The 71,593-nt window shown below is 44.9% G+C and overlaps 2 protein-coding genes across 3 annotated transcripts in view; one reads left to right on the plus strand and one right to left on the minus strand.

The window, feature by feature from the left end:
• The first annotated feature begins 11,825 nt into the window (after positions 1-11,825).
• BEND4 (BEN domain containing 4) lies at positions 11,826-37,611 on the plus strand. Of its 2 annotated transcripts, none has more exons than XM_083755003.1 (5): positions 11,826-12,378; positions 25,774-26,337; positions 28,047-28,138; positions 31,523-31,692; positions 36,336-37,611. In XM_083755003.1, exons 1-5 carry the CDS (start codon positions 11,907-11,909, stop codon positions 36,343-36,345), a joined length of 1,308 nt encoding a protein of 435 aa, XP_083611129.1. In that variant the 5' UTR covers positions 11,826-11,906; the 3' UTR covers positions 36,346-37,611. The 2 variants fall into 2 exon arrangements, with proteins under 2 accessions (XP_083611129.1, XP_083611128.1); XM_083755002.1 differs by having other exon boundaries at positions 11,832-12,378; positions 31,523-31,763.
• An 8,905-nt stretch (positions 37,612-46,516) lies between these two features.
• SLC30A9 (solute carrier family 30 member 9) overlaps positions 46,517-71,593 on the minus strand; it is a 33,091-nt gene continuing 8,014 nt past the window's right edge. The window contains exons 3-18 of the mRNA XM_083754989.1: positions 68,407-68,454; positions 67,574-67,673; positions 66,277-66,369; positions 65,312-65,394; positions 64,320-64,378; positions 63,220-63,287; positions 62,354-62,456; positions 58,124-58,179; positions 56,140-56,275; positions 55,452-55,491; positions 54,511-54,582; positions 54,057-54,164; positions 52,240-52,405; positions 51,889-52,018; positions 50,395-50,508; positions 46,517-48,697 (exon numbers count right to left, since the gene is read on the minus strand). Coding sequence (XP_083611115.1) covers positions 48,653-48,697; positions 50,395-50,508; positions 51,889-52,018; positions 52,240-52,405; positions 54,057-54,164; positions 54,511-54,582; positions 55,452-55,491; positions 56,140-56,275; positions 58,124-58,179; positions 62,354-62,456; positions 63,220-63,287; positions 64,320-64,378; positions 65,312-65,394; positions 66,277-66,369; positions 67,574-67,673; positions 68,407-68,454 — 1,421 coding nt within the window. The 3' untranslated portion in view covers positions 46,517-48,652. The remainder of the gene's footprint in view (positions 48,698-50,394; positions 50,509-51,888; positions 52,019-52,239; positions 52,406-54,056; positions 54,165-54,510; positions 54,583-55,451; positions 55,492-56,139; positions 56,276-58,123; positions 58,180-62,353; positions 62,457-63,219; positions 63,288-64,319; positions 64,379-65,311; positions 65,395-66,276; positions 66,370-67,573; positions 67,674-68,406; positions 68,455-71,593) is intronic.

Genomic DNA, 71,593 nt, shown 5'->3' on the forward strand with positions numbered 1-71,593 from the left:
CTGACTAGAATTTGGCTGAGTTTGCATGCCCTAAATTTTTCTGCTTTATAGCACCTGCTAGAAGCTGTATAAGCTCGTTGTGGGTATCTTTTCCTAAGTAGTGAACCATTGCTTCTTGATCTTTAACTCTGTACAAATGTTCATTTATGATAGGATTAAAAAAAATGGTTAGGTATTGCACAAACTTTTTTTTAAAAAACCTCGTTTTTTAGCGCTGTCCAACTCATCGGTTGTACCATGTAATGCCAACAATTGCATGCCAAGAACTCTGACCAAAGCGATAAAGCATTTCAAGATTTGTCACCAATGTTGTTCTTCTTGCCTAATTTTCTGCTGGTTAAGATCATCAGTTGCCCCCCCTTTAGATAAGCACAATTCAAGTTCTCCCCAGGTCTGATAGTTTTCTCAATGATCAGTATTCCTTTCATGTGAAGACAGAATTGCTCCAATGTTCTTCCAGTCTTTTGAACCTATTTCGTTTTGGGTTGATGCACCTTTTCTGTTTTGCTGAACAACTTTCAGCAAAAAACAAACAAACCAAAAACACCTCCACAACTTTTGAGGATATAGCAACCATTGGTGGCACACTTATTCACCATTTGCTAGTCTCCTCTTATAGCGCATAGGAGAAAATCTTGTTTTTTGAGTCTCTGGGGAAATATGCGACACAACCTTTGTGGTCCATGTTGTATTGCAAATTATCGCTGCAATGGTTAGGCCAATTAGCAGGGTCACTGTAATTCAAGTCAGGCACAGTTCTTTTGCAGACTTTGCAGCACTCTCACTTTTCTTGATACCTTCTTTTTCCTCTGGGTTGTTTTCCAAAATTATCTCCAATATGTGAAACTTCCATCTTAGAGTTTATCTCAGTTGTCGTAGCAGCAGCAGCACCACATTTAACTCCCTCGGTACTAGTTCATAGCTGTCAACTTACAGATTTGAAAATAAGGGATCAGCAGCCAAAATAAGGGATCAACAATTACTTTGATAAAATACATATTTTGTTGTGTGCAAATGGCTTTAGATACCTATTAGGTCCTATAAATTACCATATAGCATATATTCAACACACAAAAAAGCAACAATTTGTTGTTGACAAAGCACAGCTAGACATAGAAAGGGCCCCATTACCTTCAGTAGCTTATTTAAGGGACATCATCAATAAGGGATAGCAGCGGGACATGGCCCTGGGATAAGGGACTGTCCCGCCAAATAAGGGACGCTTGACAGCTATGTACTAGTTGCAACAAGAGTATAGCCATAGTCTTGTTCCTCAGTTGCTTTCTGTGTACAAAGGCATTTCAGGAAGAACCCCTCTTGCATAGCTTGCTCTTCAGCTTTTTCTGCCTTACGTTTGCAGTACTGAGCTCCAGATGGTTGTTTTTCATCAGCCGTTGCTCACTGGAAAAATGAAGACATTTTCTAAATAAGATTAAGATGCAACTGTAAGATTTAAAATTAAGTGCGTTTTTCCATATGTACATAAAGAAACCATTCTAATGCATGAATTACTTCAAAAACGATAAAATTATTCGAAATATAAAGTAAAAGCTAATCTGTATAAAACTGTGCCCTTCTGAGGTCTGTGCCATAGGTGGCTGCCTAGTAACTTAATGATGGTTCCACTCCACCAACCCCTTTGTGGACTTTGGAGGTCCTAGGACCCAAATTTTGGACTAGCTCAGGGCCCCATAATACCAATGTCTGCCCCTGGTCTCAGGCAGCTGCTACCAGATCCTCTTTAGCTGGAGATGCCAGACATTGAAACTGGGCTCTTATGCAGGCAAAGCTACTGAGCCACGGTCATCTGCTTTAATAATAATAATAATAGTAATTATTATCATCATCATCATTATTATTAATACCCTGCCCTCTCCAGCCAAGGCTGGGCTCAGGGTGGCTAACAAGCAATAATAAAAACAAGTTGAATGAATACAACTTTAAAAAAAAATTAAAATACAACATTAAAATATTGAAACATTAAAATATTAAAATGTAGCCTCATCGCAGGAGGAGAAAGAAAAAGAAAAAAGAAAGAGGGGGAGGGAATCAAATTGGCTCCAAGCCAAAGGCCAGGCGGAACAACTCTGTTTTACACGCCCTGTGGAAAGAAATCAGATCCTGCAGGGCCCTGGTCTCATGAGGCAGAGCGTTCCACCAGGCCGGAGCCAGTGTTGAAAAGGCCCTGGCTCTGGTTGAGGCTAATCTAACTTCCTTAGGGCCCGGGACCTCTAGGGTGTTGCTATTTATGGACCTTGAGGCTCTCTGTGGGGCATACCGGGATTTATATGTGTTTGGGTGCAGTGCTTACAGAGGCAAGAACTTTATCTGCCTTTTTCGTGATGTTTCGACTGGCCGGCAGCTTTATTAAGGAACATTGGAAGCTGCCTTATTCTGAGTCAGACCATGGGACTAATATTGCCTACAAAGTCACTCCCGACATAAGGAGGGGGTGGAGTTGCAGGCTCAAGCCCCCAACATATGTATGGTGCTGGCTTCAGCCCCGCGCGACATGGGGAATCCTCGGGCCACGTCAGCCCCAGGGCCAGCCAATCAGCTGGCCGCAGGGGCGTGGCCTGGGTCACTTAAGGCCGGCGCAGCCCCGGGATCTCCCCTTTCCATCCTCGCCCCAGCGAGTTGTGGCCATTTTTCGCCCATTAACCTAAAATTACGGTGTCCTGTGTCTTCATTTATTCCAACTGGTGGGAGGCGGGAATCGCCACGCAACGAGTGGCAGGGGCGCTCTAGGGTTTGGGGAGGAAAATATTTTCCAGCCCTACCTGGAGTTGCCGGGGATTAAACCCAGATGCTCTGCCACTGAACTACGGCCCTTTCCCGAAAGGACCCAATGGAAGCCTCCTCACCCCAAGTTTTCAGAAAGGGCAGGAGCTCCAGAGTCTTTGCCACCCATGAATCTCTTGCCTTCCCTTTGTTCTACCCAAAACACCACACAGTGGTACATTAGAACAGTGTCAAATTTATTTAATTTTTGCCCTTACCCAAGTCTGCAGTGTCTGCCCTGAAGCCTGGCATGAACCCCCTTCAGCCACCACTTTGTTTCATTTAGCCGAGTCAGGCTCCCCAGATTCCAAGCTGCATTTTATTTGCTGTCTTTCGATACAATGAGCTTTCCCATATGTTCACAATTGGATCCCTTAAAATATTCATCTCCCGCCCCCCCCCCCGCCCCCACATCTGGTGTCAGAGCCATTACTTCTTCCCTGCATACCCTTTCGACTATTTTTAAATAATTCATTCATCCATTCGTCGGTTCTCAGGGGAGCATGCTCCTCTTTTCCTCAGACAACATGATCTTTACAAACACACAGTCTCGCCTTCTCCTTCCATTATTCTCCTCTGCTTTTGTTTACTCCGTCCAAGTATTCAATTTGCTACAGTTTCAGGAAGAAGAAGAAGAAGAAGAAGAAGAAGAAGAAGAAGAAGAAGAAGAAGAAGAAGAAGAAACAACGAAAAAACACACTCATGCATTTAAGGCCAGATTGAGTTACATTAATTTACCAGTATGTGATGGCTTCTGGTCAACTGAGAACCCCACAGGAAATAAAAATACCCCCCCAATAAAGGTTACATTAATCAAAGCCACAGAGGTATATATGGCAAAGAACTAATAGAACTACCCCAAAGTGCTGGCCTTAGCACCCTGAGCAGGAGCCAGGATTCTGGCTCCGACCAAGATGACAAGGGAGCACCAGAGATATGCAAGACTGGACAGAGCACCAGAGGCAGAGGTGCTGGATTAAAATGCCAGACCCCATCATGACAGTCTGAACATGAGCCTATCCATGCTTTCTGCCATGAATGCCAGAATTGGGGTCTGCAGAGTCAGAAACAAAAGAGAATGTGTCTCAACGTTCTGCTTATTCAGAGGTTAAACTGAAAAACAACCTACAGAGATCTCTGTTAGGTAGTTCTCCCATATACATTAACTGATTTCCAAAGTCAACAATCTCTTAGGGCCAGCTCTACAATTAGGCAGTGTGAAGCGGCTGCCTCAGGCAACAGATTTGGAGTACAGTTGTACCTTGGTTTTCGAACAGCTCAGTTCTTGAATGTTTTGGCTCCCAAACGCTGCAAAACCAGAAGTGACTGTTCGGTTTTGCAAGCTGTTTTTGGAAGCCGAACGCCGACAGGGCTTCTGCAGCTTCTGATTGGCTGCAGGAGCTTCCTGAAGCCAATCAGAAGCTGCGCTTTGGTTTCCGAACGTTTTGGAAGTCAAACGGACTTCTGGAATGGATTCTGTTCAGCTTCCAAAGTATGACCGTATAACAAAAGGATATCAAATGGTTAATTGCTTAATTTGTCAATTAATTAATCAATGTCAATCCACTGGATGACATTGCGGAAGAACGTTGCCTCAGGAGAGTGAGGAAAATTCTGAGGGATGGTTCACATCCTGGCCGGCACTTTCTTGATCTCCTGCCCTCGGGCAGAAGATATAGAAGCATGATTAGTTGCACCAACAGGGTAAAGAACAGCTTCTATTCGTGGGCTGTTAGGCTGCTGAATGAAAAGATAACAACAGGGCAACTGACTTTCAGGTTTGGTGGGTGTGCGTCAGTAAACGAGGGGAATTAAGACTAAGAGAGCTGAGTGGGGGGTGCTTGTGTCATCTCACTGTATACAAGTTGTACAAGTGACAATAAAGTATTTCAATTTCAATCAATTAATTTGACGCTGCTGCTGCTGCTGCTATTGTTGCTGTTGTATTTTTACTCCAAAAGAGAGGCACTTGTGGAATTTTCTCTCTCAGGTACCAGAATAACTTGACTAACCTTGGTTTTTCGTTTGTTTGCACCTTGACTTAGATATGGGGAGGAAAAACTCCTGAGAAACTCCCTGCTCCACACCGTCAATGTAGCCTAGAGGTAATCAACAAACGAGGGAAGTATTACTGGGCTGCTGGTCAGAGGAGTGCTTTTTTAAGTCATTCCACTCTTCAGAAAAGGTCAGGAGGCTGTGAGAGGGTGATTTGGCCCTGGAAGAATATAAAGTTTATCTTCCTTTCCAGACCTTGTCTGGCGAAGCCGCTCATTTGGAGCTCTCCAAGGTTCTGCAGCTGCCCTTCCTGGTTGCCTTGTCATGTCCTATGGGCTTCTGGTCCAGGAGAGGACAAATAGGCCCTTTTTTCTTCTTGCTTGGAGGGATGCACTGAGAGTGCAGGAGGTTAACCCTTGTTGGAAGATGGCAAGAACGGAACTGATCCACTCCTGTTCCTCCCACCATTCCTCTGCATCCAACCGGTCTATGACAATTCTCTACATCAGTGCTGGAGATTGAACCTGAATGCAGAGCAGGTGCTCTACTACTAAACTATGGCCATTTCTCCTTGAAGCTACAGTTTCCGGACTGTCTTCCAGGGCCGCCCCACCAGGAGCAGATTGCAGCAATCAAGCCAGAAACAACTTGGGCATATATAACAATGGCAAGACCCCAATTCTTGCATAGGATGCGATTACTACGACTAACGCTTAACTCCATTCCCCATCTCTTTTCTCCCAGAATGTGCTGGCAAACAACGCAACTGGGCAGAAGGTAGCAATCCCAAATGGAAACCTGTATAAAATATTGAAAGGGGGATAATGCTTACTTCAGGTGCATAACCCTCTGGGCTTCAGAGTCACCCAATTGATCCAATCTCCAGTGTTGCCTCATAGCTTAGAATCGCCAATGAGGTTAAAAACAGAAACAAACACTGAATAATCTGTAACCACAGGGGATTTGGGGGGGGGGAGGAATAGAATTGCTGCATCAATCTCATTTCCTCGTTAGGCTCATTATCATAATTGAAGGCCTATGGTTTGGAATGCCGCTCTTTGATACCATTTTATGTCTATCAAGAGCTGCTGAAATAGTGGATTCTGCGGTTCATTTTCTTTTTGATCCTCCTGACTATTTTTGTTTTGTGATTAATAAACGGGAGCAACTGGGCTAGGCTTCAATTAGCTAGCGAAAGTTAAATGCTTCGGGAAGGGAAAGCCGGCTAGTTTGCTCAAAATCCATCTAGATTACAAACTAGGATGGGGGGTTGGAAGCAGTTGTCGATTGCAGCGTCCATCACACTTGCTAAATGCAGCCTGTAACAGTGATGTGTTGGGGGTGGGGGGCAAATCATATTTGCCCTCTGTACTCCATCAGCAGTTGAGGATGGCATAAAAGGAGAGAGGTTTACCCACTGCTATGAAGGTAGAGATAAATGGCTTTTGTTCTTTGAGTACTTGCTTTGTTCTTTGAATACTGTACCTCCAGACACTGACACATTTCATGATTGATAGCCCATGTCTAGACTGGGTCTTTTTCGATCTACTACAAACATGTACTACTTCATAATATTTCCTAGAAAGATGAAAGCATATAAAGCAACGTGGCTGAATTTCTGGGTCCCTTTTTAAAAATAAAAATCTATTATTCTGTTGTTTCATTTCATTTAATAACAGAAAACAGTTAAAATTCCACTCGTTTATAAAAACCTCGAATCCATAGGATGTACGGGTAGGTGTGAGGTCATTTGTTTCTCCTATTTATTTATTTAAGATTTTATTGGTTTTTTACAGTTTTATATTCAATCAAATAACACAATATAACATTTGTCATATAAAAGAAAAAGACACCCCCATGACTTCCCTCAACTTCCCCTTCTGGTTCTTTAAATATTTACTACTTCTGCTTAATTATTATCTTATTTTTATAATCTTACACTTTAATACTCTTATTTTCTTATCAGTATTATACCAAATTTTCCTTCATGATTACATCTTACAGTCCATTTCATTCCATGTTGTCCTTACTTAACCTTTGATCTTATTTTCTTACTTGTGTTTAATCAAACCCTGCTAGTGAGTCCATATCTTTACAGTATTTCTGTAAATACAACATAAAAGGTTCCCAGTCTTTTTTAAATTCTTCATTATCATTGTCTCTGATTCTTTCCGTACGTTTCGCCATTTCTGCATATTCCATAAGCTTTACTTGCTATTCTTCTTCCGTTCCTTTCTTGTCTTCCTTCCATTTTGGGACTAATAGAATCCAAGCCGCCGTTGTAGAATACATAAACAACTTCTTCCGCTCTTTTGGTAATTCCTGTCGTATTATACCCAATAGAAAAGCTTCTGGTTTTTTAACAAAGGTTATTTTAAACACCTTCATCAGTTCATTATATATCATTTCCCAATAATTTTTAATTACTTTACAATTCCACTGCATGTGATAAAATGTACTTTCTTTCTCTTTACACTTCCAGCACTTATTCTATAATTTTTTGCCAATTTGACAGAAGTTAAATACCATTGGTACATCATTTCCATATAACTCTCTTTCAAAGTTGTACATGTGGTGAATTTCTATAATTTTCCCCAGTCTATTTATGGCTGTTTCTTACATCATAAGATGTAAATCGTTTAGCTCTCCCACCTTCCCAATCAAAGGAAGTTCCAGGAGAAGTTTATTACACAGTTAGTTTCCCTGTGAGTAGAGTATTAGAGTAGGGTGCTTTTGTAAGCTGAGCATTGGGGGTGGGGTGGGGACAGAAAAAGACTCAGTCAGTCATTGCTAAGTCACTTCCAGGTTACCTTTTTATTAATGAGTCATACATATTTGTTTGCACAAAGTTTGCAGGCATGTTAGAACACTCAACTGATTTGTTGGCAGGGATGTTGATTCGAGGAAGTTGTTATCCCAACTCTTTCCAGAGCACCACTTTCCACATCACTTTCCCTATTGCAAAAAGTTATTATTTAAAGGGATAGCAGGGTTGTGATGCAACTTTTTAATTGTGCAACTTGAATTTGCTAGTATGTAATTGACTTCCACCTTTAAAACCTAGATGTTCACTTGCTTTGCAAAAAGCCACATCAGTTCCCCTCAAAGCAAACAACATGTCTTTGGTACACCAAGGCTTATTCTTGCAATCCATTGCTGGGCTTCTAAGTCCCTTCCCTCCCTTCCCTTCCCATCCCCTTCTTTCTATAGTCCTACTGCCAAACTATTTCACTCCAGCGTCCATCCAAACAAGTGTGGTGTGCCTAGAAAATGGTAGCTACTGGCCAGCAAAACCCCTGAATGGTCATATAAGCAAGTATCATCTAGCAGTCAAGGTTCACTGAAGCATCTGTAGCTATAGGTTAAAAGAAAAACAAACAAAAAAAGCCTAGAAGGAAACGTTGTCATCTCACTTGTCAGCTGTAACAATATAGTACTTAAGGCATGCACATTCTTCAGCCTTTTCCACACCAACAGGTTTGCTGGTCATTTGAACACTGGTTCCCTGTGAGTGCCCTTCTGCCCGTTGTGGCACCACCCCTGCAAGCAGCTCCTTCACTGGCAAGGCCCTGGTTTACAGTGTTGTAGAGAATGAACTTGCTGGGAAACTGTGGTTGAAATGCAAGTGCCTTTACTTTACTGTTGAGCATTGTCACTGAACCCTTATTGCCTGGCCATGCAGTGTTGAATGGCCAGGAATTCATTACTCCCCCCACCCCCACGATGCCCACCCCCAAAAACACATATTTTGTTTCTCTCTGTGTGTGTAACAAGGATAGCTGAATAAATGAGGTTAGGGTTGCAGCCTTAAGCACCTCCTTCGCTTTCCCTAGACGTCAGTGGAACTAAAATTAGCTGGGTCCTACCTAAATGAGCCAACCTAGCAGTTCGAAAGCACGTCAAAGTGCAAGTAGATAAATAGGTACCACTCCGGCGGGAAGGTAAACGGCGTTTCCGTGCGCTGCTCTGGTTCGCCAGAAGCGGCTTAGTCATGCTGGCCACATGGCACAGAAGCTGTACGTCGGCTCCCTCGGCCAATAAAGCGAGATGAGTGCACGACTGGACCTAATGGTCAGGGGTCCCTTTACCTTTACCTAAATGAGCAGAATCAATTCTTCCATAAGATACAGAGGAATCAGAATTAGATGAACCCAAGAGAAGGGCCACAGCTCAGGATAGAACCAATTGTTCCATTAGATCCAGAGGAATAATAGAACTGGAAGGGACCAACCTCCTGTAATGCAAGAATCTCAACATGTGATTCCCCATCCAATTTGAAACCACAGCAGTCCCTGCTTAGTTTTGCAAATGTGCTAGCATTGCTGCACCACTAGAACTAGCTGAACTAAGAGAAGGACCACAGCTCAGTGTTAGAGCATCCCCGTTGCATGCAGAATGCCCCAGGCATCTCCAGGTGGGGCTGGAAGAGATCCCTCCCCTCTGAAAGCTTAGAGAGCCTCCACCATACAATAGTGAGCCAGACAGACCAGCAGTCTGACTCCGTGTGAGGCCACTTTCTACGTTCCTATGAGATGCCACCACAGAAGCAGGTTAGCAAACTCCATGGGGCAACACCTGGAATAACACAAGGAGTCGGGCAGCCTGTGGTTTGACTTTCAAAAGCCAAGGGACTAATTGTGAACCTGATAAATGAAAGCAGTGAAATAAAGGTGGTGGGGGATGTTGGAGTGTGTAAGTGTAGAAGAAGAAGAAGAAGAAGAAGAGTTTGGATTTGATATCCCGCCTTTCACTCCCTTTAAGGAGTCTCAAAGCGGCTAACATTCTCCTTTCCCTTCCTCCCCCACAACAAACACTCTGTGAGGTGAGTGGGGCTGAGAGACTTCAAGGAAGTGTGACTGGCCCAAGGTCACCCAGCAGCTGCATGTGGAGGAGCGGAGACGCGAACCCGGTTACCCAGGATTACGAGACTACCGCTCTTAACCACTACACCACACTGGCTCACTCCTAGAGCATAGGAGCCAACTCCTAGGGGGCGATGGGTCTCTTCGGGCCCCCTAATAAAATATTTGAAGGGGCCACCCCCCCCCCCAGCTGATGGCCATTGCCATTCAAATGGTGTGTGTGCACTGTGACGTGATCGATTATGCAAGGCGGGGCTTCCCTGGGCCCACCAATATTTTATTCAAGTTGGCAGAGACAGGAAATGGCAGACCATGAACATGAGACTGGGTGGCTGAAAATCGGATCTGGCTCCTTTTCTTCCCTGGGCCATCTGTCCCCAGACTGGAGCTGCTATGTTGTCGTTGTTTAGTCATTTAGTCGTGTCTGACTCTTCGTGACCCCATGGACCAGAGCACGCCAGGCACTCCTGTCTTCCACTGCCTCCCGCAGTGTGGTCCATCTTTCCCAACATCAGGGTCTTTTCCAGGGAGTCTTCTCTTCTCATGAGGTGGCCAAAGTACTGGAGCCTCAGCTTCAGGATCTGTCCTTCCAGTGAGCACTCAGGGCTGATTTCCTTCAAAATGGATCGGTTTGATCTTCTTGCAGTCCATGGGACTCTCAAGAGTCTCCTCCAGCACCATAATTCAAAAGCATAAATTCTTCCGCAATCAGCCTTCTTGATGGTCCATCTCTCACTTCCATACATCACTAATGGGAAAACCACAGCTTTAACTATACGGACCTTTGTTGGCAAGGTGATGTCTCTGCTTTTTAAGATGCTTTTTAAGATGCTGTCTAGGTTTGTCATGATGCCTTGCCGTGATGAAGGGGCTGGAATAACTCAGAAAAGCTATGAGCTATGCCATGCAGGGCCACCCAAGATGGACAGGTCATAGTGAAGACTTTTGTCCAAACGCGATCCACCTGGAGCAGGCAAGCCACTCCAGTATCCCTGCCAAGAAAACTCCCTGGACAAAGACAACAGGCATATAAAGAGATCTCCATTATTCTTCAGTAAACAAATCCGGAGAGCCGATGCTTCTTCTTCTCGGGTCTTGGGAGTTCGGGGGTCCAGGCAGCCACGTGTCCCGCCCAGTCGAAAGAGTTTCGGAAGAAAGAAAAGACCAAATCTAACCCCACCTCGCCTGGCCAGGCCAAGGAAGACGAGCGCGCTTTCTTCTCTCCCTCCTCCTGCTCCTTTTGTGCAAATCACGTCGAGCGACGTGATTAATCTCTCGGATTCCTGGAAATCTGACATGCTTGAGTTACAGCCCCGCCGCCTCTCCGATTTCGCCAGGAAACGGCTCGGGCATAATGGGAAACAAAATGTCCTCTGCGCCGCGTTCTCGGCGGCCCTGGCGGTTCCCTTGGAGCCCCCGAATACTTTTATCTCTCGGCGGCCTCCATCCCATCGCTAACATGGGGGCCGAGGGGCGCGAAATCGAGGCGGGGGGAGGGAGGCGAGATGAGAGAGACGCGAGAGGCTCCGGGGTGAATGGCAAGTAGGTCGTCGGGAAGATGCCTGCGTGATCCCGGTCCCGTGAGGGGGAAACGAGACCCGTGTACACCCTCCACACCACCGAAACACGCGTTCATAAGGGGCGGCAGCTGGAGGAGTCAAACTTCCTTTCCCGCTTGAACGCGGTGAAGTTGCGCGCGAGTGGACCCTCTTCAGGATTCCTCTGCGCGCTTAAACTCAGCCCGCCGCTCCCCCCCCCGCGCGACATCTCTGAGGAAACGTGCCTGCCTGGAGCGCGGGAAAGTTCCCGCGCTGCGCCAGCCCAGGCGCGCTTTGACGCGCGGAGTCCCGCGGAGTTGCCCCAGGAGGCGCCGGCGGCGGCGCCCTGACTCCAGAGGGAACGGAGCGGGTTCGTCGTGGCCCGCCCTACAAGCGCCCCGGCGGGCTTCTTGGGCAAAGCGGCGGCCGCCGCCGCCTGAGGCGCAGCCAGCAGCGCCGCGCGCCGCGCTCCCTGAGGCGCTCCCGCCTCCCCACCCCGGGCCGTTCCCATTAGCGGGCGGGGCGGGGTGGGGGCTCCCTCGCTTGCTCCTCGCCGCCCTTCTCCCTCCAGGCATTGGCGAGGCCGCCTGTCAATCAGCCGCCAACTCTCCCCCGCCCGCCCGCCCGCGTCTCCCCCAGCGCCGCACGACGGGGCTCCGGAGCGCGAAGGCGGCGGCGGCGGCAGCAGACGGGGCTCTGGAGAGGGCGAGCGAGCGAGCGGGCGCTGCCGATGGAGGAGGCGATGCAGGCGGTGGCGGAGGAGGGCCCCAGCGTGGCCAAGATCTACAAGCAGCAGCGCAGCCCTTACAGCGCCCTCAAGACCTTCCCCAGCAGCCGGAGACCGGCGCTGAGCAAGCGCTACGAGAGACCCACCATGGTGGAGATCCCTCAGGTCAGGGCGGGCGTCGGGCAGCAGCAGCAGCAGCACTTCCAGCCGCTGCCCGCCGTCGGCTCGTCGTCGTTGTCCCTCAGCGAGCACCCGCTGCCTTACCAGGCGCACGGCTCCTACCCCGGCGCCCGAGCCTCGCAGGGCCACCCGCCCCGGACGCCGGCTCCGCAGCTGGGACACCAGGCAGCGGCTCCTGCCTCCGCCGCTTCGTCCTCGTCGGCCAGGTACGGCCACGGCCACCAGGGGGCAGCAAGCAGCAGCAGCAGCGGCAGCAGCAGCAACGAGGGAAGCGGCAGCCTGGAGCTCAGCGCAGGTACCAACTTTGGCCGAGGGGGCTGGCCGGGGTCGTTGGCGTGTGGTGCCTCTTCTGGCATACTTCGCGGGGAGGGAAGTTCAGCTTCCTCCCTCTAACACACACGCCCAAGCTTATTCTGAAGGTCGCTTTTCAAAGTAGCAAGGGTGCCTCTGGGCATGTGCAGAGCACACGACAACCCGGGAGGAGCGCGTTTGCAGTGCTCAGAGTGATCGATAGCCATCATTTTAACGACCAGGGGTGCCAACTTGAAGGAAATAATCAATCACATGATGCGCATAATCAATCACATGATGCGGTGCAGGCACACCATTTGAATGTCAATGCCCATCAACTCGGAAGGGAGTCTGGCCCCCTCAAATATTTTATTGGGGGGTGTTGAAGGGACCTTGGCCCCTAGGCATTGACTCCTGCCTTGCAACAGTATAGGCTGGTCCAAGGGTCCCTGTACAGTACTGCAGATCAAAGAGGGAATTGAGAATGAGAGGAATAATTCATTGTTCAGGTGAGATGGGAACTGGAAGTCCCCTAGCTTGGCAACTGCCCTACATCAGTCCTTATGAGGATCTGGTGCCATTGGCTCACACACCAAGGAGGTCACCTCTGCGTTTAGGCGTCATGTCGCTGCTGGGTTGCATGTTGGTGGACATCCCTTGCAAATGGCCTTGCAAAGCATTAGGCAAGCTGACTATGATCCATCTTGGCTGTTGGGCTTTGAGTTGCTTGTCCTGCTATTAAAAACTGGAGGGTTCTTTGGATATAGCTGCATCCCCTCAGTTGGAGAGGGGGAAAGTGATTATAATTTGACAGAAGGTGCGTGAAAGAGATATCAGTGAAGCTGAAGGTTCAAAACTGTGGTTGGTGATAAGTCTGAGTATCCCACATGGGTGGGTCCTTAAAATATTAGAGGGAAGGTCTTCCTCTCCCTTCCCAGCTTCATTTCAAACCCACAACGCTTCAGAAGCTTTTCACATTTGCTCAGCCTCAGAACTGGTTTAAAATTTCCAGTGCCAGAAGACAAACATCAATAATATATAGCAGAATGAAAAAAGAGTCTCTGCCCATGCACAAAGCACCTTAAGCCTGCTGATGAATAGCCACAGCAAGCATCCTACCCACCCTCTCCAAGGATTTGCATAAAGGGTTTCACGAGCCAGAGAGTCTAGACTCTCTTCCTTTAGAAATGAAAAGCTATGGAGTAGCCTCTGGGGACTGCAAGTTACCTTCTTTTGGGAGGGAGTGCGCAAAACACCCTACAGATTGTGGGGTGCTTTAGATCCTAATTGTGGGGAACATTTCCTGGTGTTGGGATCCGCATCTGGATCGAATCTGCTGTGTTCAGTATCACCATTTTTCCTCTTGTCGCACAGCTGCTAGGCCAGAGGGAAGAAGGGCATGGAGGGGGACTGTAGCAGCAGGACTTAATCTAGAGGTGAGAAAACTCAGGCCAAAGGGTCAAAATGCAGTCCTCCGTGCCTCTCTGTCTATCCCACAGGACTCTCTCCATGCTACACCTTCTCTTCCAAAGCCATGCCCCTCACAGATCCTGCTTTGCCCTCTTCTCTGGCCGAAATGCCTCCTGAACTCTGACAGTGCCTTTTGCTCACCTGTATGATGAAGGATAGAAAGGGGTGTGTGAACGTGTGTTGAAAATAGCCCACTTGTTGCTCCACCGGCTTTCCCCCCTGGGCATGTGGCCTTAGGAAGGTTGCTGCCCAGGATGGGCATCAGCAGACATTTTTCAGGAGTGAGAGAGTAAAAACACTCAAGGTGAGCAGCAGATTTGTTGTTGTTTAGTCATTTAGTCGTGTCCGACTCTTTGTGACCCCATGGACCAGAGCACGCCAGGCCCTCCTGTCTTCCACTGCCTCCCGCAGTTTGGTCAAACTCATCTTAGTAGCTTCGAGAACACTGTCCAACCATCTCGTCCTCTGTTGTTCTCTTCTCCTTGTGCCCTCCATCTTTCCCAACATCCAGGGAGTCTTCTCTTCTCATGAGGTGGCCAAAGTATTGGAGCCTCAGCTTCAGGATCTCTCCTTCCTCAGGGCTGATTTCCTTAAGAATGGATAAGTTTGATCTGCAGCAGATTAGTTTCTCACAAAAAAAAAAATGAGAATGCTGTGTGCACATTTTGTCTCCTACTTAAAATATTACAAATGCTAGAAACTTTGTCTCTTTTTTTAATGGAAGCTGGGACCTGGGGGATTATGGTTTACCAGTAGAAGGTAGGGACAGTGGGTGCCTATATTCCCCAAATGGGAGTGTGCCCCCTCAGTTCCTTACCCCTGGTCTTCTCTGACCAGTCCTTGCTGCCGTCCACAATACTCCCTTCCACGATACTAATTGCTGAGCAGGATTCTGGACCGTTTTCACTGAGTTTGGAAAAGGCTTTCTTGACTGTGTGCCCAGATAAGTGTACCAAATCTTTACAAAACAAGTGGTTGTAAGAATTTGTGGCTTGGGGGCACTCTGTGTTAGAAGTGGGCTAGGTGGCCGCTACATGCCCCCATCTGCACTATACACATAAAGCAGCACCAGAACACTTTAAACAGTCATGTCTCCTGGGAACTGTAGTTTGTTGCCGGTGCTGAGAGTTCTTAGGAGACCCCCTATTGCCCTCACAGAGCCACCATTCTCAGAGTTCCCTGGGGAAAGGGATTGATAGTTAAACCTCTGTGACAGTTGTAGGGGGTCTCCTAACAACTCCTAACATCACCTGTAACAAACTACAGTTCCCACAATTCTTTGGAGGAAGCCATGGCTGTTTAAAGTGGTGTAATACTGCCTTAAACATATAGTATGCAGGCTGGGCCTCCAATTCCCTCTAAAAACCAGCCTGGAAAGGAGGCAGGAGAGGAAGAAGGAAGCCAGAAGACCTCAGCTGATTCCTGCTCATCTCTGCTACTTCCCATGGTTAGCAAAGCAGTCTGGGAGGTAGCAAGAAAAGGCTCTCTGTTGGCTGTGTGACTTCCTCCTTCCATGTCCCCCTGTGCGCCCCCCCCAAAAAAACCCCCATTTGCACCTGCCTTCCAGGAGTCTTGGACCATCTCCATGTCCCCAAGAGGACCCACTCACATTTTCAGAAGCACTGCCATAGAGAGCCAACCAGGGGAAAGCTGAAGGACTGGGCTTTTTTTCCTATTCAAGTTTATCTCGCTTCCTCTACCAGGATCTACTCTGATGCCTGGGAGTCGCCTCCCCACTCATTCTGATACGTATCAGGCCTGGTCTTGTGGAATCTTGCAATTACAGCATCCAGGTGTCCAGGGTCTCCTTCGTTTTTTCCCAAGAAGGACAACCTACTCTTGAAGTCGCCTCTTCCACTGTTAAATAGCTCTTCCCGTTAGGAAGTTTCTGCTAATGTTCAGCCAGATTCTGCTTCCCTGCAGTCTGAACCCGCCTCAGGAGTGACAGATTATGTCTGCTCCTTCTACATGGCAGCCCTTTAAGATATTTAAAAGCATCTATCCTGTGTCCGCCTTAATCTTCTCTTTTCCAGGCTAAACATACTCATCCGTTACCAAAAGTACAAACACAAGCTTGCTTGCATATCTTGTTTTGGACCTTATTTAAGAAATTAACTCCCCTGGTGCGCATTCAACCTTCAGGTGAGTAATAGGATAGAACTGAAAATACGGATGTAAAAAAAAAGGTCAAAGGTTTCAAGGAGCTGGCAAAAGCAGAAACTAAGCTGTGCTCTTGTAAAAGATTATAATAATAGATCTTAAACGGTTCTTGGGAAATAAGGGTGAGCTTAGCCTGAATCCTTGGAGAGATGCTACCAACAGGAATAGTCATAGAATCAGAAAATTGTAGAGTTGGAAGCCATTCCCAAGTGTCATCTAAACCATCCCCTTGCATTTCAAAAATCTCAACATAGCCTAACTGTACAGTACAGGCTCATACGATAGGCTTCTTGTATTACTTTTTGTCTCCATCATGCATATATGACTTCTGCCCCCAAAGGGGACTTTTTCTTCATTTTGTAATAACTGTTGTAGATACTCTTGCTAGATAAACATTTAAAAAAAAAACAAACCTAAGACACCCTCTGAACAAAGTTTTTCATGCCCTGCCTAAACCTTTCTGTAGAAAATGGGTTAGCATTTGGTAGAAATTTCTTATTGCTGCTGCTTTGTGATCAAGATTATTGCTTTTTTGTGACCTGATCTTTTGGATGAGAGCAGCACACTGCTTCTCCAATGAGGTGAGAAAAAACACAGGACACAAATGACCATTGGAGTGACAGCTCAGTCTTCTGTGACTTGCTTTCTGTAAAATGTACAGACTCTAGATACAGCCCATTAGCACAAAACAGACTGTTTAAAAAAAATCCCCCCAATAGATGTGTGCATGTAGATTTTGATTTTTTAAAAAATATATATACATATCTCTAGAAATAAATTTATTGAGCCTTGGTGTGGAGGTGTTAACTGAGATGTAGATCAAAATATTTTCTCTCTCTCAAGGTATAACCTACTAAGATGTTAAATGCATCTCTCCCTCTCTCTATCCCTCTCTCTGTTCTCCTTTTCCTACTGATGGCTTGGTGTTAGAGCTCACGTAGTTCTTGATATGCAGCCTAAATTTGGCACCAGGAAATGGGAAATTGCATCTTTAAGCAGACTACAATCAAAAATGAATTACAATAAATCCTATATAATTGCATAGGTCATTCTCTTTAATGAGATTTTATTAACCTGACTGTCAAGCTTTTGAGTCAGGCAGATATTTTATCTTCTTCAACTGATAAAAGTGTCAGCTATAAACCACCGTATAAATATTCATAAATCTACACATCTGTGGCAGCCTATCAGCATCATTCTTTTGGACATTAAAAGCATTCTAATTACTTTCTGTCTAGCAGAGCTGAAAGGCTGACTGTTATAGTATGTGCTTGGCAGGCATGATTGCTTTTGTTTGCCATCACAAATAACAGCATCCCCATTTTATATACTGAGGGTCCAAGAAAATAGTCAGGGTTTGACTGAGCAGGCTGAATACTGGGAGGCAACCATCTGGTTTTGATAGCAATGGGCATCTCAACTCATCTGTTCATTTTGACACAGCCTTTGCTTATTTATTTATATAGGAGAATGCAGTGGGGGGGTGGGGGGTGGATGAAAGCCTGGTTTGGTCGCTTTGATGGCTGCTTGCCTTTTTTCCAGCAAATGCAATGGTTTTTCATTTGTTTTTTTTAAAGGGCTGCTTCCTTCAAATTCATTCCATCCATCAGATGCCCCTCCCTTAGTGTGCAAGCTGTATGTGCTGTGAGCGGCCTCCTTTGCTTGTCCCTGGGGAGTTTGTGTGAAGGGACTAGCCATTATGGTGGGGCTAATAATATGGAGGAGTTTTTCACTGCCTGACTGGAAGGGAGGTTGACAATGAGCACTCCTGTGATTTGCCTGCCCATGTGCATGCACAAATTGCCCTGTGGTGTGAGACTGCTCTGCGAGGGGGACCATCTCTCACTCTGCTACACAGGTGTACCCCAAACCCTTTCCCATCCAACCCCCGCTTGAAAACTTCCAAGGAAGGAGAGGCCACCAGCACTCATGAGAGTCTGTTCCGCTGCCAAACAGCTCTTACCGTCAGAAGTGATGTTCTTCATGTGAGTGCAGCATGTGTGTGTCATGAAGAACGCCCTAGATCGCTCAGGGTGTTCTACACATGGTAGGACCAAGACATGAAATTCAAAGAGCTGTGTCACATCACATCATCACATTCCAGAGATCTGTGTGTAACCCATTCTGTTGCTTACAGTCCTATCAATTTCTTCTCTTGTTCTCGCAGGGAGTATCTACACCACAGATACAAACTGGTGTAATAGTCGTTCTTTCCCAACAGAATCACAGTTCAAGGGTGATTGACAAGTGTTCTTAGCACTTTCATCATGCTACAGTTCCCAATAATTTTTGCAAAAAGCTGCAAACATTTTCAACTGTTCTGAAGTTCATATAGCTCATTGCTTTCTTCAGTTCTTGCAGATCCCATGAAGATCTCTTTGATTTGCAGAATGGAATAAGTAAATGATTAAAAATGTGATTATTCTTTCTTCCCTGCCAATAAAGCTTTCTGAATATCCGCATTCACTGTCACATCTTCTGTGTAGATCCCCCCATGTACATTAAATAAACAGGTCTTCTAAACTTGTAAATTATTTCTATTCTGCTTTTCATGTCCTCGAGGGAGTTCAGATTGACTGGGTCGAAAGGAGGGATCAGAATATTGTTTCATTATCAAAACACCAGTGCTGTCTTTGCAGAATTGGAATGCCCTTCAGAAGGCATTTAACTGTCTGGTAAATATGATTGGATACAGAATGTCATTGCATTATTAGTCTAAGAGAATGGAAGGTACGCTTAGGTAAGAGATATGCAGAGCTGCTGTGGAAAGTAGCAGCAAAACAGCAGCACACCAGCTGAATGTTGAAGCTGCTGTTATGATTTTTCACTTTTGTACAACTGCTGCTAAAAATTTTCTGTGTGTGTGTTTCTGAAGGGACACGGATGTTTCAGCATTGCAGGGTTGTTTTTCAAGGAAGAATGACTTGTATACAAAACGAGGCTCGTTAACAATACAAACATTTTAGTCACTTCAGGCAGAGAATTACCTAATTATATAAAACCATTGCTGGCACCAGAAAATCAACCCACAGGGAGAGTAGTTACGCAGACCCAAAGAATAGGGAGAGCTTGGTTTTGGAGCTGAAGCATGGATACCTTGTGATTTTTTTTCAGGTGAAGGATTAGCGTGTGTTTCAGAAGTTGCTCTCCCCTACCTTCCTTGTACGCATGGTGAGAGGCAGAGATTGCCCCTTCTGTTATTCCCACTTTTGCACCTCCAGAACACCCCATGTCACTGTAATGTTTGGACACGGTCTGCCTGCACAAAATCCAATGCACGCAAGGCCAAATCACAAGGCAGTTTCAAAAATATTTTTGAAGGGAGGAGGGAAGAGAACTGACGGCACAATTTGAACTTGTGCATGTTAGTTTTTAGGGTGTGTGCACCCTGTTCAAACATTCCGCAGAGTTGTTGCACAAAATATGGTTTGACATTACAGGCCTGTCTTACCGAATGACACTAAGCCACCCCACCACCCAATGATTTTTATTCCCAGCTTCTTCATCTTGCATTATAGCTGGGTTGTATGTTTTACTTTATATGCTGTTTGCTGTACTATTTGTTTCCTGTCTTTCCAGTGGCCGATGTCCAAAAGCTCGTATGAGATGCTGAGTCAGTTTCAAAAGTGGCCCCTATAGGCATAGATCCACCCTCCTGATAAGGGCCTTGCTGCTGCTTACCTAGAAGTGGGCAGGGCAGGGAGGGCAGTGGCAAAGGTACTTGTTTCATATGCCAAAGGTCCCAGCTTCAATCCCTGGAATCTCCCAACGAGAGACTGCCACATGAAATTCTAGAGGGGTATTGCTAGAAGTGTACAACTCATGAGCTAGATGAACCCAACGCAGCTTCTTGAAAGACAATCCCTGTGACTGTAGTCATCTTATGTTTCCTTTTGCGGGGTGCCAGGTTGGACTGGGACCAGGAGATTGGGGTTCTAGTTCGAATCCCCCTGCATGTTTGCAATATGGTGCCAATGGAACCTTTCCTTTCATTGCAAACTGCAAGCATGCAGGGTAATTCCAGTTGAGACTGTGACTTAAAGCCTTTCTCTCTCCGTGGTCCTGATCCGGCTTGATCTCTCCTACCCGGCCTCTTTCTGGCTATTTGTTAAACCACAAAAATGGCAAACCGCATGACAAATATTGCCTCATCCTCAACCCTAAGTTAGCACTGTTACCATACCAGAATGTTCATTGGGCACGTTGTTGTAATCACACCATCTGTCTTTTATGACAGCTTCTGCAGTTGCCTAGTTAACAGGGCTGTAGTGGCATCTGAGGCCAGATCCACACCTTTGCCACCAACTAACACCATGTAAAATAAGAGTGTATGTTGAAAAAGCTAAGAGTAGCTGCACTTCTCCCTATTGCTAGTTAGCCAGGTGTCAAGTCTGAGATGTTGGGACGCGGGTGGCGCTGTGGGGTAAACCACAGAGCCTAGGTCTTGCCGATCAGAAGGTCGGCGGTTCGAATCCCCGCGACAGGGTGAGCTCCCGTTGCTTGGTCCCTGCTCCTGCCAACCTAGCAGTTCAAAAGCACATCAAAGTGCAAATAGATAAATAGGTACCGCTCCGGCAGGAAGGTAAACAGCGTTTCCGTGTGCTGCTCTGGTTCTCCAGAAACAGCTTAGTCATGCTGGCCACATGATCCGGAAACTGCGGACAAACGCTGGCTCCCTCAGCCAATAAAACAAGATGAGCGCCGCAACCCCAGAGTCGGTCACGACTAGACCTAATGGTCAGGGGTCCCTTTACCTTTAAAGTCTGAGATCAGCTCTGCATGTTAAGGGCATAAAAAGATCAGACCAAAGCCCCATCTAGTCCAGCATCTTGTTCTCACAGTGGTAACCAGATGCCTATAGAAAGCCCGCAAGCAGGACCTGAGTGCAGCCACACTCTTCCCCCTTGTTATTCCTAGCAACTGGTACACAGAGGCATACTGCTTCCAGTACTTCAGAGCTCTTAGGTCAAATAAGAGGGAGGGAGAATGATTTCCCCCTTTCCTCCTTACCCCTCTGCTGAACTCACACATACCTTCATGCTTTGTCATTGGGCCTGAGATACTTCATCAGCTGGGGTCCCCTCTTGCTCAGCACAAGACTGCCTTTTGTTCTTCTGAAGCAACATATGGAGGGGAATACGTACACATTCTCTGCTGTAAGCTCTGTGAGTTGTCTCCATATCTTGAGCACTGTACTGCATGAGAAACTCACAAGTTCACCATTTGCACATGACCCCCGAGGCTCAAAAGGAGGAAGTGTGAATCTCCAGCTTGCTTTACCTTCACATGCAAAGCCACCTTGAGCTTATTTGTTTTATGACATCAGTAAGAGACGTGGGTGGCGCTGTGGGTTAAACCACAGAGCCTAGGACTTGCTGATCAGAAGGTCAGCGGTTCGGATCCCCACAACAGGGTGAGCTCCCATTGCCCGGTCCCTGCTCCTGCCAACCTAGCAGTTCGAAAGCATGTCAAGGTGCAAGTAGATAGATAGGTACCGCTCTGGCGGGAAGGTAAACGGCGTTTCGGTGCGCTGCTCTGGTTCACCAGAAATGGCTTAGTCATGCTGGCCACATGACCCAGAAGCTGTACACTGGCTCCCTTCGCCAGCAAAGCGAAATGAGCGCCGCAACCCCAGAGTCAGTCACAACTGGACCTAATGGTCAGGGGTCCCTTTACCTTTAAGAGGCTTTTTTCATGAGGTGTTGAGTTGAGCTGTAGGACTTCAGACCACGATCAAGGCAAGGATTGTCTCTTTGAAAGTCCCCCAGGGTTTAAAACCAAAATGCCACTTCCCTGCACGTGGAAGGCTAGTGAGTTGGGTGAAAGGGTTTTAGCCTTGCTTGATGTATTAACTTTCCATGTGCAAGTAGTTTTTCCTTGATTTGTTAAAGTTTTCAGTTCAAGAAGGAATGTGCCTTTTTTTCTGCACGTTTTGAGCAGGGTTGCAAAATGCCTCTTCAGTAAGTGAAAGGCTAACTCTCAAACCTTCTGCTCTGTAGGTTTCTCCTACGTGAACATTCAGTCTTCAGTTTACAGTTTTAGTTTTGGCAAGATAATCCTTTTGAATCAGAACAGTGCACCCAAGCACGTAAATAAACACCATGCCTCTTTATGTTCTTTTTGTGAACTTTTACACCCACACTGTTGTTAATAGCCCTGGATTTGGAACTGTTATCCAGCATCCAGTTGAAGCTAAGATCTGAGGGATTTTGGTATGTAAAATGTTGCTGAAACCACCCAAGACTGTTTTAAGTTCCTCCTTGTTTCCTTCATTGTACCAGCTGGTGCCATTCCTACAGTAGGACAAAAAGGTTCTACAGCACAAGCTCTAAATTTGTTTGGGCACCTGCAGTTTTCAGAGAAGATGCACCGGCACATGATTTAAGAGTCAACCATAATGGCGCAGCTTGAATTTGCCAAAATGTGACTGAATACCAGCTGAAAATAGGAATAGGCTGGAAACACCCTTGGAGCCCAACAGTGTCTAGAGAGTGCCATGTTGGTCATCCCTGGTTGAAGCTATTGGTTGGAACATACGCAACATAGTCTGATACTATAAGTGGTATTGTTTTTTTCAATATGTAAAAAATAAAAGAGACTCAGGACAGCTACAGCTTCCTTATTCATTTGGTGTTATATCTACCCGGAAAGCTGTCTGTGGACAAAAGCCAGCTCCCTCGGCTTGAAGCGAGATGAGCTCCGCACTTCATAGTTGCCTTTGACTGGACTTAACCTTCCAGGGGTCATTTACCTTTACCTTTTACCATATCTACAAATTTATTTTTTCCTGATTTTAAAATGTGATAAGTCATTTACATTTAAATTTGCGGCTTCAAAAGTAGATCATGCCTACAATCTAGGGGAAATCATAATATTTAACGCAGCATATATAATGTAATTTGAAGTCTCCATTCATATGTTTCTTCTTCTGTGGATGGAGGAGGTGCAGGGGAGATACAAAAGGCAGAGAACTTCTGAGAACTTGGGATCATCCTGATTAAAATGCGCACAGTAAATACAGCTTCAGGTCTAGAATCTGATTATAGGATTAAAACGGATAAAAAACTGCTGTGTATTTGAATTACAAAGTTCCAATCAATATCTTCCTTTGATATTTTTCAAAAGAGAAATGGAGTGAGTGAATAATGAGGGAAGGCAACCTTATATTGAGGCTGATACTGATATTTACATTTTCATTATTCTTTTATCATCTGATCATGATGTTAGCAGGAGTCTCTCGTTAGTTTTTTGTTTCCTGTTTTCTCATTCTCTAGAGCTGTGTGACTCCTGTGGAAGCTTCCTTCCACCAAATGTGTCCAGGGTGGGTTTAGAGTTGTCTGTTGTCAGGTGGGCTTTGGTTTAGGGTTGGCATTGAGGGAAAGCAGGGTTCTTCTGCCTTTCACAACGGTGCGGCAGGCAGAAATTCAACAGGCTGAGCTTGGAAAGTTTCATTTGCTCACATTCTGTCTGTCAGACATTTTATTATGTGTAAAACTACTTATTTTATTTTTGGGTCCTCCACACCACCTGCAAAAAAAGGACACACATTTGCACATGACACAGAGCAAATGTGAATGTTATGCAAATCTGTGTCCTCTTTGGTGAGTGGGTTGGAGGGTCTAAGCTACATACAGTGTACTGGACTCTTCAAATCTGTTGGCACCCCTGGACATATTCCAGAGTCTAAAATGACAGCATGCTGGGTGGTGGCCTTAGAGCTTTAGAATCCATCAGGGCTAGAATAAAGAATAGAGTTTCTGCAGTTCCTGGGAGCTCTCCATGGTCCTGCAGTGTCTTAGGTCTGGATGGGTACCTGGGCCAAAGTAGACATTGCGTTCACATGGGGTGGGGTTGGTTATGAAGGAAAGGCAGCCTGGAGGAATGACTGGTTGTAAGGGGGACAAACTAGCCATTAGCCATATCGTTCACCCCGCAGGTGTATGTCTTCCTGTGGAAGGAAGTTTTCATCAGATGTCTGTAGACTAGACTGCTGCAGGTGTGTGAGATCTACAGAGTTCTGCATCCAAATGCGAGACTGAAAACACCTACCTCCATTTGTTCAGTAAAATGGAATTGAAAATGGCATTTTTGCAGTTGGGTATCCTCCACCTTTAGTCCCTGGTCCCTCTGAACAAGGGCTAGTGCAACCTAAAATTGACCATCACCACACTGATTGTCAGCAAGGGGATCAGGGCATGCATGAAATATGTTGAATGTTCATGCAGGGCTGCCACTTGGGTAGCAAAGGGGACAGTTCCCTCTCTCATATGCTTCTGTCTATCGTATCTGTGTCCCGTCCTTTTTCTTCATATAGGGTGTGCATAACCTTATTTTGCTTGTGATCGTTGCGGCAAACAAGTTAATAAGGTTGAGTCATAGGGGCTTGCCCAAGGCCACCTATTGAACTTCATGGCCAAAGCAGGGATTTGAACCCAAGTCTTCCCAGCCCAAAGCCATCATGTTGTGCAACACATCACTCTGGCTCTCTGGAATGCTCTTTAGATACTTTCCCCAACCAAGTGAGAACTATTTATCCAAAAGAACTATGTGATCAGCCCTACTTGTGTGGCTGACTTATTTAAGAGTCTTCTCTGCCGCACAGGACCTTGTCATGGAGAAGCAGCTTCCACATGGGCTGAGATAATGTCTTTAAAGTTCCATTATTCCTCTCCAACATGCTGATGATGCAATACACCAGTCGTCTGGATGTTCTGCACACACATGTCCCTTCCCTACTGAGAGTTAAGATTGTCCTCCTGCACCAAAGCATTGCAGATGGTGTGTGTCCTCCACCTCCCACCCCATAAGAGACCTGCTTGGCTTTTCTCCGCCTTTGGAAAGCAGGCTTCAGACCTCTCCTCATCAAGTATTTGGGGAGTGAGGAATGCCAAAAACACATCCATGCATATAAAAGGCAGGTATAACATATCCCACCCACTGAAAGGGGCCACAAATATCTAAAATGCTTCAAATTAAGGGCCAGTTTCCTGGTTAGAGAAAAATGTGTTTGTTTAGCACCTTAAAGTAGATAGTGATGGCGCCAAGCCTGGGGAGAGCACTCCATAAGTGGGGAGGCACCACTGAAAAGGCCTGTTCTCTGTTGCCATCATCTGCACCTCCTTCAGAAGGGGCACAAATAGGAGGGCCTTGGGTGCCAGACACAGGGCCTGGGTTGGTTCATGTGCAGAGAGGCAGTAATGATGATGATGATGATGATGATGATGATGCAGAACCGTGGTGAATTTAAGGTGTTTGTGTGATGTTGTCTTGCTGTTTCCATCCATAATGTATTCTGGATTTTTACTGTAATCTACTTCCTCATTCTGGGGATGCAGGTGGCGCTGTGGGTTAAAGCCTCAGCGCCTAGGACTTGCCGATTGAAAGGTCGGTGGTTTGAATCCCTGCGGCGGTGTGCGCTCCCGCTGCTCGGTCCCAGTGCCTGCCAACCTAGCAGTTCGAAAGCACCTCTGGGTGCAAGTAGATAAATAGGGACCGCTTACCAGCGGGAAGGTAAACGGCGTTTCCGTGTGCGGTTCTGGCTCGCCAGAATAGCGATGTCACGCTGGCCACGTGACCCGGAAGTGTCTCCGGACAGCGCTGGCCCCTGCCTCTTAAGTGAGATGGGCGCACAACCCCAGAGTCTGTCAAGACTGGCCCGTACGGGCAGGGGTACCTTTACCTTTACCTTTTACTTCCTCATTCTATCCAGCTAGCCAACTAGACTGTCTCTACTTTGGGTTTCTGTGATTTGTCTCCTCTTCTGTTTCAGAGAGCCGTATGATTCTGGATGCCTTTGCCCAGCAGTGCAGCCGGGTTCTTAGTCTTTTAAACTGTGGTGGGAAACTTCTGGACAACAGCCGCACTCAGTCTTTGGTTTCCTGTGTTAAGCAGGAGAGCCTGAGCTTTAGTGAAAGACCAGAGCAGTGCCAGATTGGGAAAATGGTCCATAGCCAAGCGTCAGACAACTTGGACCTAGAGCTGCAGTACATGCACAAGAAGCAGCAAACCTCTGCTTTTCTGAGAGTCTTTACCGATTCCCTTCAAAACTATTTGCTTTCTGGAAGCTTTCCATCTCAGAATGCTTCCTCCTTGAGTGATTTTGGCCATTTGGCCGATGTGGATCCACTTTCAACCTCTCCAGTGCACACGTTGGGTGGATGGACATCCCCAGCAACCTCCGAGTCCCATGGCCACCCATCCTCTTCCACGCTTCCAGAGGAGGAGGAGGAGGAGGAGGAAGGCTACTGTCCTCGTTGCCAAGAGCTGGAGCAGGAGGTGATTTCATTGCAACAAGAAAACGAGGAACTCCGACGGAAGCTGGAGAGCATTCCAGGTAATCCTAACGGAACCATTGGAGACATCTAGTGCTGTAGATATATAAGGTGCAAGGCCCAATGACTAGCATCTATAAATCCTGTTAACATCAGTTTGTGCTGTTTGGTTTAAGGGTCAAAGGCCACCATGGATGTTTGATGTACCAGAATTCAGAGGCATAGTTCCAAATAAACACGTTTCGTGTCAGGATATTGTTACTTGTCACTTTGCAGTAGCGTAACCAACATAAAGTGTTCCGTCCTTAAAACGTCATCCTTCATGATTAAATAAATGGGTTAGCATACTATCAGTACTATTGTTCAACAGAAAGGTTAGCTAGGAATATCTATTTTTTCCAAGTCCAGAGGGCTATTCCTTCCTTCTCAGATTGGATGGCAGGGCCTCTTGGAGTGTAGCACCCACCCTTTGGAAACCTCTTCTTAGCTAGTTTCCTTTAGCCTCCTACAAATTCCAGTGAGACAGGTGTAAGTATACTCCAGCACATTTCTTTGGTGTAACCTGTGTCCTCAGATGACTTAATATAGACCAAGGGTGGTGGTGTCAGACTCCCAACTCCCATCATCCCTGGTTGCATTGGCCATCCCAATATAGACAATGCTCAGATAACTCTCATCCTTTAGAATCAGCATCTCAAGGCCCCTATTTAATGAGAAAAGGCGTCAGTGGCCAGGTAGCATTTATAAATCCTGTTAACATCAGTTTGTGCTGTTTGGTTTAAGGGTCAAAGGCCACCATGGATGTTTGATGTACCAGAATTCAGAGGCATAGTTCCGAATAAACACGTTTCGTGTCAGGGCCTGCTGCCCTCTCTCACTCTCCCACTGTTGTTCTAGAAGACCCTTGCCTGAAACCCTGGAGAGCCAACCAGTGCAGCCAATATTGAGCTAGTCTAAGCAATGGACGGACCTGCTAAATTTGACGTGCAGTGATGTAACTCTATCCACCATTCACATTTCCCCCCTGCTTCTCCCTACTCCTGCCTCAAACTTCATGTTACATCATTAGAGTTCCTACTGGTTTATTCATTGTCCGTTCCCTTTCTTGCTCGCAGTGTTTGGGTACTCCTGCTGGCAGCTGGCATGAATAGCCTGCCCTGAACTGCTCACTCAGTCCTATTTGGCATGGGCTTTCCTCACCCACCTGTACTTAGTGACTTGCCCATCTATGAAATTGCACATAGCTTGAAGGTGTAACTGCTCTGCCCACATCCACCCCAAATGATGGCAATTAAGAGGCATGCTTCATGCTGGAGATCTAGAGGCTGCTGTGAGAGGTGGAGGAGGTGGCCTTGTGATTGACACATGGGTGAGCCCATCAAAATCAAGCACGGTATGGCTGGCTCCAAGCCAACTTCCCCATGCTTGAACCACATTTCCTGCCGCCACATCTCTGACTCTTTCTTTTTAAGGGTCTCTGTATTCTCTTCTCCCTTCTCGTCCTTCCTGTATTTTACATTTCTGTCCAATGTTTACCCCACCTTTCTTCCAAGGGAGGCATTTCTTTAGTCTTGCAACAATCCCGGGAGGAGTTGGTGAGGGCTGTCCTGCTGAGGGTTTCTTCACACATCACAAAGGAGCAAACCTCAGGAAGGAAGAGTAAACAAAACTGTTCTGGGGATTTTCTGAAATGGTGTTTGACTCGCTGATATGTTTGCCTTTTTAATAATAAGCAGCCGATGTACACTCACTTCCCCTGTTTTTCCTACAGTGCCCTGCCAGACTGTTTTAGATTACTTGAAGGCTGTTCTTCAGCATCACAATCAGCTTATGATTCCTCAGCCAGCAGAGCAGCCAGCAGAGGTACTGTACAGGGGTGATAAGAAGTGCCCGGAGCCTGGCTACTTCAGTGGGCAAGTGTGCACAGGGAAATAATGCAATGCTGGATGAATATGCCTTTTACTTTAAAAAAAAAAAGTGTAACAGCAAAACTCTCGTTTATCTTCTGCAGTGCATTACTACATTTTCAAGACACTGAGAACCATTCACTCTCAGCCTAGGTACATTGATAATACATACCCTGGTGCAAGATTTGCCGTTTACATGTCCTTCCCCCACCAGGCCTATTATTATTATTATTATTATTATTATTATTATTATTATTATTTATTTATTTATTTATTTATTTATTTATTTATTTATCCTCGCCCATCTGGCTGGGTTTCTCAACAGAATTAAAAGCATAATAAACATCAAACATTATAAACTTTAACGCGAATGATAACATCTCTTGTGGACATTATTGTGTAATAGGCCCCAACTGATGTTAAAGATTATACATACAGTGGACAAGCATTAGAAACTTGAGACTTACTCCCTGTTACAGTGGAACCTCAGTTTTTGAACGCAATTCATTCTGGAAGACTGTTCAACTTCCGAAACATTCGAAAACCGAGACTCAAAGGGCTGGCTGCAAAGTCAACGGGGGGGGGGGGAGAGAATGAAAAATGCGCCTCAGAAGCCGTTCACTCCTGGGTTTTCGCCATTCGGCTTCCAAAACGTTCGGCAGCTGAGATGTTTGGAAACCGAAGTTGGACTGTACCTGTAAAACTTACATGCCCAGTCCATGTGTGAACTACAAGTTTGGGTACTTTCACCTGTCATCTGGACTTCTCTCCCCATAAGATTAGGTGATGATGTGCTTCTGCCATTGGCTGGGTTCATCATTTGAGATGGTCCTACAGAAATGAGCCCTTCTCACTGCAACTATGGGAGACATCTAGCATGTTAGCACTAGCTAAACATCTTCCATTGCTGTGTTGTGGCGAACAATTGCAGCCTTTGGTCCATGCCCTCTCTACAGGCTAATTTAAGAGTGATTCCCTCTTTGTAGAGAATTGTAATTAGGTGAGGCGTTTCTTGGGGATCTGCAACAGCAAACACACAGCATCTAACCAAACTTCAGTTCACATGATTTTTTAGATGAAGCTGTGACAATTGCCAAAATAGATAAGCGCTGTAAATTGACAGTGTAGGTGAGTCCTCTCTGAGGCACATAACTGAACATTGCCTTTTTTCACATATTTCCACATAACGTTATGTTAGAAGGTTTTTTCATTCTGTTTTGTATGTCTCTGTCTGGCTCTATGGATAGATAGCATCATACGCTGGTACAGAGGTTAAAACGTGCTTTGTTCAGTTGGTTAACTACATCACATGAATTTCTGCCAAAACACAGCATACTTTTCACAAAGGGTTATTGTGTCCAGAAACACACCACTTACAGAAATCAGTGCCATTAAGTCTAGAGTGCTGTGCAGCAAGTTGTAATTAGATCACTGTGCGCACACTCAACAATAATTGAGGGGTGGGAATGTTAAAAGAGGGAGATATTGGAGTAGCGCCATTTGTAATTAGGTCAACTTTAATATCCTCTCCGAGAAGAAAAATGCGGTGAGATCTGAACACCCCTCCCCCAAAAGCCATATGGACATAGGGTTTTACATGACACGTTGAGGCTTAAATGTCCACAGGCGAAGTGACCTAAATCTTGTGCTGACCAGGAGGGCAATTTGCTGCATACTCATTACATGAAAAAGTTAAGCAAACATCAATGTTTCACACACTTTCCCCTTCCCAAATCGTGAAATATAAAGCGGCAATTCTAGACATCTTGCTTACCTGGGGACCAAGTCCTATTCAACTCTGTGGGTCTTGCTACCAATCAAGCATCCTTAGCATCAGACTACATGTTTGCCACAGGAGATGGTATTGGTTTACTCTTTACAAATATATAGGTTGAGCAGGTTTGTATGGGAGTGTAGGAAGAAATGTGCAGGTGATATGAGATTCACAGTAACATAACCTTAGTGCCTCCAACTCCAGTGCCCAAAGCCCAACTATTCATCACTTGCTTTGTACAGGAAACAAAACACCCGATAAGACTCAAAATGCAACCCAATTCGGCTCCCTTGAGATGAGTGAAACTTTGTTCCAGGTGCTTGGAATAGCCTGTTCTCCCTTCAGTGTCCCTCACCAACAGTTAGACCCACACCAGAGCTTCAAGAGATAACTATTTCTCCACAGCCGCATGGTCCATTTGCAGTTAAGCGTTACCCTGAATCATTAGTGTGTGTCAGGATTTACCTTGTTGTGTTTAAGAAAGGGAGGCCAAGGTCCAGGGTGGTTCATGGGGGGCCCAGCACCCCCTGGTTTTGTATATTCGCTTCCTACATGGAACCTTCTCTGCTTTGACTTGTCTGCTGAGGAACTAGTTCGCGTCCAGCATGGAACCTTATCCTGCTGCTGAGGATTCTGGGCTGCGTTCTGAGTCACACAGGCTGTTTGAGCCAGGCCTGGTGGACCTCACTGCTGCTTCTCTTCAACTGTTTACCAAGAGTGTGTCCAATAACATAGTCATAGCACATCCTTGTAACTGTGGGTTGCAGGAAAAGATTTGGCAGTTGAGTCCAAGCCATTGTACCAAACGTCTCATGGAGGAACCCCACCTGAAGCTTCCACAGAAAGCCAGATGTTTCTATCAGGGTGAATGCCTGCTTATGGGCTTCCTTAGCTGGGCATTCTAAGAAAACGGCAACCAAGAGATTTTGTGTGGGGAATTGTCCACCCCACAAAGCTGTCATCTGCCTTTACGTAGAATTCATTAATAGTCATGCAGCTCTGGGAACTGAGGGTTTGCAACTTTTTTTTATTTGCTTTAGAGTTTCCCCTGCAACTTAACTGCTGTCAGGTTCTAAGGGTGTTAAACAAAAGGTAATACGTTAATTATGTAAATGGAATTATTATAAAAAGTAGCGTCTGAAGTAGCTATCCATCAGCTGCCATTGAAAGGCCTGTTTGATCACACTCTTCAAAAGACATTTTTGCACATTCTAATAGATGAAGAAAGAAAATTATATTTAAATAGCTTTCCCAATCACTGGATCTTGACACTTTTTAACCTACCTGCGAAAGTACATTATAAATAGCTTCTTTCCTCTCAAGGTGTTCATTATACCTCACTGGTTCTTGTTATAGAAAATGCAAATGATTTCTTATTTTTTTTAATGCTCATTCTCAGTATGAGCAAGTCCTTGTTCCCGTCAGCCTATGTTTTCACTGTCAGCATTTCACAGCTGCCTAATTTCTGTTTTATTTTATTTGGCAACTGACTTCATCTTCTCTGCCTGTTAGCCTGCTGAAAAACCAGGAAACTGTTCTGCTCTCTCTCTCTTTTATATTTTTTAGGGGAGCAAACAGTTGCTTAACAACTATCCTGTCTACATCACTAGCAAACAGTGGGACGAGGCAGTGAACTCCTCAAAGAAAGATGGGAGGCGTCTCCTTCGATACCTCATCCGATTTGTCTTCACCACCGATGAGCTTAAGTACTCGTGCGGCCTTGGGAAAAGGAAAAGGTCAGTGCAGTCAGGAGACACTGGTCCTGAAAGACGCCCTCTGGATCCAGTAAAAGTAACATGTCTCAGAGGTACTACATCTTCTCACTCGGTGTCCACCATACGCAATCTCCATTTCACCGCATTGGCTTTGGGCTTTTAGGCAAGAAGGCTTAGCTTCCTGTTCTCTCATGTGGCCTTCCAAACGCTTTGGACAACAACTGCATCAGCCCCAGCCAGGATACCTGTTTTGGTTGGAATGACTGGAGTTGTAGTCCAAAACCCCTGGGGAGCACCAGGTTGGAGATGTCTGGTCTAGAAGGAACAGGGAGCTTCCTGTAAACATGGAGTTCATGGGGCTTAGGTTCCGCCATCAATCGATGGGAGATGGGTTGACTGATCACTTACCTGTCTAGTCAGTTTATCCAGCAGTTTTCAGACTGTGCTCTGGGGAACTCGAGGGTTCTTCACTAAGGCAATTAGCACAGGTTGGAAAGTGTCTCTGGAAGACTGTCTCCTCCTGCTCCTCCTCCTCCTCCCCACCCGTTTTCCCCTGCAGTGAACAGATATGAGGATGTTTTAAAGGATGCGCTCTCAGTTGTTGCTAGGTGACAATGAGGTCCCAACTGGCCTCATGTGAACAGAGCGTGTGGCCTAGACAAGAATATGCCCCAGAATTTACTGTAGGCTGCTAAAGGGTTCCTCAGTAGACAATGCAAAGTGTTCATAAATATAGAAAGTTTGAGCAGCATTAAGAAGCATTCTTCCCCCTCCCCTGCCGCCAAAACCTCAAAAGAGGTCCTCTTTTGGAGATAATTAGCATTTCCTGCACTAATTTACTATGTAATAAGCCCAAGCAGCTACTCATTAGATGACAAGGCCATCTTTAATATTTTCTTTTTCATTCTCCAACATCGTAGGAAGCCAAAATTAAAACATCCTCCATAGCAAAATGGGTGTTCTTACCCAAGCCCCTCTCATCAAAACACAATCCAGTTGCTTATAATTGACCCTGCCTATTCAAATCAACTAAAACTTTAATCAGACTTTAAATTAAACTTGATTATAAAATAGATTCAGGTTGATTAATCTACACATTTAAAACTAATTACTTGGATTTGCTGTTTGAAAAAAATTCAGGTGGCTTTTCTTGTCCCGATTAATCCTTGATTGAATGAAATGTGGTTCTTCGTCGAAATCAATACACTGTCTTCAGAATAAGAGATAGAATTGTTTCCGAAGTCCATTTTTAATGAGATATGGAAACCATCTGTAATGGAATGGAACAGACAATATCCTGGTCTTATGGCCACAGTCTAGCCGTGGCTGCATACAACTCATTGTACACAACAACTAGCAAAAGATGCAACCAGCAATACCAGGGAGAGATGAATGACTGGCATAGATGACGCCCTTGCAGAGGTTTCTCTGCAGCAACTGCTCATGTGTCAATGTGCTTCCACACATAGATCTCTCTTGACAGCTCAGGATGTACTGTATTTACTCGAGTCTAATGCGCCATTGAATCTAATGCGCACCTCAATATTCAGAACCTTGAAACAACAACAATAAGTATTTGCTGGCGGATGTAACACACTTCCTCTGCAAGGATCTTGCACGTCTTCTCGCTAGCTTTTAAACTGCTCCATTGAGGCCTGCAGCTGCTCACCCCTCAGTGGAGATGTGGGACAGAGCCTGCACTTCACTGCTGGCTAGCACGAGCTCACAGTGAGGTATGTATTTACTTGAGTCTAATGCTTGAGTCTAATTACTTGAGTCTAGGGACACGGGTGGCACTGTGGGTTAAACCACAGAGCCTAGGACTTGCCGATCAGAAGGTTGGCAGTTTGAATCCCCGTGACGGGGTGAGCTCCTGTTGCTCGGTCCCTGCTCCTGCCAACCTAGCAGTTTGAAAGCATGTCAAAGTGCAAGTAGATAAATAGGTACCGCTCTGGCGGGAAGGTAAACAGTGTTTCCGTGCGCTGCTCTGGTTTGCCAGAAGCAGCTTAGTCATGCTGGCCACATGACCCAGAAGCTGTATGCCGGCTCCCTTGGCCAGTAAAGTGAGATGAGCGCCGCAACCCCAGAGTCGGCCATGACTGGACCTAATGGTCAGGGGTCCCTTTACCTTTACCTAATGCACACCCAATTTTTCGCAGCTTAATTTGGCAAAAAAAGAGATGCACATTAGACTCAAGTAAATACGGTAATGGGTTTTATTACCTTTGCAGAGCAATGGTGAGATTATTTCAGTGTTATTTTTGTGTCACGCTATAGCCATGTGAAGCAGCAGATCGTCTCAGAAGAGAGAAAATTCTTTCTCTTCCACCTCCCCTTTATGACATCTAAATGTAGAGGCACCGGGATGGAACTTTTCAAATGCCAAACACACTGGCTCCAGTCGAGCGCTAAGGACTAGTGGCTTTGGCAGGCCTGCTATTAGCACTAGGCATTTGACTGGCATTTGCAGGACCCAGGTATCCCTTGCAGGGCTGACACCTTGTGCACCCTCCCTCAGGTGACTACTGTCACCTCGATTGCCTGACAGACACACTTGCTGCAGCAGTCAAGCTCCTGCTTGCTTGAGAGCTGGCTTGCCCTGAAGCAGCACTGTTAACAGCTCAGGAAGATTAGCACCTGCTGAGCTGTATGGGTTATTGCAGCAGAATCTCCCCTCAGAGGCTTGAGGAACAGCAGATGTGAGTGCGGTGGCAGCTTGGGCTCCGAATGGGATGCACTTTGAAAGATGCATCCATCTGCTTCAGTGGGGCCCGGTTTGTGATGCAGATGTGGATCTGCATCTAGGTGCACAACTGGTTGCACACAGGCACGGGAGTGTGCTTCTGCATGCTGGTAACCATCCCTTGCTGGATCGAGACCGTCCTTAAATGTCAGCAGTGGGGTGCTCAATTGCACACTAAATAAAAATAAAAAATGCAGGTGGCAAGCCTTTTTGCACGCAAATTGCATATATACCTCACCAGTCAAAGCATGCAAGCATTAAGTGGGAGAATTAGGCAAAACATAACTTAGAGTTCCGGACACATCTCTGTTGGTTTGGTGGCTACCCAGCATTTGACACTGTTGAAGGGAGCTTCCACACAGTCCCTGATAGTAGACTTGGTATGGCTTCTGCATGCAATTTCCCCTCTTTTTTTGCACAACATCGTCTTCATCAAAATGCCATCCCATATTCCCCACTCCACCCTCTGTCCCATTTAATCTGGATTTATTCTTTCTGTGAGTTTTATTTTTTCTCAGATTTTCCCAGGAAACAATAATAATAATTAAATGGGAAGGTGATGTGGGACAGCATTTTGCTGAGGGCATTGCATGGACACTGGGCAAATCTCGCTTGGCATGAACCCCAAAGTAGGGTGCTGTGTGGAAGCACCCAACATTTGAAGTGGATTATGCCTATTGCTCCGAATGGCTCACTGAGGCTTTTTGTTATGTTGGTGGAGGTTTAATTTTAATGGGGCCCAAGCTGTTAGCCATAGATTATATTTCTAGAACACGAAGTAATCTTACAAGGGAAGAGGGAGAAAGCCACCTTTCCCTAAGCCCTGTCCGTTTGTGCAGGCAGAGTAGAAGGCTGCGTCTCCGTGTGGCTTCCCCCTCCCCCCTTTTACAGCTCTTGCTAATTTCATTCTTTATAACTCAATTTCTGGACAACATATTATTTAAAAAAACATCTTGAAGCATTTCACAGTAAGAATCGCTCAAAATTCTGAAAACTTCATTAAACTGCAGTCGCGTATGTACAATGGCTATGAGTAACAGCTGGAAAAAAAGGAGCATAAAATTAAAAATGGCAAAGGAAGCACTCTGTCTTGGGAGTCCTGCATAACTCCATCCCACATGCCCTATCAGCAGCAAAACAAGGATCGCAGAATTGTGGAGTTGGAAAGGGACCACAAGGGCCCAACCCTCTGCAATGCAGAAATCTTCTGCCCAACATTGTTCAGAATAGCTTGACTTGGTGAATAAGTTGTGGAAAGTAAGAAAAGTCATGCCAGTGTGTTCTCCCTGTGTTAATTTTACAGAATTCCGTGCAGTATTTTAATTTATTTACAGTGGCGTAGCGTGGGTTGTCAGCACCCGGGGCAAGGCAAGTAATTTGCACCCCCTAACCTGTGGATTTGCACCCCCTAACCCGTGGATTTGTGCACCCTAACCCTAACCCCCAGATGTTGCGCCCGGTGCGGCCGGCCCCCCCTGCACCCCCCACGCTACGCCACTGTTTATTTATTATGAAATCAGCACTGTCCTGGTCAGTAGACGGTTTGTTTCCAATGCAGACGTTTTCTACCCCTTTTTTCCTGTGTTCCTGCTGCTGTTCCTTAACATCCCACGCATCCCATCACTCCTTTCCCTCCCAAACACCTCAATTGCTAACCCAGAAATGCTTTTGGAAACCCACACTGTGCAGCCGTCCAGTACAAACAGTGTTAATTCCCACGGTGTGTTGAAGCCCCTGATGGGAGCTAGAGAAAGGACTACATGTTGCAGGAGTTAAAGCTATGGGGTTGGCTCTCTTAGCATTGCCTCCAAGAATATATACCCGGCGTATGAATGCGATGCATCCGCATGCCACTGCCCAGCTTGCGAGAGAGCTAATGGTGCCAGTGGGCCGCTGTTGCTAACTCCACATTTCCCTGCAGAATTCATTAGGATGCACTGCACGTCCAACCCTGATTGGTGGATGCCTTCTGAGGAACAGATAAACAAGGTGTTCAGTGATGCCGTGGGACATGCACGGCAAGGTCGTGCGGTGGGGACGTTCCTCCACAACGGCAACTCGTATTACGAAGGGATTGAGCAACATAGTTCGCAAGACGACCTCTTCAACAGGGGCATCCACGATGGATCTGGAGACTGATGGCAAAGGGGAGGAAACACACACACACACGTGTTGGGGCAGTGAAAGAGACTGTGTGTTTGATGTGCTGTTTGACGTGACTTAAGAACCCAAAGCATGTTCAGAGTCTTGTTTCATCCAAGGCCTTCCTGTGAAACCCCATAGTGTCGAAGCCCAGACTTCTCAAACACAATATAAGGACGCAAAGCTACTTCTGAGTGGGTGGGGAGCAGAATTCTCCTCCACGCAAAATAATAACAACCCCGCCACACACACCTTGAAAGTTGGCACGTCAGGAAACATGCCAGGCTAGGAAGCGTCTGCCTTACATATTAGTTTTTTTTACGTGAAGGATTTCCTCTCCTGTATTTTCCGTATTCAAGTCTCCACCTGCCATCTTAACGCACAAAACTCAGATGCGGTTTTATCTTCCCACCTCACGTGTGGCAATGAAAACCAGTCTCACAACTCTATATATCTTCACAGTGGTCAAATGCAGTCGCACCCCCCCCCCCACTGACACACAACTTTATACTTCTGAGTTCATGTGCAATTTTAGGGATTAGGAACGTGTAGTGACATTTCATTAAATCTAGAAGGCATCTAAATCAGGGAGAGTTTTGACAGGTTGCATTTTATTTTGGAAGTTTTCCTACCTTTTTTGGGGGGGCAGGGGCAGGGATGTCACCTAAAGATGCTGGAACTAGTCTATACTGCTAATAGATTAATAATTGTTCCAAGAGATAACTTGTTACTTTTCAAGCTTTCTCTGTCGCTTTAAATGTTTTCTGTATAGCCTTGCTTTTCCTTGTGCCACACAGTTTTGTGTACAATCACTAATTCAGGAATACACTCCTGCTCTCTTTCAGGTGTGCAGTGGCCCTTACATTCCTAGGTGGCATAATGTTAACATTTCGTATTTTAAGCTGAAGAAGTGTCACAGACTCAGTCCCACAGGCCAAGACCAAACTAAAGTCTCTCTCTGAGTGTCCTGCACTCTGGGAGTCCCCTGCTTATTCACCTCAGCCGTTTGCTTGTCAGTGGAAGGGCCCGAGGTGCGAAAGAGCAGCTGTCCACCCCCCCTAAAAAAAACCCCAAAGAGCTAAGACCCGCATGGTGGTGACTTGAAACAGTTCAGAGCTGCTCTGTGTGAAATAAAAGAGCAGTGTCTCAAAATACGTCAGATCTTGCAATATCAAGTTTGGGAGCTGCTGCATGGGAGCCTTAAAAAAATAATCTGTAAATGTATAACACTTCTAGAAATAGCTTATTTTCGTTATTATTTTGGGGTTTTGTTGTTTCAAGTTCTTCCTCGGAAGTGTATTTGCCTCACAAGGTGCTCAGCAGGAGAAGAAACAACTCCTTTGTAGGTAAGGCTGACACCACCACCCTCGATTTGTGTCAAATATCTCTCCCTCTTCTTGCAGCCCCCCTTGCCACATGACAACCCACCCCATTCCAGAGGGTCTCCGAATCCTCATAGAGTCATAGTGTTGGAAGGGACCCTGAGAATTATCTAGTCCAATCTCCTGCAATGCAGGAATCTCGACTAAAGCATCCATAGCTGATGGCCATCCAACCTCGGCTTTAAAACCTTCAAGGAAGAAGAGTCCAGAACCTCCCGAGGGAGTCCGTTCCACTGTCAGAAAGTTATTCTTGGTGTTGAATCAGAATCTCCCTTCTTGTAAATCGAAGCCATTGGTTTGGGCAGGCTTCCTCCTGGCAGCTTTGGTTGGCCAATCAGCGCCAGCTGGGCCTGTTCCCAATGGCAGGGAATAAATTGAGGCCTGACATGGAGGTCATTCGTTCTGCTTGCCTTTGCTGGATTGCTGCAGGGTTACGGGGTCTTGGCATGCGAAAGCTAAGTGCTTTTAAACCTCATGGGTGTCAAGTACAGTGGTACCTCGGGTTAAGTACTTAATTCGTTCCAGAAGTCAATTCTTAACCTGAAACTGTTCTTAACCTGAAGCACCACTTTAGCTAATGGGGCCTCCTGCTGCCACCGCGCCACCGGAGCACAATTTGTGTTCTCATTCTGAAGCAAAGTTCTTAACCTGATGCACTATTTCTGGGTTAGCGGAGTCTGTAACCTGAAGCGTATGTAACCTGAGGTACCACTGTACACACTCAGCTCTCTTCCACTGGAACCTGTAGGGCTTTAAAAACTGAGGTTAGCTTTAGTTGGCTCACATCCTTCGTTTATATATTTTATTTGGCTATGATGCCATCTCTGCCTATTAACATACAATCAACATTTCAGTGCCGTCCGTTTCTGAGGCAAATCTCTTGTAAATCAGCAGGACACCAGGTGCCCTGATGAGAAGAGAAACACTCCCATCCTTCAGAAATCACGGCATTTCTGTCCTATTTGTATAGTGTTGTACGTGACACATCCGCTGCCAGAATGCTAACATAGTGCAGGCCTTGGTGTATGTTTCCTGTGGTGACACTTGCTGATCTTTTTGGTGGAAAAAAAGAAGTCAGATGGAATGCATGAGTCCACGTTTGTCTACAGTATAATCTCATGATAGTGTATTTTTGTAATAAGCAGTGTGAAATCCAATATTTGTGTATGAATCCAAGTAAAAGTGTTTTGTTCGAATTATGCACACCAGATTCACATAACAGACCTCACTGAAGCAATACCATTTGGGGTTTGCTAAGGCAACGGGTAAGCCTGGCTATTTTAATGGGATGGGTAATCTACAGATTTCTACTTGGGCCCCACTCATGCATTGTCACATAGAAGTTGCTTCCCTGTAGCCTAGCTGGGGGTGGGAGAGGAATTGGTTGGAGCTGCTTTTTGCTGCCAGATTTGAGTTCCCCAAACTTCCTGACAGCTGGGAATTCAACCTATCCGTTAGATTATGCACTTCTCTGAATTTTGTGTTGCAGCTTTGGTTCCAAAAGTACAAAAATATGCATCTTCAACCACGACAAAAAGAGAGGATACAAAAGGCATATTTTAGGAGGAAATACATTTAAAGGGTTGTGGTGCAATGAAAAAAAAACCATGCACATTTGATGGAAAGAGTGCATCCAATTTACATGCAGGTATTTTTTTTGGTGCAGTCTTTGCAATATCCATAAAAATGGGAGAGAGCAGACCTTGTCCTAGAGTTAGTGTAACTGACACAAAACTGACATAGGTTGATCATCCATCCATCCATCCCTAGCCTCATAGTAACATATAGAGAGAGGAACCATTTGGGTCAAGTCAGAGAGATGGTTAAGTCTCACAACAGGGTTTTCACTCCATGAGGGCAAGTGATCTATATGAACCATGTGAATACTCTCAACAAACATTACTTTTGTGGGCAAGGCTAGAGCAGCTGCTACATTCTACACAGTAAGATCTAAAGGATCCTTTAAATGTTACTTTAGCAGTGTGTGCTCCTCCCACAAGGCTCCAGTAAATGTCAGCAGAACTAGGCCACGTAAATGGAGTCAAGGATGCAGCTCCTTTCCACCCCTTCTTGGGAACTGGGGCCATGGCGTGGTGTTGGCAGGTTGTCACTGAATAAGGCCATGCTATTCCAGCCTCCACACCACTGAGGCAACGCAGGAAGACACCCTTCATTTGGACAGTAACCATGCACTGCCACTTCCAGCATTGCAGAAAATTGTAGCGATAAAACCTATCGCCTGCTTCCCAAAGCCTTATCGCAGCAATGCTAGCCACTGTTTTGCTCTCTGTTCAAAATCTTTTGAAGGTAGAATGCCTACAATATTTAAATTGGCAGTATAAGCAGGTGTTTAATCCATGTGAAGGATTATGTCGTGAAAGTTTGAAAATTCAGTGCAAGTGATATACCTCAGTAGGAGAGCAGTTTCAAAAGCTTTACTGTCGGAATTGGCCATGAAATCTACTCCTCTCTCACTTAAGGTGCTCCACCCTTTAAACAGTTTGTCTGAACATTGACACTTCTTTAGCTGTCTTAGCTGTGCTCTTTTAACATTAGTGTAAACATGCACACACTCAAGACATGGGGAAATACTCTTTTGGAGCTCATCTTGTACAAAACCACTCTTGCCTCCTTATTCTAACCACAGAATATATTCTCATTCACTGTTAAAGCCTTGCACTGAGAACACAATCCCGATGCCTCAGAGCCCGGAAATAGTACAGTGGTACCTTGGGTTAAGTACTTAATTCGTTCCGGAGGTCTGTTCTTAACCTGAATCTGTTCTTAACCTGAAGCACCACTTTAGCTAATGGGGCCTCCCGCTGCCACCGCGCCGCCGGAGAACAATTTCTGTTCTCATCCTGAAGCAAAGTTCTTAACGTGAGGGAATATTTCTAGGTTAGCTGAGTCTGTAACCTGAAGTGTATGTAACCTGAGGTACCACTGTAATAGGATAACTATGGAGCCGATCATTTGCTGTCACCAGTGACGTAGCATGAGTTGCCAGTGCCCAGGGCACCACTTGCCAATAGGCTGGAAAGAAGGGCAAAAGCTTGGCGACCTACGCTAGTGGCAGCCCCGTGAGCATTAAGCACGTGGGACGGGGGATTGGTTGGGAGCAGGTATCTTTCTAAAGCCTTTGCAGAGGATGCCCTAGCAACTGGCCCTTGCCCAAATCCTCTCCTCAGTCATATGTGCATTTGCAATATGGAGGAAACCATAGAAGTCCCCCACCTACAACCTGAAATGATACCGTCCAAGATCAGTTTTACCACTTACATACTTGGCAAAGTCAGAACAGCTTACGGTGCTGAGCTGCTGCCCCCCCCCCCCATTCTGCAGCAATATTACCTCAGTTAAACCACATTTAGCCTTCTGTTTTATGGCACCACATCTGGTTTGGGCTTCCTCACTAGAATAGGGATAGCCAGCATATCATGGAATACAACTCCCATGAGCCTCAGCCAGTAGCTAGGGATGAGGTGAGTTGTAGTCCTCAACAGAGCAAGATGGCTCCCTCTGCTCTAGGACCTCTTCGATTAGCAACACTTTCAATATATATATAACCTCAAATTACTTCCACCCACAACTACCACCTTTCTTCCCAGTACATTTGACTGATTGCCCTACCCTTTCATGGCAGCCTCTACTGTACATACAAGCAACAGCAATTCCTGCATTCGAATGCCATCGCAATCCCAATGGCCTCTGGGGAAATACGTCATTTGCCTTATTCTTTCTGAATCTTCCTCCCATTTCTGTAGCAGCTTTTGAAGCTTGTGTATCACTTCTGCACGGACCCCAGTGCCGACATCCCTTTGCTCTTTTTTCTATGACAAAATATTTGTGGCCATACTGTGACCAAGAACTCATTACTCCTAATATTCCTCTCGTTCTCGTGTCGTCAATTCTATTAACGATTTGTCCTGTGTCAAGTAAATGAGACTTAGGGATAGACAAATTCCTGATGCTGTACAAAGTGAATAGTGTAATATAGGCTAGTATGTTTTGGTGAGGATTTCTATAGGATGTGTGAATTGTTTTCTATGTGACATCAGGCTACACCTTTCTTTTAAGGAAGTAAGTGCATAAAAGTTTAGACAACTTTTTAAAAACAGTGAATATTTTTTGATTATAAAGAGACATTTGTTACTAGAGTTTACTATTTCAAGTGTTAACTCTTATTTAAATATTGGGTTTTTATTACTACATGCCTCCATTTGTTCTGTTGCATAAGAGTGCACAATAATAATAATAAAAATAAAAACAGCCTCTGCCTTGTGTTTGGTGTGCAGAATGTTTATCAAGCATTCCACAAATGGGGAGACACCGCGGAAATGGCCCGTTCTCGTGCTGCCACCTTCCGGACCTCACTTGGAGGAGACACACAAAGGAAAGCCTCCGATGATGATCACAGGATTCGGGTCGGTTCACATGGGGAGAGGCAGCTCTTGAGGTATTGCAGTCCTGAACCGGCTTTATAGGCCAAAAGGAGCACTCTGAATTGGGCCCAGAAACTAATTCGCAGCCAGTGAAGTTGGGGCAGGATTGGTGCAAGATGCTCAAACCATCTTGCCCCAACGTGGTCTTCGAATTGAGGTTTTCAAACCGTCTTCAGAGGCAGCCCAACGTTGTCCAATTCACTCGAAAGCAGTGCCAAACACCTGCAAATCGCCCCCTGCAAGGTTTGGTGGTGCAAAAATCTAATCTAGAAGTTACCAGAACATAGATAAGACGTTAGGCTATCCCTGTCCAGATAGGGGCGTAGCTGGGCCACCAGCCGAAGTTGATGGAAGGCACTCTGGGCCATTGAGGCCAACTGAGCCTCAAGGGACAGCAAAGGATCCAGAAGGACCCCCAAGCTACGAACCTGCTCCTTCAGAGGAAGTGTAACCCCATCAAGAGCAGGCAGCCTCCCACCCATCTGGTCTAGGGAACCACCCACTAACAGTGCCTCAGTCTGATCTGGACTGAGCTTCAGTTTGTTGATTCTCATCCTATCAATTACCCAGGCAAGACTACTGGGAGTAAACACAATAACACTGTCTAAAAGTGTGTTTTTTAAGGTACTGTCCCCACCACCTCCTTCTGGGGGTGTCTGCATATGGCCTAAGTACCACATACTAATTTTGCTATTCAGTTCAATATATAATTTGAGGGGATTTCCTCAGTAAGCAAGTTTTTGCAGAAAGAGGGAGGTGTCTGAGCTCAGGTGGGCTCAGGCTATTCAGTGAAACCCAAACAGAGGCTGCCACAACACGAGCAAATCACTTGTCAGAAATGCTATTTCATTACTCAAGCATGAGTTACGCATGTGCATTGGACTCTGACTAAATCCATGGTGAAGTGGGGTGCTACTGAGATATCTAGGACTTGGCAAAGGTCAAGTGGGATCCCTCCAAGGTCACACAAGTCGAAATGGGGAACCCTGAGTTGTTCATAGCACAGTGGCAATCCAGACATAGGAAGAAAATGGTGCAGAAAAGAATCAGCTGGAAGCAAAAGCAAGCTTAACATAATGCCATTTGAAAGATACCAGGGAGGGACAGGTCAAGAGAGTGATCCAAGGGGACTTATTTGATCCAGAAAGTTAATCCCTTAGTTATTCCCAGGTCTGCATAAAGTGTGTACATGCTAATTTTTATCTGTATAGGTGCAAATCTAAGTTTTCCCCAAATTCAGCTCGGAAAGACTGTGCAATGCTGTCCAAACTCACTGTCACAAGTACGGCACAGTTACACCTTGGAAAGTGAACGGGACTTCTATAAATGCAGGTGTCAAGCACATCAGACTTGCGGTCGATTTTACAACATTAAAAATATATCTGCAGATTCACCATTTTATTCCATGTCTTCAGTAAACCAGATGAAGCTTGTTTGGCTAAAAAACATAAATACATATCCTGAAATTTGGTCTGGCTGCCATGATTGGTACACAGATGGGAGAAAAAGAAAAATCAAGGTGTCTTCATAAAATACTTTTGCATAGAAACCACATCAAATGCATTCATGAAAGCAAACCAAAAATGTGTGATGAAGTGGACTAGAGTCCATGAAAGGATATGCCATTATAATAATGTGTTTTAAAGTGCCACAGGACCCTCTGTTGTTGTTTTCAAACCAAAAGCAAAAAAACTTCTCAATCTAGTTACTACACTAACTAAAACACTGCACAAAAACCGGTGTTAATGGTTTTCACAGACGGTTCAGAAATATCTTGTTAAAATATTATACAGTGGTACCTCGCAAGACGAAATTAATTCGTTCTGCGAGTTTTTTCGTTTTACGAGTTTTTTCGTCTTGCGAAGCACGGATTCCCTGGGTATTAACGGTTTTAAGAAAAAGGAAACAAACTCGCAAGACGTTTTCATCTTGCGAAGCAAGCCCATAGGGAAATTCGTCTTGCGAAGCAACTCAAAAAACGAAAAACTATTTCGTCTTGTGAGTTTTTCATCTTACGAGGCATTCGTCTTGTGAGGTACCACTGTACCCAGGAAAGAGAAATTACGCTGTGATGTGCAGTATCAAAAATTTCAGGTATCATTCATCCAAAATCTCCAGAAATGCTCACAAGGTGTCATTCAAAAACGCATGGCATTGAGCCAGTATCTATGCCGTTTAGCTGTGGTTGCTCACGGCCTTCAGGATTCCAATTCTCAGGTTCTGCCACTTGACATTCAGCTGCCTAATCCAAGGCTCTTCAGGCTTCTATAACAGAGATGCAGAATGTGTGGTTCTCCAGATGTTGTTGGATTACACCCCCTTCATCCCTTGCTATTGGCCACACAGGCAGGGGGTGGTGCGTGTTGGCGTTCCGCGACATCTAGAGGACCACAGGTTAGCCTTGCTTGCTCTACAGCATCAGAACCATCCACGGCATCAATAAAAAGGTAGGCAAAAAGGATCACACCTTAACAGCGCAAAGAGCTAAGTCCACAAAGCAGAAAACAAACATACGAGTACCAAATACAACCCCAGTTCTGCATACAGTCTATAAAAAAATATTTTGTAGATCTTGGGCCAGTGCTCATTGTGCATCATAAAGAACGACAACTCAAGAGAATCCCGAATAAACATTCTTTCCATTATTATGCCGGTACACAATTAATTCCATGAAAAGTGGATTGCCAGTATCATGACTGGTCAGCAAAAATATGTGCAAACTTCTATTTCACAGTGGTTTGGACACGAGACGCATGACCACCAGAAGATTACTGTTCACAAATATCAGACGGTCCCCCCCACACACTTATTGTTCGTTTTATTCAGATGTCAGTACTACATCAACAATCTCTTCCACGGTGAGGCATGTGCAGATACCTAAAGGCAGTTGTGTGCAACTTTTTACTGCAAGCAAGGATTTGTGGAGTGGAATCTTTACCCAACAGATTAGAAGAGGGATAGAATGAGCAGGGACACTTCTACCCAAGCAGATTCTCTTCTTCCCAAGGCAGGTTGAGATGTTGAGACAAGAGAGGAGCATTTATCCCATAATCCCAATGAGAGTCAAGAGTAGTCCTCATTTCAACAGCCATTCAGCCCACTCTAGTCTTGGCCTATGCAAGGAGGACACTCTAGCTCAGGGGTTTTCCAAACTTGGATCCCCAGCTGGTTTTGGACTACAACTCCCATCAACCCTATCTAGCAGGACCAGTGGTCAGGGATAATGGGAACCGTAGTCCAAAAACAGCTGCAGACCCAAATTTGGGAAACACTGCTCTGCTTCCCAATCCTATCCCCTCCCAGGCACTTTTTACACCCTTGCTCAGGCACATCACTAAGAACGACCTGCCCCACACTTGGAGAACCACTGAAGAGGCAACCTTTACAGATCAGAACATGCTGTGCTGGCTGGGGCCAATGCAGTTCAAAACATCTAGAGGGCACCAGATTCACAAGCGGAGGAGACCACTCACCAGCAGGAGATCAAAGGCCACTACTGATGAGATCAAAGTGCACTACAAATGAGAATTCGCTGCCTATTAAAGTTTATACAGATATTTACACCTTACCTTTAAACAGAGCACTAAGTTACATTTTCAACAAACGTATTATTAATCTAGTATGAAGTCTAAAGCCAGCCTTGCAAATAAGTCTGCAAAGGGTAGAAGCCCAGACAATTCATCCTGGTCTGCCTCCATTTCCTTGGAAGCTTGGAACCCAAAACAAACAACTTATTTTAAGTTTCCCTGCCCATTTGCCTAGAGGAGATTCCTACTTGCCATGTGTAACCAAGTGAGTGACCATTTGCAAACCCACCCGAAGCACACTTTGCAAGGAAACAAAGCTCCCCTTGAAATTAATGTCCCTATACTTCTCTTGATCCATAAGATGCTCTCAGCAGACAGAACCATTCAATAGATGTGCATATGTAACTCAAAGTTACATCTCTGTTTGTTTTGATGTGCATACCTCTTTAACCATTGCATCTACCAGAGGTGTGTGCAGAGAAGCTCCCTGTATGCTGGAAGAAGTGCAAATGATTGAAAAACAGGTTGCCCATAATATAGTTTGGGGGTGAGGAGGACCCTCAGCTGCAATTAAGCATTTACTAAGAAATTGCCCTTGAGAAATCAAGATTTTAAAAAACCAAAGAGCGCCTTTACTTCTAAATTTATGTAATAAAGTTATCATTACGTACTAATTACAATATGTACATTTCTGAAACCTAAAATCCAAAACAGTACCATAAAAATGCATGCTGTTGTTAATTTCCATGTTGTCAAGAGGCATGCTAGTTCAAAGTTACATTTACTTTTCTTATTGGCCTTTATTGGCATAAGTTACGTTTACTTTAAAAAGCGACATTTTAAATTTAGAAAGTAAGCCAATGCTGATCCATTTTAGTCTCCAGCACAGTTGTTTTAAAAATTATTATTATCCATATATCTTGCTTTGCACAGCAGGTTTATGTATCATTGTTCCACAGCACTATCAAGGCCACTGAATCTGGAAATTCAGCCTTCGGGCCAAAGTCATTTCAATAAGCAACTCCTACTTTTTTAAAGTACCTCCCTTACAACGCAACTTTACCACTGAAGTTTCGCTTACTGAGAGCTGGCTGGCACGTGTGCACATCACGTTTGCAGACATCAAATGGTGACACATTTCTATAAAAGTCATCACAGATCCAGGACTAAAGACGGATAAAATTGCATGACATTACCTAGCAACAAAGTCCGCTTACACACCGAGTGCTGAGTGATGCATATATGTCTGTGTGAACCAGCCCCAAACCTGCATGATTCATGTTCAGTTTTAGCCTCTGCTAACGATAAAGGTTACAGTCCTCTTATACCACTTACCTTCAGAGTACATTTCCTCTGACTTTTACAAAATTCGTCCAAGTTAAATAGTGCCAGGATTGTCACCCAGCCTCAAGAGCTTACAATCTGGATTCCCACTTCTTCCTGGCTACCACTGCAAACAATATTCAAAGCCCCAGTACTGAACTTTCTACGTTTAAGTGAACTGTCACTGTTTTATTCCCCACAGACGAGAAGTTTCATGTTATAAACCACAGCTTGCCATTCAGAGCGACATAAGCAGTGCAAGTTAGAAATAAATATTCTGGCTGGAATCCAAATGGTTGTTTCCAATTCTGCTTCGTGCTGTTTTAGAGGGATTTTGGACTGTGTCTTCTTCAAAAAGCAGAGGCATTAAATTATTGTGGAGCTGTTTTTTTTTTTTATAAACTACCCTCTGTTTTGAAAACAGTTTTCTGTTTAAGAAACACAAGTCTAAAGTCATCTTAGGTGTATGGAATTGGTTGCACAGTTGTTTGGATGATGGAGCCTCTTTATAAATAGCCTCAGTGCATTTTAGAGCATGCTAAATGTTCCACACCAAATGGATGATAAAACAATACTACCCTAAGATTCTGAATAGAAGGTGATGCCACCCCACAATTGCCTCCCCCCCCATCATTCCAAGTGATACCTACAACTTTCATCTAGGGGATTAGGCTGAACTATTAGGGAGACGCAACACAGTAGTGGCTACAAAACAATGCCATTTCCCCCGATTCCACGGGTGGAATATTTGCAGGCTTTGCTGGGAGCAACTATTGGACCACAACACTACTGTAAGGAAGGAGCCATATGACAAGTTCCTATTTACTCATATACTCTCTGCACGCTTGCTCTAGAGCAACGAATTGGATCACTCAAGTGGGTCTGATCAAATTGTCAAGAACCATCAAAACACTACAAGGAGGAAGGTTACCAGCTCATGATACTGGGTGAAAGGACAGAATTCTCATTACGTTCATAACATGAAAAGTCAGAGAAGGCTACAGAATTGGAACACAGCCATTTGACTCAAGGAGGGAGGAAGCCTTTAAAATTGGGCATGGAACTCTAATATACGCTTAAGAATAGCAGCTGCATCAGAGCTAATGTGCAAATGAGATACAAAACCTTGGTCTAGGGCAGCAAATATATAGTGTGCATTTTCAGAAAATGACATTTCAATAACTTATTTAAATTAAAAGTTTCTAGTCCCAAGTATTCCTCTCCGCTACGCTTTCAGGCGGCAACCAGCTGTCCTGGAAAACCAGTTCAAAGGAAGCCGTTCACTCTGGGAGGAAAACCAGCACTGAGAGAATCGGAAAGCTGAAATGTGATGACATCTTTTGAGATCCCGGCAGTTTCGGATGCTGCTCCGCTCCTCAGTTTGGCCGATCCGGAAGACTTTAAAAGCTGCTTCCGTGTAGACTACAATATTTCCAGATCCACGTGGCGCACCTCAGGATTCAATTTCTGAAACGAAAACCATAATGCCTTTAAACAAGCACGTGGGAAGAATGTCGACACCGCACAATGGATCAAATCTTGGATTTGAGTTGAGGCAAGGACCCAAGTTCAGAGCTCTGCTCAGAGGCTCTCTTAGCAGCCTGGAGTGATTCACCTCCTCAGGCTGAGTGAGGAGAGGATAAAAAGGGAGAATCCCATGTACATGGTCCTGAGTTCCCTGGAAGAAGCATGTGATCAGTACTGAACACATGCAAAATAAATCATTCGGATTTAACATTTTATTATTCCATCCTGTCTCTGAGGAGCTCAGGGTGCTTTCCATGGTCTTCTCGGACACTCGCGTTACCATGAAAAACTGCCTGCGAGGTGAAGAGATAACAACTGACCAGAGGCCACATAACACGTTCCACAACTGAGCAGGGACCTGAATCCAGGCCTCTCCCTTCCAAATTCAACACTCCACTCACTGCTCCACTTTTGTCCTTGTGGACTTGCTGATTACGTTTCTGGGCAAGTAGAATCATAGAAGAGTTGGAAGGGAATCTAAACTAAAGCATCCATGACCGTGAACAACAAATTCTTGATGTAGGCATCCTCAGCTACTTTTTCTGAAGTGCTCCCTTCCATCGCAGTGGGGCTTCTTCAGGAGGCTGTTCCCAAAACAAGGTGGCCAGAGAAGCCAAGAGGCCAGTCATGGGGAAGCTCCAGCCTCTGGGCCTCTCTCATTCTGGACCTTGGGGCTCTTCCCAGGCCACACACCATCCTTGTACTCTCTGCACTTTGTGCCTGGTTGGAAGGTGTCCCTGAACTTTGATCATGCATCTTTATTTCCCTGGATTTTGGAGGTAGGGCAACTACTGTATTTATCGCTCCATAATACGCACTTTTTCCCTCTTAAAATCTAAGGGAAAATGTCTATGCGTCTTATGGAGCGAATGTGTGGTCCCTGGGGCTGAGGGGGGGAACCCGGGCTTCCCCCGCCAGCCCCCACAAGCTCCTGAGCAGCTCTGGGGTAGCCCGCGAAGCCTCCGCAGGGCAGCGGGGAGCCTTCATCCCATTGCCCTGGGAAGGCTTCACGCGGCTATCCCTGGCTTTTGTGGGAGGTGGGGGAAGGGACAGATCAAGGCTCTCTCACTTCCCCCACCTCCCGCAAAAGCCCCCAAGAGCCGCACTCCCTTTAAAGAGCTGCATGGAGTGTGTGTGTGGCTCTTGGGGGCTTTTCCCCAAGGAGGGCTGCCCTTTTCCCTCCACGGGGAAAAGCCCGCAAGCGCCGCACACATGCTCTACGCAGCTCATGAAAGGGAGCGCTGAGCAGAGCCTGGGATGCATACAGGCTCTGCTCAGTGCTCCCTTTAAATAATTTTTTCCCCTTGAATTCCCCCCCCCCCCCAAAAAAGTAGGTGCGCCTTATGGTCAGGTGCACCTTATGGAGTGAAAAATACGGTAGCTTGCTTTTGCATCTAGCCCACCACTGATGTGCAGGCCCCAGAATGTTGTCCATAAGGGAATGTTAGCCCCTGGACAGAAACAGGGTTCCCATCTCTGCTCTGGGTCTTTGTTTACAACGTTTTAACCACCCGTGAACCTGAAATGGGCATATTCGCCTAACGGAGCCTCAATTACAGAAGGAGAGCGTTTCCCGCCGAGGCCGGTTCCGCAAAGACGTACTTCTCCTTCTCCTTTTTCACCAGCCAAACTCTTACCTTCAGCTCCTTCTCAAGCCGGTCGACTTCTGCCCCTAGCGTGTCAATTATATTTTCGCCATGTTTCAGCATGAAATTCTCTAATTCTTCAGGAGTCGTCACCTGCTGGATTTCCTGCCGTGAAGTTAAGCAAGCAAGCTTTTAAAAGTGGCAAGGGGGGAAATAACAAATATGCTTTCCTATCTTGTAAATGCAAAGACTTTTCCACGTAACGGGTCATGCCATGCTTTAAAAAAATGGGAGAATGAACCTATTTTCACTAACTGCTTAAACTCAGTGTTGGCATAGAACTGGACTGTCAGCTGGCAGTGATATCTATTAACTGGATATATTCATGTTATATGTATTCCAAGTTTGTGAGCAGGTGCAGAAAATCCACAGAGCTAAGGACCCTTGAGAATCTCAGGCTTTTATTTATTTTTTTAAAAAAAAGGTTTCTAATGCTTACAGGTGCAAGGTTAAGCTTCAAAGTCTACAGGCATCGCCTGGTGAAATCTCCAAAGCCAGAATTTTATTTGAACTTTTGGTAGGGAGATGATAAAGCATAGGCAGCTTGCTGTCCTTCTCCAGAAATGCAGAAACATGCTTACAACCACTAAGGAGATGAACACGAACTAGCTTAAACTGCACTACTCACTCAGGCTGCAGAATCCCCAGTGCAGAATATGAATTAGCTTAGCACAGTTTTCTGTTTAACTAGATGTTACAAGCAGACCTCATTATTATACACCGTTTACAATATCCTTCATTTTTAAGAACACACTTCTTAGAAGTTAAGAAGGCTTCCTTTTAAAAACACACACACAAAAAAAGGATAAGTTTTACAGTAATGAAAACCATACCATGTTAAAAACTGAATTATCAGAGCAGAACTAAATACAAAGGACACAATCCAGGCAAAAGTTAGCCTTTTACATTCCATATGTTTTAACTTTCCTAGAGCTGAATGTCTGTGAACATTCTAAGGCATCACATCAGCTCAGCCAAAAAATAATCCCCTTCTCATTAACGTAGGATTAAACAATTCCTCATTTATGTTGTTGTGAGCTGTGAAGTAAAGCTACATTGTAAATAATTCCCTGTTGTATTTACAGTGGAACCTCGGTTGTCAAACATCGGTTGACAAACATTTTGGCTTTTGAACACCAAAAACCCAGAACTGCTTCAGTTTTCTAACGATTTTAGGAAGCCGAACATGCCACGTGGCTTCCATTTTGAGTTTCCCTATTTGTACTAAGGCTTCCACTTTCAGTTTTTGAATATTTCGGAAGTCAAATGGTCTTCTGGAACAGATTACGTTCGAAAACAGAGGTTCCACTGTACTTGTCAAAAGTGTTCTATGCCAGCTTGAAAACCCACAAGGCAAATTTGTATACAGCCTATAAACTTTAGAGGAATTGTGTATAAATACAAAGTACATATACCACTGATTTGGGGGTTTTTAAGTGCACTTAAGAAAAACTACTGAAAACAACCACGCGTATTTATGCATACTTGTAGCAGCTGTTCAATGTCTTGTTTCTCCAGGTAAGACCGAGTAACAACCCGTCCATCAAAGTCGACTTCTGCTTTGAATCTCACTTTACTCATTCCCATATCTGTGGCTTTAACATCATGAATGGCTCTGAGACAAATATTTTGTAGGATGTGGTGGGACAAAGCAAAAACAATTAGGTGTTTCGAGCTGCCCAAGCAAACGGCCACATGACCCAAAACTTTCTTCCCATAAAAAAAATCCAAAGTTTACTTGAAAGAAGAACTCATTATTCCACCCATTACATGCTCTGTCTTTTTTGTTGATGTTTTTTGCCATCAAATAGATCCTTCCCCACCCAACTCTCTTACCTTACAGCAGGATCACTTTCCAGTAACTCTGTAAGTTTCTGTAGCTGGTCAGGTTGGATGGATCTTCCCAGCAGAGCTTCAGTGTTGGTGTAAATAAGGAAGGCTGATACAGCTCCCAGCAGTGTCCCCACACCAAGGGACCCCAGGCTGTCGTAGTATGGGTTACCTGAAAGGATACACACAGACACAAATTCATTTCTCAAAAGGGATTGCTGTTGTGTGCCTTCTCCATTTCTCTCGGTGGAGATGATCACTTAGGGATGAAGCTATGCTGCACTCACACTTTTCGCTACGTAACCTGATGACCAAGGGAAGAAGGCTCAGAGCCTGGGGAATGGTGGCGGGAGAACGATGAGTGGGCAGAGGGAGAAGACTGGGGAGGGAAGAGGTGCTGGAAGCTGAAGAGGCAACAGGGCTTAGTGAGCTGGGAGAGTATGTGGCAGAGAGGAGCCCAGAATCAGAGGCAGAAGCTGAAGCAGAGGAGGAGGGAGGCCAAGAGGCAGAAGGGAGTTTGGCTGGTGAAGACTCATAGGTGTCTGCAACAAGCTCCCCTCCCCGCTTATCTCCCAGGACCAGAAGAGGCATGAAATGGGTGGAGGAGAGATTGGCTTCATACAGGCACAGTCTCCAATTGCTCCAATAGAGGGCTGTGTGGAGGTGGGGCCTTTCACTCTCAGCAACTGATCCTACTTGCCCAGTAGAGGCAAGACCTACTGGGGATGAGCTTCTGTAGTCATTAGACCCGACACTTCAACAAGTCTGCGCAGACTGCATTCTTGCTAAAAAAAAACGTTAACTCCAACTTGCACAGTGTGATTTACTGCTGGCTTGCTCCCAATGCCACGTAATGGATGGGGCAAGAGTGACGAATGTAAGTTACAGTATTATGCAATTCACACATATAAAAGTCATCACTAACCAGAAGGGTGAGGAGGGAGTTAAGGTAGGTAGGAGCAGAAATGGCCAGTTAAGGTCTCCATTTAATTAAAATTGCTCTAACCCGCTCTTGGGGAGAAAAAGTTGTATCATGATCAATAAAGGTAAAGGTACCCCTGCCCGTATGGGCCAGTCTTGACAGACTCTGGGGTTGTGCGTTCATCTCACTCTATAGGCCGGGAGCCAGCGCTTTCCGCAGACACTTCTGGGTCACGTGGCCAGCGTGACGAAGCTGTTCTGGCGAACCGGCACCAGAGCAGCACACGGAAACGCCGTTTACCTTCCCGCTGGTAAGCGGTCCCTATTTATCTACTTGCACCCGAAGGTGCTTTCGAACTGCTAGGTGGGCAGGAGCTGGGACCGAGCGACGGGAGCGCACCCTGCCGCGGGGATTCGAACCGCCGACCATGCGATCGGCAAGTCCTAGGCGCTGAGGTTTTACCCACAGCGCCACCCGCGTCCCATATCATGATCAATAATCATGCTTAAATACATACACACAGCCAAGATAGCCCCCTGCCCACAGACTTACAGTCTAAAAGTCAGGACGAAAAAGGAAAAATGCATGAGAATGGAAGAGCAAAACTAGCATGCTGTCAGAACATTGCACAAGATCAGTGGGGTTCTAGACTAGCCCTGACCCCCAACGTGCAATTTTTCTATGTGCAAGGGTTTTATAGAAGCAGAAGTCAAATCTCCAACCTGCAGCACTCCAGTCCAGGAAGGTTTTGTCTACTTATCCTCAGTTTGTTGTAAGCACTTGAGTATTACTGGGGGTTTTTTTGCCAATTGTCTTAGAAGAAGATTAGCTTCTTTTAACTTGCCCTGCTTGCAAGTTAGAAGAAAATTCTGCCAGGACTCAAACTCATAGAAAGGCTTACCTGTAAGAGAAGTCAGACCCATACAAGTAGCAGCTAATGTCACGCCCAGAACTGCTGCGGTATCTTCTAACAACACAACATTTGTGCTGGGATCCCGAGCCTGCATGACTGAAGATTGAACATGGGTGCAACAGTGAGGTGCTGACGCAGCCACACAAGAGTTAAACAAATGAAAACTTGCCAAAGCTTTTAATAAAGTGTTTGCTGCAAAGTAGAGTTAAATGTTGATAACGTTTTAAAATATGATTCTACGGACATCTCAGAGTTCAATAGTTATTATTTCCTTGGTAGCAACAAATTTCCGGAAGCACTAATGAACAATAAGGCTTTTCTTCCCATTTATGAACAATACAGGAGACATTAAGCTGTACAAATTCAAAATAAGTAAAAACGAAACCAGAACAGCTTCTTGCTATGTTTTACAAAATGAGTAAATTCATCTCATGTTACGTACCATATTGGTAGAAGGATACATCTCTGGCCCGAGCGCTCCTTCGAATTTCATTTATAGCTACAAGAAGAGTAGCTGGAATAAAAGCGGTGAAATAATTGTTTCAGTAAGAGAAAGAACACAAGGGAAATATTTCAACTCCTGATGAAAAGAGAATGATACGGGTAAAACAGCAAAGAAAATACAATATAAGAAATAAAAGAAGCAATAGAAACACGAGTAAAAAATCATACAGCATACAGTGTACTGTAATTGCCACAACAGGCAAATAATAATAATTAAGTGGTCCACTATCAGCAAACTTTCAAATGAGGAGGGGGGAGTTGGGGAACCACTGCTCTAGACTAAGTGCGTTAAGATATCCAGTTCAGATTGGCTTAACTGCCTGCAACTAAAGTTCTATATCCAATTCTTGCCTGAGATGAGCCTAAGAATTTGGGGGAAACCACTCTTCTTTATTCCTCTGAATTGCAGATTTCCATGCCAATATCAGAGACTTGCTTTTTTCATCTGGTCTCTTTCAAAAGATGTTTGCTGTGCAATCCAAGAAGCCCATCAACAAAAATCCCCTCTCACAGCACCAGTTGTGCATTTCTTTGCATCAAGTTCTTTAACTTAAGTGATTTGATCAACACACCTAGATGCCAAATCACAAGTTTTATTTATAGATTTTAAAAATGCCCTCCGTGTCAGAAGTTAGGTGGGTGAGGCAAGCAGGAGTTTCATCCCCTAGGACACGGACACACACACACACACACACACACACACACACACACACACCACTTTAGATTTGCATGCTAAAGAGTTAAACTATAATAGCTTGAAATGTTATATGCTTAATTTTGTATACTCACTTAGAAGCAAGTTCAAGCCTTAAAAAAACTATTAATGCATCAGCAAAGTAATGGCAAAGTAATAATGCATTTTCCCACTGGAATACATACCTCCTTCAGACACCAGTGATCCTGCTAAAATACAATAAGCCTAGAAGTAATAAGGGAGAATGTAGTTATACAGTAGAATGCCTTGGGGGAAAACAGTCGTCTGGTTTTTTTCAGGAATAAAAAACAACTTCCTATATTGTGAGACAAGACGGAAGCAGGGGAGCCAAAATATTAAAACTGTGGTAATCTCAAGAAGCACTCTAGTCTCCTGACTCATAGGCTAAGGGCCAGGACTGTGTTTTGCCAAACTGGTTAGACTATTACAATGGTGATGCTCTGTAGCAGTAGTGACTTCCTAGTTCTGAAGCAGACGTAACTCAGGCATACCATAATATGAAACACTATTGACATATTGCATCCAAAATCAAAATTTTATCGCATCAAAAAAAGGAGACCTAGCATTAAGACGTGGTATCTGTCTTTACAGCCTGAAAACATGCCCTACTTCTTACAATACTCACTTAAAGACCAAGATGGATTACTTTTTCTGCAGCCCAAACGCTGCCAGCTTACCCATTCCCCTGCCTTCCCCCCCAAAAAGTAAAAGAAGTTATCAAACACAGCAAGGCGAGCCCCGCAAAAACTACTCACTGTCTGGGTCCAACGCTGCTGTTCTGCTAGCACAACGGGCTAATGATACTAAACTTCACTAAAGCATTGCAATTTTCAAAAGATGGTGACAACTCACCCAAAGAAGAGATTCTATGGGCTGAGGATTCATCAAACCTATGATGCCGTGATACCATGAGAGCCCTGCGCCCATCATGAAAATGCCAACGCCACTGATCAGGGATGCAATGTAGCGCATGTTTGTGAAGCCATATCTGGGTGGAGATTTGGGAACAGGAGAAGAGAGAAAGAGAGAGCGTGCAATATTTGTGTACAAAATTCCTTTGTATGGAGTCAGACCGTTGGTCCACCTAAGTCTGGACTGTCTATATACTGACAAGCAGTCAGCTCTCTAGGGCATGAGTAGGCAAACTAAGGCCCAGGGGCCGGATCTAGCCCAATCGCCTTCTAAATCCGGCCTGCGGACGGTCCAGGAATCAGCGTGTTTTTACATGAGTAGAATGTGCCCTTTTATTTAAAATGCACCAATCCTCCTCTGCCCAGTCCCGGACACCAACGCACCCAAAACCACCATCTCCGTGATGCCATTCTCAGTAATCTTGGCTGCATCACAGTCGCTGTGGGAGGAGGCTAAAGAGTGTGTCTGTGCAAGAAAGGGGGAGGGTGAGTTCGTGTGTACATGCGCAGAGGAGGAAGGTGTGTGCCTGTGTGCGCATTTCTGTGTTAAAGAGTGTGTAAATAGATATCCGATGGACTCCAGCAAAGGACTTGCCCACTGCTGGGTCTGGCTTGCCCTTTGGCATGGGACCCCCTGATCACCTGCTGTCATATATCGGCCTTGAAAGCAACGTGGCTGTCTGTCCCTGTCTTACAAGAAAAAGCAGAAACCTGATGTCTCCCCATGTTTTGGAGCCTGCTGGGTAGCTAAAAATCGTAATGGCTCTCATATATTTTGAGGGTGTTTAAAAAAACAAAAACAAAACCCTACTTAAGTGTGGTGTGGGGGATTCCCTGGTCCTGAATGGGGTCACTGTGCCCCTGAAGGACCAGGTGCGCAGCCTGGGAGTCATTTTGGACTCACAGCTGTCCATGGAGGCACAGGTTAATTCTGTGTCCAGGGTGGCTGTCTACCAGCTCCACCTGGTACGCAGGCTAAGACCCTACCTGCCTGCAAACTGTCTCACCAGTGGTGCATGCTCTAGTTATCTCTCGCTTGGACTACTGCAATGCGCTCTACGTGGGGCTACCTTTGAAGGTCACCCGGAAACTGCAATTAATCCAGAATTAGAATTAATCCAGAATTAATCCACCAGCTAGACTGGCGACTGGGAGTGGCCGCCGGGACCACATAACACCAGTCCTGAGAGAGTACATTTCCAAGCACAATTCAAAGTGTTGGTGCTGACCTTTTAAACCCCTAAATGGCCTCGGTCCAATATACCTGAAGGAGCGTTTCCACCCCCATCGTTCAGCCCGGACACTGAGATCCAGTGCTGAGGGCCTTCTAGCAGTTCCCTCATTGCGAGAAGTGAGGTTACAGGGAACCAGACAGAGGGCCTTCTTGGTAGTGGCGCCTGCCCTGTGGAACGCCCTCCCTTCAGATGTGAAGGAAATAAGCAGCTATCCTATCTTTAAAAGACATCTGAAGGCAGCCCTGTTTAGGGAAGTTTTTAATATTTAATGCTATATTGTTTTAACACTTGATTGGGAGCCACCCAGAGTGGCTAAGGAAACTCAGCCAGATGGGCAGGGTATAAATAATAAATTATTATTATTATACAAAAGCTAACACAACCTAAATAGAAAACCTCAAAGACTGTAGTCCATCATTGAAACGCAATACTTTAGAACTTGCCACAAATCGCTTTCCAGTATTGGCAGTCGCCAAAGAGAGGAGCACATGGACAAAACTGACCTTACATGTGAAAAGCCCAAACTACCAGCTGTTTTCACCAGACCTGGAACCTGAACGTATGCAGCGATACGTCGCAATGTTAAGTTGGAAACATTGAAAAGGTGTCTGATTTGGGCTTCGAAAGACATTCTAAACTACTTTAGAAGTTAGGGACTTTTAAAACTAAAAAGGGAAAAAAATAACATACGGATGACTGGGATCTGGCGTCCTCACCGACTGACTGATTCCCAATGCTAGTAAAGCCTGGATATGAAAAAAAAGCAGAATTGAACAATTTTGAAATCATCAAAAGCTTTTGAAGATATTAAACAGAGAATGCCACTCTATACACCAAAAGGGCAAATATGACCGTGATGATCGGGCACCAAGATGTCAAGAAATTCAGTCAAGAGTGGAAAAAGTTTATAGAATATCTTAAAGACCACTGTATATAATTAAATACATTAGCAGGACTGTTATGACACTTACAATGTAATATGAGTAAAGGTAAAAAAGGAGATTATTATTAATAATAATGAAAAATTGGAAACCTGGGGGAGGGGGGAGTCCAAGGGATCTGAGTAATCCCAGAAATGTAGAAATTGAAAAGGATGTGAATGTATAAGAACATTGTCTTTAAAAAATGGAAAATAAAATATTTTAAAAAGAGAGAGAGAAAATGCCACTCTAGTAATTCAGATTTACTGCAGACAAAAATAATACCAATTTTAATGTTTGGGGAAGAAATCAGGAAATTTTAGTTGAAACAGAACAGGTTTTGACCTGGCAAAAACCCACCAGGAAAACGCTCATAGAAAGTATTTCAGATCTTCATTGTGAATCATTGTGGGTTCAAGGCATCAAGGAACAACATTGGTGGCACGCTACTTTGTCACTACGTAAAGAAGACATCCATCTCATTCAGAAGAGCAGGCACAGGTGGCCTGCACCACACGCTTGCCAGAGGCCCCACACAGCCCACCAGATGCTTCAACAAACCTCATTTCTACATGCGCTCAAGGCAGAACGTTTCAGCAAAAGCAAAAAACTCAGCCTGCCTGTGCAACGCCATAGAAATGTCTCTCCACTACACATGCTCTTTAAAACAGCAATCCATCACACCATCAATTGGGACGTGAAGGGGCTTTGCCCAAGCATATTTTGCTCCCTGCAGCTTAGCAGACAGTGCCAGCACCAGTCACTGTGGGAAAGCTGGGCGGCTCACTAGAATACACCTGCTGATGCCAAATGAACTGGCCTTATAATTTTACAGCCTAAGGAGGCTATTCTTTTTTAATAGAAAGCACAATGTTTCAAACAAAAAATGTTAAGCCACACTGGCGGGTGTGCAAACGTCTCAGTTCCAGTAAATAGCAGATTAGCTGCGAAAGAAAGTGTGCCTGAAATTCTGAAGGAAGCCGTTCGTAGCTCCGCAAAAAAGTTTCAACCTCGGCCAGGCTGCTGCCATCCCAAACACCTCACTACTTCACGGGCCAAACCCATATAGAGAATTAAACCAAAACGTTGTGAAGACAAACTCGAATTCTCAATTGTTTGAAAGAATGACATTGCAGCCTTAAAGCTTTAGGTGTTGGGGTTGTTTTTCATTATTTAAAACTGTAGGGATGTTCTTATCTAAATTTGCAAGCCAACCCGCCTTGACTAACATATTTGAAAAGGCAAGGCAGTAATTTGTGTTTTCCCTGCTATCTTCAGTTACCCTTTCCTATTTGTTCTAGCCCTATTTAGGGCATAAGGGAGTGACAGGAGGAGTCGTGTTCTTGGCCCCGCCCCCAATGTCTCATCTTTTTCTTTCAGCAACATATATATATATATATATATATATATATATATATATATATATATATATATATATGCAGGTTTTGGTGTCCTCGGGTGTCTTCCCGTGTAAAAGTTGGGGTGTCTAGGCGACGTTTCGACGAGGTCTCACTCGTCATCTTCAGGCTGGTGCTTTCGGCTTCTTGTTACTGGAACAGAGCGGGATCTCAATGTTTGAGTTCCTATAAATACTGTAGAGGGGGTGTGGTGTCTAGCCTCCAATGTTCTGGGCAGAGAGGAAGTTCCCAGGCTAGTGTGCCTTTTCTTCTTTTGTTCCTTAATTACTTGAGAGATACCTTGAGTGATTTCTTGAGTGATATCCTGAGTACCACTTAGGTGGGTCATTAGGTGTGGATTAGTTGCTAAAGTCTTTGTGTCTTGACCTCTTGAACTTTGTGAAGAGTTTTCCTGAGAAGATGGCTGTATTGCACTTAGTTGTGCTTTGGCTTGGCTTCGTGTATAGGGGCGAGCTGTGGTTTTGTGGCTTGTGTCAGCCAGATCTGTGTAGGGATTGCAGGGGGGTGCAGCATCCGGAGGTGCCACCATGGATTGGCTACTGGATGGTGTCAGTAATTCATCTGTGGAGAGGGTCTGGGTTTGGGTCTGGTGTGGTTGATTGGTGTTGGCGTTCTGTGTGCCTCTGGATCTGGTGTCAGTTTTTGTGGGGAGGGCTAATTTCCAGATGTCTGGCAAGCGGGATGTGTCGTCACGCTTGTTCATGTTGTGAGGGTGTTTCTCTATCTCGATGGCTTCCATGATTATTCTCTTGTGGTGATGTTCCGTGTTAAAGAGTAATTTGGAATCTGCAAAATTAATTTCGTGTCCTGTTTCTTTCATGTGTTGGAAAAGAGAGGAAGTTTTTTCTTCTTTTTTGACGGCATTCTTGTGTTCTGCGATACGTGCATTTATTCGTCTGTTTGTTTGTCCAATGTACGTGGCTGGGCAGACTTTGCAGGGTATTTCATAGATCCCTTGGTTTTCCAACTGGATTTTATCCTTGGGGTTTCTGAGGATATTGGCTATTTTTTGGTTGGTGCAAAAGGCTGTTTTGATATTGTGTTTATGGAGGATTTTGCTAATTTTATCTGTAGTGCCCTTGATATAAGGAAGGAGGGCCATGCCATTGTTTTCTTCTGTGTCTTGGTTTTTGGGGGGTGTTTCCTTTTGGATTAGCTTCGTAATCCTGTTTTGCTGGTATCCATTGGCAAATTAGCCCTCCCCACAAAAACTGACACCAGATCCAGAGGCACACAGAACGCCAACACCAATCAACCACACCAGACCCAAACCCAGACCCTCTCCACAGATGAATTACTGACACCATCCAGTAGCCAATCCATGGTGGCACCTCCGGATGCTGCACCCCCCTGCAATCCCTACACAGATCTGGCTGACACAAGCCACAAAACCACAGCTCGCCCCTATACACGAAGCCAAGCCAAAGCACAACTAAGTGCAATACAGCCATCTTCTCAGGAAAACTCTTCACAAAGTTCAAGAGGTCAAGACACAAAGACTTTAGCAACTAATCCACACCTAATGACCCACCTAAGTGGTACTCAGGATATCACTCAAGAAATCACTCAAGGTATCTCTCAAGTAATTAAGGAACAAAAGAAGAAAAGGCACACTAGCCTGGGAACTTCCTCTCTGCCCAGAACATTGGAGGCTAGACACCACACCCCCTCTACAGTATTTATAGGAACTCAAACATTGAGATCCCGCTCTGTTCCAGTAACAAGAAGCCGAAAGCACCAGCCTGAAGATGACGAGTGAGACCTCGTCGAAACGTCGCCTAGACACCCCAACTTTTACACGGGAAGACACCCGAGGACACCAAAACCTGCATATATATATATATATATATATATAATTGTCCAGTAGCACCTTAGAGACCAACTAAGTTTGTTCTTGGTATAAGCTTTCGTGTGCAGGAACCACATGTTGAATGCAGTTGTGGGAGAAGAATGAAATGGTTTTAGAATAAAATACAGTGGTACCTCAGGTTACATACGCTTCAGGTTACAGACTCCGCTAACCCAGAAATAGTACCTCGTGTTAAGAACGTTGCTTCAGGATGAGAACAGAAATCATGCTCTGGCGGTGCGGCGGCAGCGGGAGGCCCCATGAGCTAAAGTGGTGCTTCAGGTTAAGAACAGTTTCAGGTTAAGAACGGACCTCGGGGACTAATTAAGTACTTAACCCGAGGTACCACTGTAGTTGCACTGCCCTTTTTTACTAATATTCATTGTAAACGCTCTGTTTTGCCATACACCTTGGAAGATATTTCTGTTTTGAAAAGTGGCCTGGACACAAAATTATATTAAATACTTGACAAAGCAAGCGTAGTCGCTGCATATAGACCTCCGTTCGTAGCAGGGAATACAAAATACTGCGAAACAGAGACAAAAACGCAAAGGACAGGCTCCAGCAACCCGTGGCCCTTTTGCACTTCCCTGGCAAGTCTCCCGGCCACTTTATAAACACACATTTCCGCTTCACACTTCGCTGCGCTTATAGTGGGAAGTGCAGCCGATGAACAAAAGGGTCAACATATAAGTCTGACACAGAAACGGCCAACGAAATAGAGAATACTCACTTGATTGCAAGTGTCTGCTAAAGAATGGATGGCTTCAGAGAACATGCTTGCAGAACCCGTGTAAACCCAAGCCAGGAGCTTGAAAAAGAAATTCAAGCCATTTCTGGGGATAGAGAAGGGGGTGGAACTCCTTATTGATAAAGCGTTGACAGTTTTCTAAGCACCATACTAAGATTAAAATGCTACGATAGCTGCCTTTATCTTATGAGAAAGAAGGGAATGAATAAACAGTCCAAATTACCAGGCTGTCGGGGTTAGTTTGGGGTGGGGGGAGCCAATACAGGGAACAGTACATCAGAACTGGATGTAGGGGACTGGGAGCATGTTGCAAGCTCCCTCTCCCGTCCATGTTCTGCTTTCGTCGTGGTGTAGCACTGTGTCTGCATCAGCATTAACCACAAATTGTATTTACAAGATTTCCCCATCATCAAGCTTAGAATAGCTAGTTATGGGTCTGAGAGGGGTGGGGAGAGGGGGAGGGAGGGGGGAGGGGGGACTTGTTGGCAGACACCAATGCTAAACCCTGGAAACGTCCAATCTGTGTGGGAGAGGGAAGGATGAAGTACACACCTACAGCATACATCCCCAATGTCCAAGCGGAAAGTTACAGGTAGAATGGATCAAGGTAACTTTGCAGTCATGAAGTAGAAACTTGACTGGAGACCACAAAATTTAAAATGTACATCTAAGCTGGGCATACTACTAGCAAATATGCTAACTGAGCTCTCCTTATAAAAGTGAAATTTTGCTTTCCAGGATATGACTGCACAACCCACGACTGAAGCAAAAAACCCCCCACCAATTAACCTTAATCTGCACGCCGGAACCTACAAATATGTACGCCTAAAAATAAAATAAAAACTTACATGCAAATAGCAACCATGACAACTTTTCCTGGTCCACTCAGAAACATAGTTGACGTGCTGGAACGTGGCTAAATTAAACACAAGTACACCGTTTAAAATTCATTGATTACATTATGGAAAACCATACATGCAGAATGCTAAGTTCTACCTCTGTATAATAGCTAGTCCTACAAGATATAAATCAGGTTAAATAAATTTTAAGCAAGTTTATGTGTGAGTTGCAATTAATTATGGCTATTCAATTAAGTCTCAAGGTATCCCCAACTGAATTTATTTTATATCCCACCCACACTTTATTTACAGATTCCCTTTAGTTTTAGATGAATCACAGAATCATAGAGCTGGAAGGGACCCAAGGGTCATCTAGTCCAACCCCCTGCAATACAGAAATCTCTTGCCCAACGAGGGGCTCAAACCCACAACCCTGAGATTAAGAGTCTCATGCTCATGAAGGAACGCAGCATTTTAGAAAGGACATTCCTTCCTGTAAAGGGAAAGAAAGGAGGAAAGCTCTTTCTAAGGAGGTGCCTGTCACCTCAGTTTTTTGGGAGTACTTGCGTTTTGTAAAATAAACCTGGTGCCTAATCACAGCTCAAAGGTACATTGCAGTGAGGCAAAAGCACTCAAGAAGGGGGTGGAGCAAGGCTTCCTGATCAGAAGGTTGGTGGCTTGAATCCCCGCGACGGGGTGAGCTCCCGTTGCTCGGTCCCTGCTCCTGCCCACCTAGCAGTTCGAAAGCACATCAAAGTGCAAGTAGATAAATAGGAACCGCTCTGGCGGGAAGGTAAATGGCATTTCCGTGCGCTGCTCTGGTTCGCCAGAAGTGGCTTCGTCATGCTGGCCACATGACCCAGAAGCTGTACGCCAGCTCCCTCGGCCAATAAAGTGAGATGAGCGCCGCAACCCCAGAGTCGGCCACGACTGGACCTAATGGTCAGGAGTCCTTTTACCTTTTACCTTCACCCTCATCCTAAACCAACTTATCCCTGCTCGCCAGGCTATTGTGTGTTTTTCTGTACTCCTGCAAAATCACAAGATGCACAAAACTGCAGCTTCTGCCTATAAAGGAACAGCAAAGATGGAAAATATTATTCACCCACCTTAGTTTCCCCTAGGAAATCTTTGTATTCCTTCAACAACCTCTGGTTTCTAAACAAATCTGAAAAGATACATAATTATGAAGCGGGCAGTGTGAGCAGAGAGAGAAGCAGAATATATAGCCTTTTTTTCCTGACACAATACACAAAACTATGCAGCGTCCCAAGGCATCTGCATCAGAGCAAGCCACACTCCTCAGCCCACTTCTCCCTCTGCAACCTGTATGGCTCCGATAATTTCTGCAGAGTTTTGCACTATGTTCTATAAACCCTGGCTTGTTATGTACAAATAGGCACCATGGCTTTTTCGGTTAATTTGTTTTTGTGACTGTGTGGAACCCAGTTCAGCTACTGATTGATTGACTGTGTGACAGTGGAAATGGATAAAAGCCCCCCGATCCAAACAATGACTATCATCAGTGCAAGTAAGAAAAAATAATAATTTTAATTTTATCATCTACAATACTGTCTTATTCGTTTTCTAGTACAGTACATTGATTATTGCTTTCATTTTGTGGATCAATGGTCTCGATAGATAGTAAAATTCATGTTAAATTGCTGTTTTAGAGGTTGTTTTTAAAAGTCTGGAATGGATTAATCCATTTTGCATTACTTTCTATGGGAAAGTGTGCCTTGGTTTTGGAACACTTTGGTTTTGGAACAGACTTCCGGAACGGATTAAATTTGAAAACCAAGGTACCACTGTACATGAGGTATGGCATGGAGACTGGCTGCTCTGCTCTGTCAAATGTACACTTGGGGAGGGGGAATGCATTGCAAAACTTTCCACAAATAGTTCACAGCCAAACTGAAACCTGAACTGAAAAATAAAAATGTTCAAGAATTTGTCCACCCCCATTATTCGTGATGACGACAACACACAACTAACTTCGAGCCCAGAGGTGACATTACAGAACGTGCATTGATCAAATATACTGTATAGGAGTCAGAACTGTTTCACTCTTTTTTTGGGGGGGGTAGCATTCCACACTTACTCTCTCTGTATTCTATTTCTGCTTCTTTACGCCTTTTTCTTTCGCGTGCAAGAGCTTCCGGGCTCCCCCAAACTTCTAAAGACCTGTACCAGGAGGAAGGAGAGAAGGAAGAGAGAAAGTGACAGGAAGTGAAGAAAAAACTTCATTTAACTTGCATGACGACGACGACGATTATATATTGTTGTTGTTCTTATATTTATACCCCTCACATCAGGCTGGGTTTTCTCCAGTCACTCTGGGTAGATTCCAGCACATATAAAAGATCCTTTATGAAATAATACACTTTGTTTTCTATTGCTTTTGACCCCAACCTGTAGTTTGGAACTGCAGCTATCATCAACTCCAGCCAGTAAACCAGACCAAACCATCTGCCCCAAGTCAGGGAAGGCAGCTTTTGACTATGGAAAAAAACGAAACAGCAAAGAATTTGCATTTTCTGCCTCTCGAAATTTTAAACACAGGTTGGTGTGGAAGTATGACACCACCCCAAACTGAACTGAAGAGAGAGGCTTTGCTGATTCTGAAAGTTCTTGGTGAAATTAGTTTTCTCACAATAATATGGCATCAGGTCTTACTCATCTAAGCCCAGGTACCCCTAGCAACACAGGGAATGGCAAAAGCACTGCCACCAACTGTAATATATATCTATATGGGAAAGTGTTAGACGTTAAATACAGTCATACCGTGGAAGTCGAACAGAATCCGTTCTGGAAGCCCATTCGACTTCCAAAACGTTCAGAAACCAAAGCGCGGCTTCCGATTGGCTGCAGGAAGCTCTTGCAGCCAATCGGAAGCCCCGTCAGACGTTCAGGTTCCAAAAGAACGTTTGCAAACCGGAACACTCACTTCCGGGTTTGCGGCGTTCGGGAGCCAAAACATCCAAGTACTAAGGTGTTCGGTCCAAGGTACGCCTGTATATATTTTGGATAGCCAAACCCAGGAAATGTTGTCAGACTCGCCCTTACTTTGCCTCCACGTCCGTCCTCAAAAACACCGTGAAAGCCTCTGTGTCGTCATGGGGGCTTCGCCGCCTGATTTTCCTAAGCTGATCTAGGTCACTGTTGGGAAAACAGAAACAGTTTTGCAGAGAGGAAGGCAGTATTACCACCAGGCATTAATCTACTTACTGAAAAAGTAAAGCGATCGTCATAATATGCGATTTCTGGCTCACTAACAGCAAGCGGCAATTTTACAACCTCCCCACGTTCCAACGTGCGGCTTGCTCTCGTATTAAAAGTCAGAAAGAGATACAGACCAATTCTTTTCATTCCCCGTACCAACCTGCCAGCTGCCTACGATCTGGCGAAGAGGCTCTTCTCTGCTTTGGCAGAGGCTGGGTTGACAGGGAAGAGAGAAAAGGCGTTCTCTGTAGCCACATGGCCAGTGGTCAGGGATGATGTGGGTTGTATTCCAGTGAAATCTGGAGGGCTACAGATTTTAAAGCCCTGCTATCGAGTAGTGCTGTTCACATGTTGCTCAAATTCAGGGCACAGCCCTATCCAAGCGAGGCAATCTGGTGCAGTAGTTAGTGTTGGACTCTGAACTGAGAGATCAGGGTTCGAATCTCCACTAAATCATGACACTCCCGGGATTATCTGAAGACAGCCTTACCCGTCTCACAGGGTTGTTGTGAAAATAAAATGGAGGTGGTGGAAGAGCCGTGTTGAGCTCAGGGAATGGAAGCTGGGACATAAATGTAATTTTTGAAAATATGGTGGCGGAGCAGGGCCACACTTTTCCTCCCTGCCACTAAGTCTTTTCTTTCTGCAACAAGTGAAATTCAAATGTGAGCACCTACTCGTGCGTAGGGGCTCAATGCAATGAGTCACTGTGTCACCAGGTAGCCCGGAAACCATGCACACCACAGAAATACAGACACGGAGCGCTAAACCATGGTTTGCTCAAACCATGGTGAATTCATTCTAGTTAGCACAAGCCATTGTCTGGCATGATAGCTGAACTGAGCCTCTCTCCTAGAACGTCTACATAATATGGAACTGGGCTCACAGTACCCATTAACCGTGAACTCCTTAGGTGGTGCCAACTTTATTATGAAGCTGACTACTCTCAACCCCAGTGAAAAGTATATGGTAACCAAGAGAACAGAGCTGCCCCCAAACCCAAAATGTTACCCATAACTTCTGGTATCATGATCCTCCTCACATTCCACTGGCTACTTCATATCCCACCGGTTAGCTTTGACACACTGCAGCAGCTCTTACAGAATTTCAGTCTAATTTTTAAAGAAAGAAATGATCATACCTGGACTTAAGGCAGAACTCATTTATTGCTCTGACGCCAGTGATGAAGTTATTCTTCATGTATTTTGGTCCATATTCTCTCTTTTTAAGTACAGCTTTCACTTTAAGAGGGAGGAAAAGGGCGAGACTCAGTTACGAGCGCCACCAAAGGACCTCTCTACCGCGGAGAAGCCAGTATGCATGAAAATATACAGGCGTTCACCTATTCATCTCACCTCAATTGAAATCTGGTAACGGACACCGAACGTGACAAAATCATTGCAGAAACAAAGCAAATGGTAAGTTCAAGAAGTGAATGGCAAGCTGGATACATACACATAGTAACTGGAGATGTTGGAATTATAGATAATTACCCATTAAAGCAGCGGATTATAGTGCGAACATTAAATCATTTATAAAACAGACTTATTTGAGAATATTTCACTCTATGAATGCACTATATGATCTGATCACGCAGAGTAAAACAATGGGAGGCATTCCATGCTAGGTTAATGGACATGATTAACTTAGGTTTACTGATTTCAATGGGCCTACTCTGTTTAGAAAGGAAGTATTTTGGAACAAGGAGGTCCCCACAGCAATGTCTCAAGGGCACTGCTCTTCCTCACTGCCCAATGGCCTTGCAGCTCTGGCTTCTCCCGCCTCCATCGCCTGCTCAGCCAGTCACACTGTTCTCAGAGTAATACTTAGTTGACTACAACCCAATGACTCTGGATGCTGTCATGAGAGCGGTTGATCCAAACAGGTGTCTGTCTTCAGCAACTGCTCCATGGAGGCTGCAGCAACCTCTATATACACACACCCCCCAATGCAAAGCTATGTCATAATAATTACCTTTCACTTGAATCGGAGTTTGCGGCAAAGGTGGCGTTTGACTGCTCGCTGTTAAAAAACAACAATTAATTATTAGTCGGAGTAAATCCTACTTACTGCTTTCCAAGACAAAGACAGAAAGCCATGGGGTGGGGGTGGGGAGGAGTACATATTTGAAATTGCCATTGTTGCTTAAAGGGGAAAAAATAATACATGTGTTAGCCCACTGCTTAAATTTGGCCTTTTGCGACACTTGATTTTTTAAAAAAATAATTTTTATTGAATGATTTTATGTTCCAAAAAACAATACAACCATACTACCACTAAATATAATTAAGAAATAAAAATTACATACATCAATATTTAGTTTGTTATTTGTTAATTACCGTCTTATTTCCTCCCAAACATTCCATACAAAAACACACATATGTGCAGACACCCACACCCGCACACAAAATGATAATAATGAAAGTAAATATTATTCCCCTTTTATCTTCCAAAATCTTTTCTTCATGGTGGAGACGGCTCAATTGACTAGTAAACTCAGAGGAAACTCAAAGCAAAAATTTGCAGAAAAATGGGATGGTTATAGAAGATATGTTCAAAAAAACAATAATAGTTTTGACTGTGCTAGTGTTTGAGTGATAAAGGAACTAAAAGGAGGTTGATAACAATTAAGGATTTATTATGTTTTCAGAATGTATTGAAAAAGTTATATAGAAAGGTTTATTGTTTTGTGTACATTTGATTGTAAGATAAAATATATACAAAGGGACTTGACAGGAAGTCAAAGTTGTTGTTGCTTTGGCGACATCTGAAATAATTGAAAGCAGACACCTAACTTCTGGTTTTCAAAAAGTGTTATAAATCCAAGCACATTTAAGCTAAACATTTTATTTAGAAGGATTTACACCCTGCCTTCCCTACAAGGCGTTCAAAGCAGTGTGCATGGTTTCCCCCACCTCCATTTAATCTCACAACAGCCTTGCGAGGTGGGTGAGGATGAGAGTGCCATAGGTGTTCCCCACTAGGAACAGAATCTGCCTTGCCTGCAGATGGTCCCGTGCACATCTCTGTCTTAATTAAGTATATCAACGGAATCAAGTTCTTATGACTTCAATAACAACAGCCAATATACTGAAGCTTTATTCTCTGGCGTTTGGATGCCCGCCAGACATCCGCTACCAGTAAAAGAGAAGCTAATTTTACTGAAACTGAAGACATTAGGATTAGCCTTCCGAACCTGACAACGCTACAAAGGGAGCTGTGTTTTTATTAAGAGAAGGCTTGGCAAGTGGCTTGAATTATTCAAAAGTTAAGTATTATTAAAGCACTCTTGGTCTATGCAACTTTGGGGTTTTTTTTTTTTAAGAATCAAACAATTAGTTCCTCCTGCCTTAATTTACAAAAAAAGGGGGGCAGGGATAAAGTAAATTGCTTCCTTAGGAGAAGGAAACTCTGGATAATGGCTTTCCATTTATAATGTATACAGAGAAGGCCTAATGAATACACAGCAGCAACTTCTTTTTTGATACACTTAAAAACAGACTCCAGCAAAAGCTGTTTCAAAGTTACGCCTGTCTGCCCCCTTCCTCCTTATCTTCAGAGCCCTGGGCTGGCAGGCTGTATTTATACTGATATAGTACCTTGGCAAGGTCACAGTTTCTCCAAGGTTTGCCGAAAGTCGCTGCCTGTAGCAATGATTCCTCCTTTCCTTTCCCCTCCCGTCGCCCGTTGTAAAATGGACACACGGTGGAATTATTTAATAAAAAGGTTAAGCCATAAACTGTGATCAGGGGGAAATAATCACATCTCAAATGTCAAGATTTACTACTGGAGATTCAGGCAGCGTTATGTGCCCTTTAAAATATATATATATACTGGGTAACAGTGGCCAGGAGGCCTGACGAAAACACAGTGCTTGGAATTAAGCAGAAACTGACCTATTCCCTGTTCTGTGGGTCAAGATGATACTGTTTAAAGCCTTGAGCAAATTATTCTGTAGAATATGGATATACCACTGCAGGGGCTGGGAGGACAAGCCATAGTTCAGTGGTGGTATTATTATTAAATTTATGAATCACGCTTCCTACAAAGCCTCTCAAATGACTTCGCAATACAATAGAGACATACAGTGGTACCTCGGGTTAAGTACTTAATTCGTTCCGGAGGTCTGTTCTTAACCTGAAACTGTTCTTAACCTGAAGCACCACTTTAGCTAATGGGGCCTCCTGCTGCCGCCGGAGCACGATTTCTGTTCTCATCCTGAAGCAAAGTTCTTAACCTGAGGTACTATTTCTGGGTTAGCGGAGTCTGTAACCTGAAGCGTAACCTGAAGTGTATGTATCCCAAGGTACTACTGTATATAAAATAAATGCATATATAAAAGCAATTTCAACGACAAACCTGCTGACATGCCGTGGGCCACCTAGAATCAGAGAATCATAGAGTTGGAAGAGACCACAAGGGCCATCGAGTCCAACCCCCTGCCAAGCAGGAAACACCATCAGAGCACTCCTGGCATATGGTTGTCAAGCCTCTGCTTAAAGACCTCCAAAGAAGGAGACTCCACCACACTCCGTGGCAGCAAATTCCACTGTCGAACAGCTCTTACTGTCAGGAAGTTCTTCCTAATGTTTAGGTGGAATCTTCTTTCTTGTGGTTTGGATCCATTGCTACGTGTCCGCTTCTCTGGAGCAGCAGAAAACAACCTTTCTCCCTCCTCTATGTGACATCCTTTTATATATTTGAACATGGCTATCATATCACCCCTTAACCTCCTCTTCTCCAGGCTAAACATGCCCAGCTCCCTTAGCCGTTCCTCATAAGGCATCGTTTCCAGGCCTTTGACCATTTTGGTTGCCCTCCTCTGGACACGTTCCAGTTTGTCAGTGTCCTTCTTGAACTGTGGTGCCCAGAACTGGACACAGTACTCCAGGTGAGGTCTGACCAGAGCAGAATACAGTGGCACTATTACTTCCCTTGATCTAGATGCTATACTCCTATTGATGCAGCCCAGAATTGCATTGGATGAAGCTTGTGGCCGACAGATCAGAGTTTGGGGAGCTCTGCTCTAAAACACACTCAGCTCTTCCTTGAAGTTATATCAAGGAAGGGCTTGATATATCACTGAAGGGGAAAGTTGGGAATCATGGGGAAGTTGGGATTGATGCCCAAGACTCCTGATCTTCTCCTCTCCTTGAGGAAT

Source organism: Podarcis gaigeae (assembly GCF_964106915.1).
Source record: "Podarcis gaigeae genome assembly, chromosome: 9".
NCBI lineage: Eukaryota > Metazoa > Chordata > Lepidosauria > Squamata > Lacertidae > Podarcis > Podarcis gaigeae.

Coding starts and splice junctions, on each gene's coding strand:
- BEND4 (XM_083755002.1), top strand. CDS start 11,907: ATGGAGGAGGCGATGCAGGCGGTGGCGGAGGAGGGCCCCAGCGTGGCC. Junction 28,139..31,522: donor CAGCAGAGCAGCCAGCAGAG/GTACTGTACAGG, acceptor TATATTTTTTAG/GGGAGCAAACAGTTGCTTAA. Junction 31,764..36,335: donor AAAAGTAACATGTCTCAGAG/GTACTACATCTT, acceptor ATTTCCCTGCAG/AATTCATTAGGATGCACTGC.